The sequence below is a fragment of the Podarcis tiliguerta genome (genome assembly GCF_965153285.1).
Source record: "Podarcis tiliguerta genome assembly, chromosome: 12".
Lineage (NCBI taxonomy): Eukaryota > Metazoa > Chordata > Lepidosauria > Squamata > Lacertidae > Podarcis > Podarcis tiliguerta.
In genome coordinates this window covers 40006653-40078741 of record NC_139545.1, presented here as the reverse complement: position 1 = coordinate 40078741, position 72089 = coordinate 40006653, and the positions used below count along the sequence as shown (strand labels likewise).

The 72089-nt window shown below is 43.2% G+C and overlaps 2 protein-coding genes across 7 annotated transcripts in view; both read right to left on the bottom strand.

Annotated features, from left to right (window-relative positions):
- Window positions 1-3201, bottom strand: part of BAMBI (BMP and activin membrane bound inhibitor) — a 9270-nt gene extending 6069 nt beyond the window's left edge. The window contains exon 1 of one of the 2 annotated variants that reach the window (XM_083406990.1): window positions 2839-3201. In XM_083406990.1, the coding sequence (XP_083263116.1) occupies window positions 2839-2914 (76 nt within the window). In that variant the 5' untranslated portion in view covers window positions 2915-3201. Of the gene's footprint in view, window positions 1-772; window positions 1531-2838 lie in introns of those variants that run through there. The other variant, XM_083406991.1, reaches the window with a different exon arrangement.
- Window positions 3202-24169: 20968 nt separating this feature from the next.
- WAC (WW domain containing adaptor with coiled-coil) lies at window positions 24170-70066 on the bottom strand. 5 transcript variants are annotated; one of them, XM_083406380.1, is made up of 14 exons: window positions 69460-70066; window positions 68831-68867; window positions 66998-67193; window positions 42631-42737; window positions 41781-41896; window positions 41589-41701; window positions 39561-39878; window positions 38051-38296; window positions 36460-36582; window positions 34516-34664; window positions 32775-32893; window positions 29531-29714; window positions 26136-26263; window positions 24170-25641 (listed from the first exon to the last, which is right to left on the bottom strand). In XM_083406380.1, the coding sequence occupies exons 1-14, from the start codon at window positions 69552-69554 to the stop codon at window positions 25572-25574; spliced, it is 2001 nt and encodes a 666-aa protein (XP_083262506.1). In that variant the 5' UTR covers window positions 69555-70066; the 3' UTR covers window positions 24170-25571. The 5 variants fall into 5 exon arrangements, with proteins under 5 accessions (XP_083262506.1, XP_083262507.1, XP_083262509.1 ...); XM_083406381.1 differs by having other exon boundaries at window positions 29531-29711; XM_083406383.1 differs by having other exon boundaries at window positions 29531-29711; window positions 69013-69654.
- Between the last annotated feature and the right edge of the window lie 2023 nt (window positions 70067-72089).

The window sequence follows — 72089 nt, the reverse complement described above, 5'->3', positions numbered from 1 at the left end:
GGGAGGGTATTTGGTATTTTCAAACAGTGAACAATGCCCTTTCTGTTCCCCTCCTCTTTCTTGTTACTGTATGTAGCTATTAAAGAAAAATGTCTGCTTTTAGTCAAGGTGGCTACAGGAGAGACTGCAGGCTTCTCCTAAAGCTTTTGAAGTCGACAGCAGCCAGAAGTCTGTGATCCCCTAATTATATCATTATCAGGCGCATAGTTTCAGTATCTGCAACTGCACATTACTCTCAGTCACTCCCTTCTCTGCCCCTCTTTGATGGGGCCAGAAGACTTCCCTCTGCTTGCTGCAAGGGCTGTTATTTGGGGTTAATTACACCCTTCTTTCCAAAATAAATAAATACTGTAGCACATCAGCACTGCGCTAGCTTATCCTTTAACCTCCTCTCTGTGAAACGTGGCAATTATAGGGAGACATCAACTCTCCCATTCCCTCCTCTCCCTCCCCCCAGTTAAGTTTTTATTCTTTTAAGTGGAGAGGAGGGGAGAAGAGTGTGGATTGTGTGAGCTCACACACACACACACACACACACACACACACGAAGTTTCAAACATTTGCAGCAAGCTGCTTAACAGTTCACATCTCATATTAGTGGGGTCACCTCTCACAATCAGGGGTGCACAGCCCAATCCTGCACATGTTTACTCAAAAGTAAACCTCATCTGTAAATTAAAGGATTCAAGTGCTGGTTCACAGGATCACACAGCCTGAACACAATTTTGGTTGTTGCCGCTTTGCAGGATAAAACTTCTTTCAAGTCCCTTACTTGCAAGGGCTGGATTTCTCCTCTAGCCAGGAGGGATAAGGGAGGGCATACAGTCGGGTCTCTTTCCAATTTTACCTTATCAACAGGTAAAGCCGCAAACAGGTAAAGCTTGCCTTGGGCCAGCGCTGCTTTCTGGAGCTGGGAGAGGGAGAGGGTGGGTGTGGGCTGGAGACGTTCAGAAGTTCATTAAAGACATGCTAACAAAAACATTTTGACAACCGCTTGCCCCTAAGGTCTGACTTCCCTCAATGAAGCGGGGCAAGGCTCTGGCGGGGGGCGGGGAAAAGGGAAGGAAACCCAAGCAACGCCACTTCCAAGAACAGGCGAGCTTGTTCTGGCCTGCGAAGCTCAGCCCAGGAGGAAACATGACACGCTCACAAAGCCTTGGCAGAGCGCTTCAAAGGCCCCGCCGGGCCGGGCGCACGGAGCTCGCTAGCCGCAGGAGGGGAGAGCAGCGGGAGCAGGAGCAGGAGAAGCCCCGGCCGGGCAATTGCCCCGGGGAAATGGCTACCGGGCTTGCCTCGCTGGCTGGGAGCTGCTGCTGCTGCCGCCGCCCCACCAAGCCACCTCCGACGGGCGGCAACCCCACCAAAAGAAAGCTAAGCCCGCTCTTGCTTCTAGCAGAGCAAACGGACACCCCGATGTCACCCCCAGGTTTCGCTCCCCAGCCTGGGGAAAGGAAATAAAAGCCGGGGCTTGAGACCGCACCAGGCTGCTCCCCCAAATGCAACCCCCTGGAATGGCTGCTGCGCGCACACAGCCCTTCTTGACGGTCACTGCCAACGCGCACCCGCCACCGACAGCGTCCCTCCAGAGCGCGTCGCAAGGGGAGCTAGCGGGAGGGAGGAAGCTGGGCGAGCCTCTGCAACCCCGACGGGGCGGCGGCTGCTGCAGAGACCCTGGGCGCCTTTGGCGAGGGAATTGGAAGAGGCCCGCAGCCGGGTTTACGCGCGAGGCTGGGCGCAGTCGGGCTTCACCCCCGGCCACCCAGGGCGGGAGTTGCTACGGATCAGCCCCAGCTTGGAACGCGCCTCCTTGCAAGTTTTAAATCCCGCTCTGTTTCGCTTCGAAGGCGAGGCCGAGCCTCTCCTGGATGCCGCCGCCGCCAGCCCAGAGGACGACAGCAGCGCCCCCTTCCGCAGGTCGCGCGCTCCTGCATCCCCCGCCCAGCCAAGGCCCGTCTCTCTTCGGGAGAAAGCCTCCGGGTGCTCCCGAGTACCCGCCCCGTCTCTTCCAGCAGCCCTCCCCCTGACCCTACAGGAAGCCTCGCAGCAAGCAGCTCTTCAAAGGCTTCCCCCAGGGCGACAATCCTCACGTTAAGCCTTTGTACGGTTGTCAACACGCACCAGCACTCGCCAGCCCACCACGCTGCTCTGCAAAACAACCCCAGGCCCACGCCTCCCTCTTCGAGGAGTTTTCTTCATCCCGGGGACTACACACACACACACTTCGAAACAGCATTTCATCGTATTTTGTTTTGATCCCCCCGCTCTTTTTAGGGCAAAAAAAATCTGAAAGCTGCCGAAGGATCGAAATGCATTAAATAAGGCATCTCCAAAGGAAGGGAGCTTTCGTGAGAGGGGAGCTGCTTGCGCCAAAAAGAGCCCATAATCCGGTCCTGCGCATGTTGACTTGGAAGCGAGCCCCACTGAGTTCGGGTGCAATACTAGTCGTGCTTTTCTACTGAACACAAATGGGGCTTGCCTCTGAATAACCATGCATAGGACAGCACGTACACTGCAATATGTTAAGTGGTGCTAGTTTTACGTTATCCTATTTCCTCCTCTTTGGGAATAAATACCATCAGGTCCGTGCGCCTTGCACAGGACCGGGCTGCACGTTCCCGTGGGGCTGCCCCCCTGTCAAAATAGCGGCGTCCCGTTAGCACCACCAACGCCGAGTCCATCGCTTGCCTTGTTCGTTTATTTTTCTGTGCTCAGTGCGCGGCTTTTGCCTTCTCTTTCCTTCTGCCTCCCGACCGACACGCTCTCCGGCAAGCCCCCCGGGAACTTAAAAAGCCTCCACCCCAGGATCGGGAAGGAGCCCCTCTCGTGAGCCGGACTCACCTTTCGTTAGCAGGATGGCCATGGCGCACAGCTCCAGTTGCAGCCACACGAAGATGAAGCTGGAGTGGCGATCCATTTAACCCTCCCCGCACGGGCCTCGCCGCCGCCGCCGCCCGAGTCTCCGCGCTCCCTCCAGGGCTCTCGTCCCCTAGAAACGCTGCAAGGCAATGCCCCGGCCGGGCACAGCGCATGGACCCCGCCGCGGGCTGCCCTGCGCGACCCGCTCTCGGCCTCGACCGGCTCCTGGCGCCGTAAGCCTCTCTCACGCGCGCCCCGAGCCCTGCTGCAGCCGCATCCGAAGCCTCGCTCCGGCCGGGGGTCGCTCCGGGGCGCTCTCACCTCCGCGCGCAGGACCAGCCACTAGCCCGGCTCCGCTCTCTGGGCGCCCCGCGCTCGCTCTGTAAATAATGCTCCCGCCCCGCCGCCTGACCCGCCTCGGCCCGCCCCCGCCCCGCCCCTCGCTCCCCTCCAGCACGGCTCCCATAGGCGGCGCCGCCGCGTCACTCAAAGCAGCGGGAAGGGGCAGAAGGTAGGATGCGTCCTGCAGCGCCAGCAGCTCCGCTTCACTTTCTCCCCGGCTTGAGCGGCGGTGTAATTAGTAGCGCAAACATGGGGGGCAAATGTAATTAAGCCAAATGAACTTCTGGGGATCCGGGAGGGGCGGGCTCTGAAGGGTGGTTCCCCCCCTTTTTAAAAAAAGGCATTCCTCTTCGAACTTGGTGCTAAAAGGCAGGAGGAATGAAATAAACTCCTAGCACCCACTTGCAGCACAGCAATCCGATCCCGGGTCCAAATCGCGCGCACGGTGTAGCCGGGACAGGAAAGGGGGACCGGCCCCAAATCTGAAGAGCCTAGAAGCCGGACATGTTTGCAGTGTGTGCATGTACAAAAGCAGACTGGGGCAAGCGAGCTCTCTCTAGGAACCTGCCGACAGGGCTGCAAAGAGGCGATCGCGGGAGGCAGCTTAAGAAGCGCATCAATCCCTTTTCCCGGCGGGGAGACAGCAGCGTTTTCCCCTTTCTCCTCTGCGCACTTCCAGCCGCCGCCGCCGCCGCCCCTCCTCCCGTCCCGATGATCAATAAAGCCTAGTCAGACGGACGGTTTGACCAGCAGGAGCCTGACTGCTCGGTTGGGATATAGATGTACCAGGAGAAGACATTTAGTGAAAATTAGCAAACGCGAAAGCGCCAGGCGCCAGCGAGACGACACAGACAGAGACTGACACTCAATTATCCCCCCAAACAATCCCAGGCAAACACACAGGCTCGGCCTGATCAATATCAGCCCCAAAGCGATCTCCTTACTGAGATGCTAATTCATTTATTAGGGCACTCTCTCACCGACCGAGCAGGCAGGGTTACTCTCAGCCTTTCTTTCTTTCTGTCCTTTCTTTCCACGGTTTGTTTCATGACGACTTTGGATTTACTGGGAAGCGATATGGGGGGGGGGGACACGTAGCTGGGCCATGTCCCTGATTGTACAGCAGTTCTTATGTTTCGCTATCAAGGTGCAGGTTCCCCACCATATCACATATTTAGGGCCTGTAACACTTTGCGCTGCTTTCCTACCCCTGGGTACAAAATCATGCGGGACACAAAGCCTGATTGCAAAGTAAATCCTTCTCTGTGGTCAGCGAGACACGATCCAGGTAAATATGCAAAGATCACAGGCTTGAAGGGCAAAGTTTCATTAAATTCAGAGGGTCTCACTTCATAGTTAGGCTCAGGCTGCTGAAATCACAGTTTATTTTACTACATTCTGTACCAGCTTCCCACCAAAGAGCTCAAAGCAGTGCGCACAATCCCACCTTCCATAATAGTGCAAAAATATTATCCTCACAACAACCCTGTGAAGTAGATTCGGCTGAGAAATAGTGACTGGGCCAAAATCACCAAGTGAGCATCATAGATAAGAGGGGATTTTAAGCTTGGATCTCCCCAGGCCTAGCCCAGCACTCTAAGCACTACACTGGCTCCCATATGCCACAACACCTAGTCTATGGGTAGGCAACCTGGGGACCACCAGAGGTTATTGAACTCCAGTTCCCATCAGCCCCAGCCAGCATACCCAGTAGTCGGGGTGCTGGGAGTTGTAGTCCAATAACATCCAGAGGACTCCATGACCTAGGCTAGGTACACATTAGCAGCTTAGAATACAGGGGTCACCCTTGCGTTTCAAGTCACATTCTTACTTGTTCTACACACCATTACCTGGTCACCTGGTTTGTTTCCCTGCACATTCCCTGTTTGTTTTCCCCAGCCTGCAAACCCAACCCCAAACTCGTCTTCAAGGAAGCTGTCATCTGTACATTCACAATAGTTGTCTTCAATGTTACACACCCCAGCTTGACCATGGCTGATGTCTTCAAACTGGATGGAAGCTGGTTTGAGAGGAAACACTTCAGTCAGCTGTGTTTCCCAAGAAACTACAGGATACAGACAGATTGTGGCTAACAGCATGTGCATGTCTTCAAACTCCAGTGGTGGGAGTGCACTGGAGCCGGCTTAAACCTAGTCTTAACCCGCTCCTCTGAAACACATACCCAAAGCATCCTTGATAGGAAAGACGCAGCTTTCTTCAAAATCGCCAACTGTGATTCCCGGGTAAATTGTCTCTACACTAACCAGTCAGAGCCTTTTCTGTTGTGGCACCTGCCCTGTGGAACCTCATTGCTGCTGTGAAAATGGCTGTTTGAAAAGGCATTTTATTCTTCCAATTTATCTTTGATTAGTTCTGATGGCTGTGTGCTTTTGGGGGGGGGGAATTATTTGTAGTCCTATTCTGATCTTGTGCCTGGGGTTGGACTGAGAACTGTTATTTTAATATTGTTGTGATGTTTGGATTTCTTAGTGACCCTGAGTTTCTTTAGAAATAACAAAACATACATTTTCTTAAACAAACAAATAGCCGGGGGTGGGGTGGGATGCACCCCTACTTCTGGGGTCCACATGTCCTCTTTCCATCACACCCAGAAGTAGATTCTTGTGTGTTATTTAGCGGTACAAACACAAACAGTGATGCTGGCTGCACAACTCCACTAATCTAAGATTCTCAGATGCATCCATGCTGTGTCAGTCTCCAGTATCCACATGAATGCCTTTGACAGCAGCAGCTGACCAATATGCCTCGCCCTACTTTAGAAGACCATCTGTCCACAACCTTGCAATGGGATAAAGCCCCTGAAAAACATCCTCCCCGCTGCTTCAACTTATAGTCAGTCACTCAGGTGCTCCCAGCTCCACATGCTGCAGTTAGATTGCTTCTTAAAACTACTTGCAAGGCGGCTTCAGACTAATCCAGCTTCCTGGGGTGTCATCATTGGGCTCACCAGCCGTGATCTTTTCCAGCATTTGTCAGGCACTCAGAGGTATATCCCTGCTCAGTTTCTGGGTGCTCCCCTGGAGTCGCTTTTTCAGTGTTCAAAAGTCAATGGGCAAGGCATTGGCCATGATCCAAAGTACTGTGGAGTTCTGTGAGCCCAATAGGGCTTCAGGTTTGTTTCCCAGAATAGCAGCCCTCCAGGCTACATGGCAAATTACTTTTGAAATGCAGGGTGGCTAGGTTTTCTGTTGTTGTTTTACAGTGGAAGTAAAAATTCTACTGAGTTAGCAGAAGCCCTGTGTGTGACCCCGCAGGAGAACAACAGTTTTTGGAATGCCAGTCATTGTCTTAAGTAAAATTAAGTCGTTGTCATCATAGGTAATTTTGAAGAGTCGTGATTCTTTATTGCTAAAGCTTGGTTTTCTTGTTGAAAGAAGGGGGGGGGGAGGGAATAATGAAAACTGCAACAACCCAGAAGAACAAGTAGCTATAATCATCACACACATGCACACTTATTTATTTGAAGTATTCCCCCACCCCATGCTTTAGTCGAGAAAGGTACCCAGAGTGGCTTATAGCAAGGCAATGTCAGGCTTACAATCTACAAGGAAAGGGGGGGGGGAGAGAAAACTCAGTACATGGGTAGGCAAACTAAGGCCCGGGGGCCAGATCCAGCCCAATCGCCTTCTAAATCCGGCCCGCGGACAGTCCAGGCATCAGTGTGTTTTTACATGAGTAGAATGTGTCATTTTATTTAAAATGCATCTCTGGGTTATTTGTGGGGCATAGGAATTCATTCATTTCCCCCCACAAAATATAGTCCGGCCTCCCACAAGGTCTGATAGACTGTGGACTGGCCCCCTGCTGAAAAAGTTTGCTGACCCCTGCACTAGTACTTAGGATGGTCTTGTAAATGCTGTTCCTAGCAGAAGCTGTCCTGGTTTCTGATTTGATCCCAGAATGTCCCACTTTTCCTTAGGATGTCCCTATTTTCATTGGAGAAATGTTGGAGGGTATGGGCCAAATATGTCTCCCCCTTACCATGACATTCTTCCTGGGAAGCAGGGAAAAGAGTCTCCCAGCATTCCCTAGTCAAGGCCACAGGCCAGGCTGTGCCACCCCTTCAGTTCCACAGTCTCATGGTTACTTAGGATCCAAATATAAAGCTTTTAAGGATTTATCTACAACTGTGGACTGGTCTAGACATTATCTTGTTTGGTTTCTGTTTCCAACAATGGCTCTGCCATAATAATGGGAGGAATGTTCAGAGCAGGGTTTACCTTTTAAGTCAAATGTGTGGTGTGCCTAATTCAGTGTGCGTAGGATACACAGTAATAGAAAAAAACCTGTTGCCTCAACCATGAGTGACATCAAAAGCTGGATCCTGGATATTTGTGCTAAGGCGATTGCAATAGGCATCTGCTAAAGGAAGCAAGCATAGCGGAGACATGGAGCCCCACAAGAGAAAAAGAGAACGTTTGCCAGAGACCGTTTGACTCCATCCCTGAGGACTCACCTTGCTCCAGGTGCAGGTCCTTAAAAGGGCTCATTCTGCTGCTTCCACCTCCTAGATGATTTTGGGTGCTTCACACTCTTCCTGTTACTAAATGTATTGCAAATCCATTGTTTTGTTGTTTTGAAATGCAAGCTTTTTATTATGTATCTATCTCTGGGCATGGCTACAAAATGTTCCAGTTTTTTCTTCAAAGGATGCCAGCCAGCAATGTCTTTAAGGACACTCCATTCCATACCTCACGCCCCCCAATTTTCCATTTTTTCATTAAGCAGTATTTTTCAGAATGGTACTTTATAAGAGATGCCACTGTTTTGAATTGCACGTTACAAAACTTACGCAGACATGCTGTTCTTTGGAATTGTACAATACGACACTGCTTTGAACTGCACTTTACAGGGAGTTTTTTGTTTGCTTGCTGCTTCGTCATGAACTGCTTTCTGTGTAAAGTATCCCCAAAATGGTATTACTGCTATGCTTGACTTTTCCATCCTTTGCATGCCTCTTCCCTGTTTACCAAACCTAGCTGAGGCAAGAGGTTTTAGCTAAGATACATCTCTGTGATCTGTCTTGTCCATGCCCCATTTTCATCATGCACTGCTGTGGTGCCACTGTCAGCTTTCTTCAGAAGCTTTCCAACTTCCTGGAGAGTCAGTGTGGTGTAGTGGTTAGAGTGTCGGACTGGAACCTGGGAGACTAGGGTTCAAATCTCCACTTGGGCATGAAGCTTAACCTTGAACCGGTCACTGCCTCTCAGCCCAACCTACCTCACAGGGTTGTTGTGGGGATTCAAAAAGGAGGGGGAGAACCATGTATGCTACATTGAGCTCCTGAGGGGGGAAGGTGGGGATATAAAGGCAATAAATAAATAAACAAACGTTCGAGTGTTGTCTCTGTGTGTCAGTCCTGCGCTCTAAGGCCAGCTCCCATGATTCTGAAGCACGTGTCCAGTTGCCCGCATTGCATCATGGTCAGAGTGGTTTCACGAGAGCTTCCCCATCCCTGCAGCTGCAATCCACACCAGGCGATGACAACAGTGGCGTAGCGTGGGTTGTCAGCACCTGGGGCAAGGCAAATAATTTGCAACCCCTAACCTGTGGATTTGTGCCCCCTAACCCTACCCCCCAGATGTTGCACCCGGTGCGGCCGGCCCCCCCTGCACCCCCCACGCTACGCCACTGGATGACAAGCAACCTTAAATGTAATAAATGGTGCCGTCATTCTTCCGTCGAGACACAAAGGAGCACCCGTGTGTGAAGCAAAACTCAAAAATTGACAAAAAGCAAATGATAAATTGGGAGCGGGATGACCAAAAAGAAGGTAGAAGGTAAAGGTTTGCACAAAGCAACAGTAATGACACGTTCAGCAGCCAAAAGGAATGCAAGATAATAACTCTGAGGACGAGGAAGCAACAAGCAGAGGCCTGAAGTGTCATCCTGTGTCTCTGTTACAAGGTCTGTGGGAGCAGCTTGGAGACTTAACTTGGACTGATTGTGTGGCCCAGGCTAAGCGCATGCAAGGGCCTCTCTCTCTCTCTCTCTCTCTCTCTCTCTCTCTTTGTTTCGCTTGCTCCCCGCCAAGGAACCCACACTCAAAGCAGCAGCCCAAAGTGGATGCGGAGGAAAGAACGCCAAGGCTCTCAAAGGCTCCTGCAGCCTCTCCTCCAGGCCAAATAGCAGAGCTCTCCAGCCCTCCCAATCTCTCCTAGGCTTGGGTGAAGAATGCAGCCTCAAGGAATCCCACCCTAAACCTTAGACGCAAACATCCACCTAGCAATTACAGTGGGGGATTGCTGTGTGTTGCGGGGGTGGGAGAACGGCTTAGCCTTGGTCAACAGCAAAAAGGGAAAAGAAAGAACCCAAGCCGTAATCTTAGTCAATAGCTCACTTGCAGCACTCTGTAGGTTGATAAATGTGACAGCCTGAGACTTAAGGAGGGGGAAGATGCCAGGCATGGCCACCCTCTGGACTGGTTACAATTAAGAAGGCTGGCAGGTGGGAGCTGGCTGGGGTTGGTGGGGCAGTGCCCCATTTGCTCTCATAGGCCAGCCTCTGCTGCCCCAGTTCTGTGCAGCTTTTACTTCCAGGGGTAAGTTTGTACAGCAGGGGTGGGGAACCTCCAGGGGCTGGTTCAGTATAGCTCCCATAATCCTTTGCTATCTGTTGGGAGTGTGGGTCCAAGAATATCTAGAGGCCCACAGGCTCCTCACTTTGGCACTAGCCATCCAAGACGAACTTTAGCTTCCTGGTCTAAGGGCTCTGGCATTCCCATAGCATCAAAGAAACGGAAATACTTCCATGCAGTGCTATTTTCTTCACCATGAACACTTCCCTCATTCTCTTGCAGCCTACCTGAAAGGTGCCAAAACTGAATTCCGTTGAGTTCGGGCTGGAAAAAAAGCCCTGCTTCCATGTTGATGATGGGTAGCTGATACTTCCTTGCCCCTGATGAAGTGGACTGCAACCCATGAGAACTCCTGTCATAATAAACTTGCTTGTCTTTGAAGGGCCACAAGTCTCTTTTTGTTGTTGCTGTTGCAAGCAATTCACAAGGCTGCCTGTCTGGAAGGTTTATGTTAAGAATGAATCCGTCAGAAGGTCTGTGATGTCAAGATTTGGTCAGAAGGGGCCCTTCCTCATCCAACCTTCTTTTAATACACCCATGAGTTGAACAACATGGCAGAAGGCTCAGGAAAAGTACCGAGAGGACAGAAATGATTTAAATGTACAGGGGACACCTAGCCTTAGCCTCACAACCAGGGCTCAAAGTGGTCGTGGGGTGCCACCCCACTTCTTTCCAGGTGGGCATATTGACAGATGGCATTTATATCCCACTTTTTTCCCTCAAAGGAACGCAAGGTGGTGTAGCTGGTTATCTCCCTCCTCACAACAACCCTGTGAGGTAGATTGGGCTGTTGAGGCAGTCAGTGACTGTCCCAAGGTCACCCAGTGAGCTTCATGGCCATGTGGGGATTTGAACCCTGGGCTCCCAGGTCCTAGTCAAACACTCTAACCACTACGCCACACTGGCTCTCATAACCGAGACAGGCCTAAGCAGCCCAAATCCTGTCTCTCCTCCCCTTTGAGAACTGTGAGGAATGTTAGGCCGAGTCGCCCAGTGGCCGCCATAGCTGTCTGTGGGAGGGGAGGGGGATTTTTGTTGTTGTTTAGTTGGTTTTTATTCTGTATCTTCTCATTTTGCATTTTACGTTGCGAGCCGCTCTGTGGCTCTTCAGATGAAGGGCGCTATACAAATCTAATAAATAAATAATGAATAAATAATTTCAATAACTGCTAGGCCTGTGCAGGATCAGGTATCAGACCTGTGGGGTGTGGGTGCTGCTTCTCTTTCCTGCAGGAAAACTGCTTTTGGGAGGATACAATCATGCACACTCACGGCCCTTTCTTCAAACCCTACTTTCACTTTATGTTAAAATAGGGTTTTTTTAAAAAAAAAATCACTTAGCCCCATTCCCAAATTGCTTTGGAGACTGATCCAAAGTGGGATGGATGGCTCAGAGGAAATCTGCTTGAGAGATCTGTGCGCATCCCTATTGAAAGGCTGGAGGGCTTTTCAGTGGCACCATTAATATACAATAACTGAGTGCCAGGATCAGCTGCGACATGCAACAGGGAATTTCCTGGCTTGCTCACTGAGGACACTCAAGGCCACTTCTGTCCCCTGCCTGACAAAAGGACCTGTGTCTTCTGACTGGAGCTGGAGACAGATCCAAACAAATGGCGGCGTTTATCTGTTTTCAAGGGGACAACAGCCATTGTTTCCTTGTCCCAGTGACCCTTGAGGCCACCTGAAATCTGCTCCCCCACGCAGTCTAACCTCATTTTCCGCAGAACGCCTCCTCTCCTCTAAAGCTGTGGTTCTTAACCATTTTAGGATCACAGACCGCTTTGAGAATGTGATGAAAGCAATGGGCCTCCTCCCCAGAAAAATGCCCATAAGCATTTCCCTGAATTCCCTGAATACAATATATTTTATTCTGTTGAATTTTTGTTTTTCTGCGCCTGGTTCATGGGCTCCGTGAAGCCTTCCCAGGGACCACAGGTTAAGAAAACCTGCTCTGAAGACTGCTGCAACCTTTTCTTTTACAGCATTTCTCTCACTCTCTCTTCCCTCCTCATTTTTGCTTTGCTTTGCTTAACATCCAGCCTCTAGAAGCATCCTGAGGAACTGGGAAATTGGCTCATGGTGGCATTTTATTTGGTCCTAATCAAATGCGCCTGCATCAGTCATTGTGCATGAAAGCGAAAGGGGACTGGAGTCTGCAGGTAGGCACACCGTACATTTTAAGCACATTTCTGCCCAATGATTCATGGGAACTGTAGTTTGCCCCCTCCCACAGGGTTCCAATTCTCTGCACCCTTTCACAAACTACAGTTCCTGGATCCTTTGGAGCAGGTGGTGGAATATGCGCTTTGTGTGTGCAGCCATAATGGAGCAGCAGAAGAGACAATGTGCACTGACACCTGCTCCTTAGAGATGAAAATGTAATAGAAATAACACCCACTTTTCCTTAAAATTGCAGAATAATATTACCGTGTTATTATTAATAGCTAATACGGAGGGGAGACGTCCTATTTGCTCTGCCTTTTCATGGAGCTCAGACTGCAAAGCCCCCAAATATTGCAGAAAGGAGGGGGGGGAAACACCTTCACCCTGCAGATGTCTAAGTGGCTCTTAAGTGCCTATAAATGTTCCCCGGCCAGGTGATCAATAACAGTGCAGCCCAAGCAGCAGCGCTTCCATCCCTGGCTCGCCAGTGAGCAAGAGAGACAGAGAGACACACGTTTGCATTTGCTGCTGGGATCTGGGCCAGGGGGAATCGATAGAGCAAGTCAAGGTGGAAAAGAGGCAGATATTCACCCCCAGGGAGAATTGGGAGGGAGGGTGGAAGCTACACACAAGAAAGAGGCAACTATTATGGTAATTGGAGGTAATGAGGCCGAGGCGCCAGCTCCAGGTCTGCTTAACATCACTAAAGGGAGGCATGCAAAAGAGAGAGAGAGAAAGGGGGGGGGGAGAGACTCCTGACCCAGACCCAGCTCACCTTCTGGCTCCCTGCTTCCAGCCTAGCTCAGTCCCATCTCTGGTCCCATTTGCCCTCCAGCTGAGTCCCAGGCAGCCACCTGCTCAACCAGTCCCAGGGCAGGGTTTGCAACACATTTGCACTGATTTGAGAGCAGGCTGCCCCATGCAGGAGTTTCACCTGCTGCTTTAAAGCAGCTGCAGGGAGAGGTCAGAGAATTGTCCAACTCCCTGCAATGCAGAATCTCAGCTAAAGCATCCGTCTCGGTTCAAGGCAAATCTTATTTCTTAACGAAGATTGACACCATCGCCTGCACCCTTCTTCCAAAGAGCAGGAGAAATTCCCCCGTTATCCTCACAACGGCCCTGTGAGGTAGGGCAAGGCTGATAGTAACTGGAAGGTAAGGTAAAGGGACCCCTGACCACCAGGTCCAGTCGTGACCGACTCTGAGCTTGCGGTGCTCATCTCGCTTTATTGGCCTAGGGAGCTGGCATACAGCTTCCAGGTCATGTGGCCAGCATGACTAGAATCAGAGCAGCTCACGGAAACGCCGTTTACCTTCCCGCCAGAGCGGTATCTATTTATCTACTTGCACTTTGAGGTGCTTTCGAACTGCTAGGTGGGCAGGAGCAGGGACCGAGCAACGGGAGCTCACCCAGTCGCGGGGATTCGAACCGCCAACCTTCTGATTGGCAAGTCCTAGGCTCTGTGGTTTAACCCACAGCGCCACCCGCGCTGGAAGGTAGACCACTGTTATTATCACAAAATTGCAGATGAGTGCAAGCGTTAAGCCTGGAAGAACAATGGCATGGCCATAGCCTCAGAAATACAAATGAGAAATTTGAACGCGTGACTTTCCAGTTCACAATCACTACAAGATGCCAACCAGGTTGTTGCCACCAGCTTTGCCATAGATTTCAACTATAGTTAATCAAGCATTTATTCATTTACCACCATGTAAGTGAAATGGCACAGCCTTTTTTTTTTTATATAATACTGAAGCATATTTATTATCTGCACCTCTGAAGATTAAATTTCATGCACATTTACGTATACATGCTGAATTTCCATGCACTTAGATCTAATTTAGGACTCATTCTGGATACTGTGCCATTTTGGTCCGTTCCTTTTACATTGCATTGGCCGCCTTGATGAAGGAAGCACAAGTCACCAAGAATTACTTAAGGCAGTTGCCCCATAAACAGTGGAGGTTTTCAGAATATGTGGGTAAAAAAAACAACTACTAGATTTAAACTGACTTTTTAACAAAATAATAAAATATTACCATCTGATTTTCTGATCTCCTTATGCAAGAAGCAATAATTCCCTGCATTTAGACTTGCACTTTTTGGTATTGCAGAAGACAACACAATTGATGAATTGAACTTCCAAAAAAAATTATATTTCCCCATGCTGAATTCGGAAATGCTACAAAAATTCTAGTATTCAGAAGCCAAATTTGTAGGACACCAAACATTTAGCTCTATGATATCTACATGTTGACATCTTCAGTTATCTTTAGGGCATCAGGCTTTGCATAAGTTAGAATTTGCAGTCGGTAGCTTTGCAAAGTATTGCTTCCTAATCCCTTACACACACAAACAAGTGGGCTGGTTAATACAGTTGAACCTGTCCTACAAGGCCATGCAAAGGGCATTTAAAAGCCCCCAGTGCCTCCTAAAGGCCAGTGCTTTATCTTAAGTATGAACATCATCATCAACAAAAAGCAAGAGAAGAAGCCTCCGGGATATATTTCAAAATGTTAATTTTGCCTGACATAGGTGCTATTTAGTAATGCCTGAGCAATTAGTTTTTATTCATTTTAATGAAAAAGACTTAAGGCCTCAGTACAGGACTTGCCCTGCCTTGGAGCATGGGGCCATCTGCCTTCAAGGGGCTGGTGTTTTTGTAGCTTTTGCATAATCCAGTTGAGGACCAGAGGTGTTTCAGTGTGAAGTTCTTTGGAGGGTGTTTTCTCATGGGAGCTTCTACTGCACCTTTTTTGCTTCACTCCTGAAATCTGTGACACGCAAGCAGATTGCTCATCGTAGAATTGTAGGATTTGGAAGGGACCACAAGGATTGTCTTCAGTGTGGGATGATGGGTGGGAGAGGAATCAAAAACAGATTGGAGCCAAGCGCCATCACAGATACGATATGATACAATAATCTTTATTGTCATTGTCCCATACAGAACAACGAAATTGAAAAAAAATCTACATCAGATATTCAAAACCAACAAGCCTGCTATCCCAGCTATCCCAACCTGGTTAGCCCCCTAAAAACTCTGATACCCCATTTTAAAAATACAATAAACTCCCATACAGACTCCTTACACTGTGTTTAAAACCAAAATCGCATTTAGATAGAAACTTGTTTCTCAGGCGGCTAGTCCTAGTCTTTATAACCCTGTATCAGAAGGCAGAAGCTGAAAGAGATCATATCCGCACTATCCTGCGCTATCTCTGCAGCTTTCTTATAGCACCTGGAAGCATAGATTTGATCCAAGGTGGGAAGAGTGCACCCAATTATTCTCTCGGAAGCATTGTTTTTTCCCTGACCGTGCAGCTCCCAAAACACACACACAGACCATAAGTCTCTCTCTCAATGTCGGACGGGTGAGATACAAACATAAATAATAAAAGAAAAGAAGTGGTCTCACAAAACAAAGGATGTGACCAGTCACCAGAGGAGGAAAAAAGATGGAAGGTATTTTGCTTCATTCCCTCCCAGTGCCCAGCATCTCCAGATAGGGCTTGGAGACCCGAGTCTGAAATCTTGGCAAGCCCCCGGCAAAGTCAGCATAGGCAATGGGATATTTTCCCATTTCTTTTCTTTATTCCAAAGTGGAGGATCCAAGAGGTATTCTTGCCACCTTTTTCGGCTTAGCGCTACACTTGCAGAAGAAGTTGCCATTTGCACTTAACGCCAGAGGGAGTGCAGAAATCTCTGCACAACCTGCTGCAGTCTGTCGTTCTGAAAAGGAACAGTAGGTTAAGCACGGCCCCGTTTGTTACATGTGTTTCTTGCCCTCTGGCGATGGGAAGCGAGTTAGCACTTAAGTTGTCGTCTTTTCCTTGTAAGGACGTTAAAGCTGTGAGCACACAGCCGTTGAAAAGCAGATTTGGTGCACCCCATGTTTACAAACCTTCTTGTTTTGCCCTCATCCAAGTGACAGTTTACACTCTTTCCTGCCCACCCCAATTTACTTCTGATTTTCCCAGTCCCCAGTAAGGCAGGGGGTGAGTGTGGGGAGAGAAATCCAGTGTAAAATTGTATGTTATCTGACAGTGACTTTGCATTGGGCATTTTTTTTTTACATGTGTGGGTTTCCCCCCTGTGAACTTTTATTTTCCCCCTCACAGATCGATAAGGATGAGTTTGCTTAGGTTCCCCTCCAGCTGCTATTATAATCCCATTTGAAATGGTTTGTTGCATGAGTTGCTGGAGCTGTTCTTAATCTGGCAGCTGCCCTGAACTCTTAAAGTGCTTTGTGTGGATTTATTTTATCCATTTTGGGCTCCACCGTTACCTTGTGCTTACTCCTAACTACTTGGTTTCTAAGGCAACTTCTGATTTTTGATTTTGAATCACAGGGGCTGAAGGCTGCGGTGCAAAAAGTCACCTCAATAGGTTTGACCCCCTTCTGCCTATTAACTATGGATTTAAAGGGCACCAAACCACAAAAAGGCACTTTGGAGATTGATTTGCTAGAGCTGCAAGGACCTTGAAGTCAACTATACTCTCTAGCAGGGACTCCAGATGTTCTTGGACCACAACCCTGATGCTTAAAAAAGGATCGCAAAGAAAGGGGCTGGGAAAACAACATTGCAATCTAATGTGTCATTTAGAGAGAACACTTGCAAGTGGTAAGCATTCAAATATGGTTTAGGTTTTTGTTTTATTTTACATGTTCTGAAATAAAAACAGAAGTCCAGGAAACAGTTCCCCAGGAAAATCTATTTACTGCAGCTCCTATCCCTAGAAATGAGGCACCAAATGAAGTCTGGATGAGCCCAAAGATTCAACTGGAAATTCCATTTGACCTTCTGTTGGCAAGGAGTTCCACAGGGCAGGTCCTGCCACACTAAAGGTTTGCTCCCTGGGGAAGGTGGACTGAAATTCAGAGGACCAACAAACTTGCCCCATCAAAGGATCTCGGTGATCACGCATAAGGAGCATAAGGAATCGGGTGCGCCTTGAGGTACCTTTGGCCTAGGTTGCTCAGGGCTTTGCGAATTAATGCAATAACCTATTTTACATTTAAGAACACTTGGATTTTTGGCTGGCAGGCAGACAGAGGAGTCGCTACCTTGTAAAGGAGAGATGGGAAGAAACACTTTAAAAATTGAAAGCTGTAAGAGCAAGAGGAGAAAAGCAATGAGGAATGGGGTTTGCTCTCCAACCACATACCAATGAAGATCTCCAGTGTGTTGCTGCCATCTAGTGGGGTCTGCTGGTTCTCCCAAAATTAACAGCTATATTGCCCTGTCGTGGCTAAGCTTCTGAATGTGCAATTACCCACTACCTCCCCTCCAGATAGCAGCTCCTTGAATTGGCACCTGTTAGAGCCAGTGACATCGCCCTTGGGATTGCATCCTGCATCTATATCCTCTGGAAGAAAACTGGTGCTGCCTTATCAGTGGTCACAGTAAGCTGGCAAAATTAAGAGGGGACAGACAATAGGAGGAAGTACTGGACCAGGCGGTGCACGTAACATAGGTCCGTGGATGACAAATGCAAGGAGATAATGTCTCTGCAGCCACAGCTGCAGTTCAATGGTAGACCAAATGCATTACATGCAGTTGGACCCGCGTTCCACATCTGACATCTGCAGCTTGCTCTTAAAGAACCAAGTAGTGGAAGATCGTGGCATGAGGCCATAGGAAGCCACTGCCAATCGGAATTAATGCCAGGCTGAATTAATGCCATGCTAAAGGGACAAATAGTCTGGGTAGAAGCCCTGTTCCATAGCAAGCCCATGGGAAGCATTTCGCCTCTCATTCCTGCCATCTACAAACACTGCAAAACATAAGCAAGCACAGATTCCAGGATCGCAGTAGCCAGTGCATGGAATTGGTGAACTCCAGGGCAGGCTGTCCAAGTGTCAATTAGCATGTCAGTGTTTAGAGCAGAGCAGCTTTCACCCAAGTCCTGGTGGGAGTTCAAAACTGCGAACCGTCTTGAGACCTCTGGGTATAGGGTGGTATATAAATAAAATAAAATATAAAATAAATAAAAATAAATGTCTGGAAGGCACCAGATTGGTTACAGCTGGCTTAGTTGTTGTTGTTTAGTCATTTAGTCGTGTCCGACTCGTGACCCCATGGACCAGAGCACGCCAGGCACTCCTGTCTTCCACTGCCTCCCGCAGTTTGGTCAAACTCATGCTGGTAGCTTCAAGAACACTGTCCAACCATCTCGTCCTCTGTCGTCCCCTTCTTCTTGTGCCCTCCATCTTTCCCAACATCAGGGTCTTTTCCAGGGAGTCTTCTCTTCTCATGAGGTGGCCAAAGTATTGGAGCCTCAGCTTCACGATCTGTCCTTCCAGTGAGCACTCAGGCCTGATTTCTTAAGAATGGATAGGTTTGATCTTCTTGCAGTCCATGGGACTCTCAAGAGTCTCCTCCAGCACCATAATTCAAAAGCATCAATTCTTCTGCGATCAGCCTTCTTTATGGTCCAGCTCTCACTTCCATACATCACTACTGGGTCACTACATCACTACAGCTGGCTTAGAGGAATGCTAAAACTTGAGTAATTACTGATCACAATTGTTGAAACAAATGCTTTCTTGTGTTTCATTTCTCTTGTGTATGCTTGTGTATCAATTAGTATGCCACTGCAAATTATACTGAAGTTGACCAAAATTGTAATGCTGCTGATATAGTGCCTCAAAATTGTGTGGGCTCTCCTCTCCCACCCTCCCTATGAGAAAGGGGCAGGGGGGTCTTTCTGTAGAGTGAGGCATTCTGGGAAAGTTGGCCAGCAGCTTGAAGTTCTGTTTAAAGTGACTTCCCAGTTTTCAACAGAACTTCCAGCCATTGTAGCAAAGCTGCTGTGCCCAGAATGCTTCACTCTGAGGAAGAGAACCTCTCCCTTGACACTTTCTCAAAGTAAGACAGGGGGAAACTGTGGGGCAATGGTGATGAGAGCTGCCATCACCTGACTGAGGCAATGCATTTTCTTCCTCCATTTGGGTATCAGGAGAGAAATTATTGCAGAGCACAGACTGGACGGGATAATGTCTTATCCAGTATTCACACCTTACTTATCAAACAAACCTCCAGTGCAGGAACATAAGTGGGAACAGCTAAACCAAGTGCCTTTGCAGATTGGCAAAAGTACATCTAACTGAAGTTTAATGCTACTCATTTGAATACATAGGAAGGAAGCATCCATTCTGACTGGCTAAGAGTTTCCACCAGCGGCAGCCAATGTTCAGCATTCCAGCTGTTCTGCATTACAACTCACACCAGCCCCATGCATAGCCAATGGTCAAGGATGATGGGATTCTGTAGCCACCAACCTCTGGAGAGAACCACATTGTGCAGACCAGGGAAGCCGGGATAATCTCCAGTCATCTCGTTTCTACTACACAGATGGCTGGAAAGGTAGTTAAACATCTTGTGGGCTTCCTATTTGGAATCCCAGTTCACTGACCACTGAATCCTTATGGGATATCTTGCTGTGACAGCCAGTAGATGGCGCAACAACACACACAATCTGCTGTTTACGCAGAGACCTCATTCATGGATCTGAATCATCTCCAACAGGCTTCTGACAGGACCTGCTCTTGCAGAAGCCACGCTGGCTCTGCTTCAGCACGGTTTGTTTTTCAATATGCTTGGTTAGTTTATCTTTAACAACACTTTCCACTAGTCTTTCTGGGACAGACATTAAGCTAACTGGTCTGCAATTTCCAGGACCCCCCAGATTGGAGTTACATTGTCTGCTTTCCAGTCCCCAGGTATGGAGGCAGAACTGAGGGACAAGTTACATATTTTAGATAAGCAATTTTACATTTGAGTCCGATAACTTTTGGATGCATGCCAGCCAGACTTCGTGTTCGTTAGCTTTCATTTTGTCTATGAGGCCTAGAATGTAATCTCGTCAGAAACCACTGAGCTTGGGGGATGGCCGATCGGAAGGTTGGCCGCACGACGGGGTGAGCTCCCGTTGCTCTGTCCCAGCTTCTGCAAACCTAGCAGTTTGAAAGCATACCAGTGCAATTAAATAGGAACAGTTGCAGCGGGAAGGTAAACTGTGTTTCCCTGCACTCTGGTACTCATCACGGTCCTCTGTGCACCAATAGCGGTTTAGTTCTGCTGGCCACATGACCCAGAAAGCTGTCTGTGGACAAACGCTGGCTCCTTTGGCCTGAAAAGTGAGATTATTGCTGAACCCCCATCGACTGGACTTAACCGTCCAGGGGTTATCTTTTGCCTTTTTACTACCTGCTTCTGTTCCACGCACTACCCTTCCTGCAAATAGTTCCAGCACAGAGACTTGCCCTGTATCTTCCGCTGTGAAGCTGGGGCAAATAATTCATTCATCCTTATTCTCCTTTAGTACACATCTGACTACCTTGTCATTCAAGGTCTTACCATCCATTTGCTCTTTCCCTGCCCAGAAGGCTGTCTGCCACTCTGAACTCTTAAGCCTTGCAGCCAAAGGCTGGGGTGGGTGGGAAGCTATACTGGCACATGCCGCACAGATGTACCTTAACCAGCCACTCTGGGAGAAGGGCAGGTGCCCTGCAGGACATTCAGCTTCTTTTACCTGTGAGAGAATTTTTCTTCTTTGGAACTAAGGGAAGGGGAAGAGAAAAATAATAATTGGGGATTCTGTTTTCATGAGCTGAACAAAACCCCTTTACTGGGCATCAGGGCACTTGGTATCCTAGCAACATGACCCTGGATACAGCTATGAGGAGATGTTCATCTTCTGGCACCCTCCTCTCCTTGCTCTTTCATGTCTTAGGGCATCCTTCATGTTTCTTGCTGACAAACTTTCAACTTTGTACTTCACTGGCCTAAGCGGCCTGCATGCTTTTTGAACGAGGAAGATCACCCAAAAGGAGCATTCTAGTGTATGCAGCGCTGACTGCTTCATATAGGCCAGTTGATTACTCAGCAACCTTTGAATGCACATCACAACATGCACAGCACCAAGCTGCCTGTTAGATTCATGTGTTTTTAAAGCTATGCTACCAAGCAAAGGCTACAAGTCTACTGCAGGGCTGGAGAGCCTTTTCCCATTGAGGACCAGATTCCCTTGGGAATAATATTCTGGGAGGCACCGGCTGGCAGTGGACAGGGCACTCCTCCCCTTTAGCCACTTTTCTCCCGCTCTCCCCACCCCACCCCCCAACAACATGAAATTAAGTTGGAAGGCCTCAGTTCCCTACTCCTTGTCTACTGATGCTACATTTACCAAACTTCCATCCGTAGCCAGCTAAGTGGTTTCCAAGACTGAAATGTCTCCCAGGTCAAAAGGTCCCAATTCCCCTAAAAATAATCGACTTTGCCTCTCACTGATCAGGGAGCTAACAAAAAAAATGAAGCGCCCCATTCATTTGTAGGATGGAAATGGGAAATAAAATGAATACTTCATTTATTTGATTTGCTTTCTATTAATTTCTATTGGAATGAGAAACTGAAACTGAAATTGAATGAACAGGTTCTGAGGTTGGAAGCTGGGGGGCACACAATGAAATAGACAGGCTGGAAAGCTCAGCTGAGTAATAGCTATGCATTTGCTTTTTTCCATTGCCTCTACAAGGGGGAATCCCTCCCCACAAGTCTGGTTTCTTAAAGGACTAGTTTAATACCTGAATATCTCATGCCCATAGGATAAACAAAGGACTTAAGCAGGAAAAACAAAGCCATGTATCCCAATGAAGTCAACAGGAAGCTTATAGGATGAGCACCTTTTTAAATTGCCTATAAAATGGAGATGGGTTTAATTTGTCTGAGATTTGGAAAGTCTTATTCCTTGTGGGAGTAAGATGCCTGAAAAGGACATGCTATTTGGATGGAACCCCACACACCTCAGTGTCAGGTAGTAATATATTGAACAAAACCTGAAACAAATGCAATTCAAACTCATGAAAAACCAAGTGTCTGTAATTTCGGTTTGGTTCAACTTGGTATGCAACCATTATTATGGAACACTGGTAGCTTATTGTAATATAACTGTTGCCTGGCCAAGTAGTAAGCATTCTGAACCTAGGAAAAAGAGCAATTGGAACTGTTTACCAAAAAAATGTGCTGATTAAAAGGTAAAGAGACCCCTGACAGTTAGGTCCAGTCGCAGACGACTCTGGGGTTGTTGCGCTCATCTCACTGTACTGGCTGAGGGAGCCGGCGTACAGCTTCCGGGTCATGTGGCCAGAATGACTAAGCTGCTTCTGGCAAACCAGAGCAGCACACGGAAACGCCGTTTACCTTCCCGCTGGAGCGGTACCTATGTATCTACTTGCACTTTGACGTGCTTTCGAACTGCTAGGTTGGCAGGAGCAAAGACCCAGCAACAGGAGCTCACCCCGTTGCGGGGATTCAAACCGCTGACCTTCTGATCAGCAAGCCCTAGGCTCTGTGGTTACCCTCATAGCCCTTATCCAGCAGATGAGAGAGAATGCTACATTAGACTCTCCCCCCTTCCAGTTAAGAGAAAGACAAGGATATTTTTCCAATGTTTTCTACACAAACATCTAGAATGCTTGCTTTCCCCCCAAAACACACACATTCAAAACAGGTTATCTGGACAATGTTACTGTCAGTGATGATTCAGTGCTTGCACAGCAAATGTGTGTTTACACAGAATCAGCAAGCGTGCATACACAGACTTAGCTCAGCTGACTACTTTGACATGCATACAGCTTTTTTTGTTAAATTTCCTCCCAACGGTATATAGAAAGCTCCAGCGAACTTTTAACCTGCTGATTTGACAAAGCTCATTTCTTCAAGAAACTCATTCAGTGTATCAAAATAAAGCATTGGGTGGCTTACAAGCAGCTTGGAAGCTTTTTAGTACAAGAATAGTATCCATGGGGGATGCTGTGGGTAAAACCTCAGCGCCTAGGACTTGCCGATCGCATGGTTGGCGGTTCGAATCCCTGTGGCGGGGTGCGCTCCCGTCGTTCGGTCCCAGCGCCTGCCAACCCAGCAGTTCGAAAGCACCTCCGGGTGCAAGTAGATAAATAGGGACCGCTTACCAGCGGGAAGGTAAGCAGCGTTCCATGTGCTGCGCTGGCTCGCCAGATGCAGCTTGTCACGCTGGCCATGTGACCCGGAAGTGTCTGCGGACAGCGCTGGCTCCCGGCCTATAGAGTGAGATGAGCGCACAACCCTAGAGTCTGGCAAGACTGGCCCGTACGGGCAGGGGTACCTTTACCTTTACTAGTATCCATGGGTCATGCCAAAGATTCATATAGTCCATGAACACCTGGTATTGGATATTATACAAAGATAGCAGGGAACACCAAGTTAGACCAGCAATGAGAAAAGCACTGTTAGGTGGGGTACTGTATAAATTCATAGTATTTCTTGGGGGTGAATACTGCGTATTTTAAATGTCAATTGCTTTTTAAAAAATGTTTCACCTACAAAACTGAGTTTGTTCAGAGAAAGTGGACAGGTTGGTTAAATGAGTAACAGAAGGCAAGTCATCAACCCTTGTGGATGTGTGGCCAGCAGCTACTGAAACCAATGGAAGGAAGTTCAACTTCATTTCCTTTGAAACACATGGAGGTTGAGTAGATGCAAAGTGAGGAGTTACACAAATTAAAAATTCCTCACCAATTTCTCAATACAAAACTCTTTTATTATAGGCAGATAAAGGCAAGTTAACAGCATTTAAACAAGTCACTTACCTGGTTGCCAATGGACAAGTAGTCAGATAGCCAGACAAAATAATTTGGCAGAGTTGGTTCTTTTTTCCCCAGGCTCGCAATGTGTCACAAATGATTCAACGTAATGAACTTCCACAATACTAGGCTTATGCTGTAATCTTACTATGTAATGCTAGTATACCACCTTTACCATACAATGTTAAAACTTAGAGGGTGGACATGATTCCTGCATATGGCAAACAACACAAACAAGAATGGGCAGTCCCTAGTTTATCCAGAGGCCTCAAAAGAGAAAACAAAATTGAAATTTCTTATAAAATGACAAAAGCAAAGATGTAAGCAGAGATTACTGAAGATAAAAGGCAACAGCATCACAAATCAGGAGGCAAACATATGTATCAAAGCCAGGATTCTAACGAACCTATTAATGAGGTTTCAGCACCTTTGAAGGAGTTTAAAGCAACACATGGACATTAGAAAAGTTTGCAATTCCTTCATCTTTCAGCATTAACAAGAATTCTAAATGGACAAGTTTGGGAATGTACAAAGATTTGTGGCAGTATATTATGACTAACAGTTTTTTGCAAAGAAAACCCAAGTTTATTTTGTAGTAGCAATAGTTTCTTTTTTATTTTTAATATACTTTAGGAAACAATATACAAAGCTGAGCCTTCCCACCATTTTCAAATAGTGAGAAACTCCAATTACACAAAGTCAGCGTTTTGTGATGGCTAAGAACAGCAGTCAGCACCAGACTTGAACAGTTAGCTACAACACAAACATCCTTCGAAATGAAATGTCATAATAGCAAGACAGGTAAAACCAGGAGTTAACATATGACAACTGTTGGGGAGGTGTCAATGATCCTTGTTGAATGTCATTAAATATTTTATACACAATTTTCTGTTTACAATTTTTAAAATAAAGCCTCCCTTGAGGACTTATTTTCAGATAAGTAAAAAAGTATTCAACAAGAATAGCTTCGGTAAACAAATCCCCAAAGAGGCCAAATTCGAATGTTTCGACCAAAGGAAATGAAAACCAGTGTTTCTTTGTTTTAAACATGTTTATTACAACAGATACAATTCACATCTGACTAGTTTTTTTTTCCTTCTTTCCCTCCCACAACCATGTTGACATGTTCATTGGGCTGTTTCCTTATAATTTGAAAAAGGGATGTACTTTCAGCACACATGCCCAGCAGTACTACCAGTCCATTCTTACAGGGTGCAAATGGAAATACATTTCAATAATTTATACAAACAAGTGGGTTATGCTCAATCACTGCAATTTTAAGCTACTGTACACAGGAATGAAAAGATTATAGAAAAGTGCCATAGCAACAGTGCTTTAGGAAAGGAGGAAATTAGAATTAAAAAAAAAACTGATAAATTCAGATCTAGGATTTTAAGGGGGAAATGAACACAGAAAATGAAAAACACTGCTCTGTAAAACAGAAATGGAGAAGCACTGCTCTTGATTCGGTGCAAGTGTGGAAACAGTTGTTTCATGATATTTTGTACATTACCCAAACTGTTTCAAACTGTTGCAGCCTTGAGACACAGATCGCCTGGCGCTTGCATTGAATTTTAGGAAATGCAAGATTTCTGAATGATAAATTAACTAAAAAAGAGAGAGAGCTAATTTTGCAGACAGGTTTACATGTAAAGGCTAGGTATTTAGCCACCTCAGCATTGATTAGTTTTGGATGTCTAAGCTCTGATACACATGGCTTCCCATGGCTTCACTCTACAAAACATATTTACAACGTGAAGAATACATCTACAAGAAATCTACATTTCAAGGGTTTTACAAATCATCCTCGTTTCCTTCCCCTGAATGACACCCCTCCTGTCCCCTTTCCCATGTTATCTTTTTTTTTATTTTTGCCCAACTCAACGGTCCAAAGTCTACTCAAATGCAGCTCAAAAATGTTAAGACTGGGCAATCAGTTTTACAGTTCCTGTACTCAAAACCCATGTGCAATTATTCACAACTTTTTCACACCATGAAGGAATTCTGATTCTTTAGTTTTTCAAGTTCTTTAATTTGTTGTCTCAAAAATAGTATCCTACAAAGGGAAAAGAAAGCAATTAGTACTGGCATGTCAAATCCATTCTTAGATGAGTAATTTACTCCATGAATTAGTACTTTAATAATGACATGCACATTCTTAAAGTTAGTTATTCAATCTACAATAGGTTGAAGGGATAATACTGTGATAAACACAGTGTTGTATGCGTTTTATTTTTTATTTTTAAAAAGGACAAAATTGCTGGGCCTAGAAATAGTTGACCTACCTTAATGGTACACATAATGGACTAAATAATTGTTCAAGATCCAGGAACACACAAGGGCACCTTCAGTAGTTCAATGGCTGTGGAGGGAGGTATTATTCCTGTTTAAGTCAATGTCATCCTATATGTTAAGCTGTAACAGTTTTTAGCCCCTGACTGTATGCTAGGGAAAGTTGCTCAGTAGCTCTTAAGTTTATAAAACATTATGAAACAAAAACACTGATGAAAAGGATTTGGGAAATCAAGATGAGAAACCCAGAATTCTTACCTTTGCTCACGCAAAGTTGCTTGAATTTCACATACTCGAACTAAAGATCTTAAGTTTTTTAATTCAGTACAAATTTCTGACATGTGGACACTTCCCATGTTATGAGCTTCTTCACGTAATCTCGATGCCTAAAAGAGTTAAGAGGAGGAGTTGTAAAGTGTGTTGCAGCTTTTGGAGTAACTTCTGGACATAAACACAAAGTATGGTATTGGTGTCAAAAGAATCTCAGAACCCTCAGTTTCTTGCCATTCATTCAAAATGGTAAAATCCCAGTCCTGTTATATGCCAGCAACATGGTGCTTCTCCTACTTAATTCAAATGGGTATCTAAAAGTCTGGTGCTTTTTGTCAGCAAGAACCCAGAACTGTCCATTACAGCAAGAACGTAAGAAGAGCCCAACAGATCAGGCCAAACAGTCTGTTTGTCCAACACTGTTCTCAAAGTGGCCAACCATATACACATGGGAAGCCCATGGCAGAACCCAAGTTCAACAGCATGTTCCCCACCTGCCCTTAAGACATTTAAGACATCTTTTTTAAATACCTAGGTATTTAATGAATTTGTTTGTCTAGGCAGAGTAGCTATACGAAATGTTGTGACTTCTCATAGGGAATGGATAAAAATTTACTGGCCTCAACCATTATAATTTTTATTTATCAGATCTTTGCCCAAATACAGTGTGAGGTAGAAATTTGGAGTTAAAATGCCTTGGAGTAATCCAAATCCAATTCTTAAAAGTCCATCTGTGCCTACCAAATGGTACACTGGCTGCAATGTTGCATGTGGAAGTTGGGTTTCCTTCCATCAGAGTGCATAAAGCACTTCTCCTGTACGGGTTACAACTACAAAAGATGGGCGAGAATCAGTACCCTAAAAGTACAGCCATCAAATGTGGATTAGGCAACATGAAGAACTGCTATCCTACTAAGATTTAACGGAGTACACTGACTGAAATTGAGTCTGGGATTGGAAAGAGATTGACTGAAAAGTCAAGGATCTGGGCAAGCATTTTCCCGAATATGGAAACCAGAAGAATGAAGTGGGAGCTGCCACAAAACACTACAGCAAGGAGTACTCCTGTGATCAAGATCCCAGCCAGCGATGGTCTCTTCTAAAACCTCTGCTGCCTTGTGGCTATACTCATTAGTGAGAAAGGCTTTGGCCGTAAACCTGAGGAAAACCCAGTGCCTTGTGGAACATCCTCAGGAGAAGAAAAGGCTAAGCATCAAATCCTACACAATCTGGAGTGCAATCCCTAAGATGGTTGTATGGTGTATTGGCTGAGAAGAGAGTGGGTGTTGTTGTTTGGGCAGCCCAGGACCTCCAAACACACTGCCCAGGCTTGGGAGGCAGCAGTTATGAGTTAACAGTCTTTGCAGCCACAGCAGGCACTGTGATTCTCCAATGGTTTGACTTCACTCCTAGAGGCACATTCCATTGTCTCTCAAGACAGACTGATACCAACAATGCTCTCTTTCAGCATACGCCATTCCATATTCCACCACACCGACAAAAAACACTCATTAGCATTCTTACCCCCCCCCCCCCGAGCATATTCAGTCCTCACTGGATTGTTATTAGAACGTTTCCCTATCCCCTTTCATGGTGTTTTCATCATGTTTTCATACTAACTTTTGCACAAAGCATCTAGATCAGAGATGTCAAACCTGTGGCCCTTCCAGTTGTTGTTGGATTATTAACCTCATTACCCCCGACTATTGGCCATGTTGTCTGATGCTGATGGGAGTTGGAGTCCAAACAGCTTCTGGGGTTCCCTATCCCTTATCTAGGTAAGATATTCGTGTTGTATGGCTTTTTGTGAAGTTCATGTGCTCTGGTAAAATTTGTTGTCTGACCAGAACAAATTATAAACTGACAGTACTACATTATATATACACTGTAATGAAGTTTCAGTCCTCTCTGCTACAGGATGTTTCTGTTACACTGACTAGAGTTCATGTTAAAACTGCAATATTTAAAACACTGCATCTGTGCTGCAATGCCTTATCTTACAACATTATCAAGAATTACTATGAAGTCTGAAAGGTCAAAACAGAAAGGCCCAGTTAGCTAAAATTTAAAAACCACAACTAAAAATAAACTTTATTCTTTTATACTTTACAGTTAACTGGTTATTTTTTCATTCAACTTTATAAAACTGACACGGAGAAAAGGGTTATTGGTTTTGAGAATTACAGAAAACAACGTTTAACTTTTAATTTGTACAGCATTGGATTGAAAAGTAAATATTTTTCTGTAAGCCTTTCTAAACCCCAACAATGATTTCTAACACCACTGTAATCTTCTCAGCTTCTTTTCTGCTTCAACAGCCATGCAAGTTTGCCTGAAAACAAATGACTGAATCTGAATAGCTAAGGCAGCTTCAAATCTTATTAAGCCATGAAACAAAGGGGGCCATGTGTATATAACTCTTAAACTTCCTTCACAAGGTAAGGTTGCTGGATAATAGAGGAATATATTTTAAACCTGCAAATACACTCACTCATCCTCTGCTCTACTTGCTGTGAATAGGAAGGCTCCTTGCTTCAAATGACAAAAACAGTGACTAGTCCTATTCTCTGCTCGCCATCTACCCTCCCAAAAAGGGAGAACAGAACCATAAACCTGGCAGTAACAGTGCATTGCTATGTAGCCTGGTACATAGAACTCTCCCCTCCCACATTTTTGCCTTAAAGGGCAAGTAATCTTTTAAAGCAGGAGTGAAAGTGTCACTGAATTTCCAGGTCAGACAGTCCCCAGTTACCAAGGTCAATTGTTGCAGACAACCATGAACCAGGTAACTGACAAATTATAAAAGCTTATCTAATGTAACACTGCCCTAAATTACGGGATTAAAATGAGGAAAATCTAAATAAAACAACAAGTTTCTTGGCTAACAATTTTAAGGTACTTCAATCTCCCAGTATATAAAAAAATCACCATACCTATTCTACAACCTGGTTCCCCCACCAAACTGTTGGGATACCCCAACAAAAACTACCTACAACAGTATTACACCCATGCATAAGAACAATTCCAGTGCTTCCAACCTCCATGGAAATGGAAATGCAAGCTGTGAAATATTCACTAGCATTAAATAATTTGCTTTAAAGATCATTGGTGTTCACAAGAATTTGAACAGAGGAAATTTAAAACACATTCAAAAGGAAGCTAAAGTGCTGTAATCCAAAGGGTTGCAAGCAAAAAAGTATTTCATCTCCACCTCCTCCTTACTGCAGCCCCCTTATGGACTGTCAAAATCTGCTTCCAAAAGTCTAAGGCAGATTTTGGAGGTGTGCAGGGGATAGGAGAGGAAAGTGAAATCCTATTGTGCAAGCGGAAATCTACTCAAACAACACTGGATTCTGCCCCAACACTACAAAATGTACACTCACCTGCTTTTCTGCATGATCTGCAGGCCACCCTTGGACATGCTTTATAAGGTTTTCATTGAAATGTGCCGCTAACGTGGGTGTTAATGAACACGTAGGTCGTGCGGATGCATTCTGTGGTGCTGTCGTATTAGAAGCACTTGTATTGGAGGTATGATTTGGACCAGGAGATGGACTTCTCTGACTACTAAAAGAAAAAGAATGAATGAATGTTTGTTGAGTTAGCTTGTCAGGGATGCTTAATCTGCACCCTGCACAGTAGATTCGGCATAGATTGGATTGTTATGTCCAAGGTCCCTTCCAACTCTACGAAGACTATATAGAATAGTTCCAATCTCTTCCATGGGAAAATGCCCACCTGAAAGTTGCATAGCCAGTAATCGTGAGATTAAAGGTAAAGGGTAAAGAGACCCCTGACCATTAGGTCCAGTCGCGGCAGACTCTGGGGTTGTGGCACTCATCTCACTTTATTGGCCGAGGGAGCCGGCGTACAGCTTCCAGGTCATGTGGCCAGCATGACTAAGCCGCTTCTGGCGAACCAGAGCAGCGCACGGAAATGCCGTTTACCTTCCCGCTGGAGCAGTACCTATTTATCTATTTGCACTTTGAGGTGCTTTCGAACTGCTAGGTTGGCAGGAGCAGGGACTGAGCAACGGGAGCTCACCCCGTCATGGGGATTCGAACCACCGACCTTCTGATCGGCAAGTCCTAGGTTCTGTGGTTTAACCCTCAGCGCCACCCGCGTCCCCTAAATCATGAGATTATCATTTTGCGAATTGTCTGTGAGAAGACAATAACTAAGTCATTAGGGAGGAGTGTTTTCTTCATGGCTTCAATGGATTTCAAACTAATTCTGTCTCAATTGACATGGGTATTGGGGGGGGGGGGAGAAACCAAACTCTCCTGAAGTTTATTTAAAAAGGAAGTTTATTTAATGTCTTCTATGTGCCTCCCTGGTGTCATTAGTCCCAACAGCAGGTAACCCCATTCTTTTCCAAGAACACACCAGTAACTTTCTTCCTATGACAAGCAGGTGCCACAGGTTTTATAAATCACTTCCACAGGCCTACATATTAAGTGCATGTGCCTAGCACCTTTTGTCTTTTACAACCAGTTTCACAATCCACATCACACTGCCTGTCAATTCCACAAAAGGCATCCTAACAGTTCTGTAAACCAGGATATTATACTAGTATACTGATAGTGGCACCACCTGCATTAGTTCTGATTGCAGAACCCACACCATCTTAAACACAGGAATTTTCTTCATATTGGCTAGAGTGGCAAATAGGAACAGCAAACATGGAACGTTATATTAAGCAACAATTCTTTTAATAGAATTGTTCTCTTTTACTAGTCTCTCAGACTCTTGTTTCAGGGATTTGCCCAAAGTCCCACTTGCCCCAAATTGGGAAGTGAAATGAAAGGACACCATGCCTAGTATCTATGCTTCTCCAGTGCTCAGTGGTTGAACATTTTTGTACTGAAGACACTTGACTAGTCACCTCTGCAAGTAACAATTACTCCAGGCAACTGGGTTATGCTCTGATTCAGAACAGAGCTGTACATGTGGCCAGTGGCCTGGGGATCACATGTCACACTAAGTCAATTATGGCTTAGCACACACATGTATTCTACACCAACCAGAAGCCAATCCAACAGTAGGCACAGAGCAGAAAATAATCCTGAGAAGCCACTTGCATAAGATTAGGAGTTGACGTTATGCATCAATAGTGAGCCTTAATTCAGACCAAAGCACAATATTGGGTATACTAGGACAATTTAATGAATAGCATATTCAAGTATACATAATTATTTCTATCAGTTGCAGTCAGTGTATTTGTGTACGAGTGTACTTTTGTTCGCATTAAGCACTTCCTAACCCTATGATGGCTGTTGAAACCTTGCCCTGCACACATAAAAACTGTTTTGCTCCTAGTATTTCTTTGGCAACCCTATCCCAGGGGGTGGGGAAAAACACCACCTAGAAACCAAACAACTTTGAAGCAAAGCACTTCCAGAATTTGACTGCCTTAATCTTAACCAACAATGCCAATAATAATTTTATCCCTATTTTTATTTTTAAACATGATATTTATGTCATGTAAAACATTTCCTTTTAGTCTCCAAGCTCTATTTTTTTTTTAAAAAAGCACCTTTTTTCAAGATATGATGCATTCTACTGGACAAAATGTAGCTCAAACCTGAAGCTCAAAGCTACGTAAAGAACAATTCAGAACTACCATTATTAAAAATCTGAGCTGATTCATCTCAATGAAATCATACACTTAAAAGGAGGGCTCAAAAATGACAGATTTCCTTTAATTCAAACTTTTAGTGTGCCTTCATAAGCTTATCTGCTACTATCACACAACCAAAAAAGCCACAGCTGTTTAAAAAGCACCAAGCAAATTTCTGAAATGCAACTGTATTCAAATTGTTTACTTAAAATGGTAACATACAGGTTTTAAAACAATACTAGGAATTTAATATGGAAATTCTGTCCCCGTACCACCTTCTAATAATGGGACTAAGAATTTATCTTTACATTCACCAACAGCAGAGATGTGTTTAAGCACTGCCACATTTCTATCTGTTAACATGAATAGCTTATGCTGGCTTCAAAGACAATACACAAAAAGCCCCCAAGATTTCCATTCATGTCTCAAAACTGAATACACACACTTGTGGTGAAGAAGCAGCTTGTGAAGTCCTTCCTGTTTTTCCTGCATAACTTAAGGCAACAGAATTCCAGGATGTACAGGTGTTAGCTCACCTGTACAAACATAAAACAAATCTAGACACTACAGTTAATAGGCCACTAACTCCAGTAACTGGCCATGTGTAAATAATCTATCCTGCAATTGCACTGAGACTGTAATGTTCTCCCCAACTTTGAATGCAAGAATACTGTACAGTGGTACCTCGGGTTAAGTACTTAATTCGTTCTGGAGGTCCGTTCTTAACCTGAAACTGTTCTTAACCTAAGGTACCACTTTAGCTAATGGAGCCTCCCCCTGTCGCCACGCGATTTCTGTTCTCATCCTGAAGCAAAGTTCTTAACCCAAGGTACTATTTTTGGGTTAGCGGAGTCTGTAACCTGAAGTGTATGTAACCTGAAGTGTATGTAACCCGCGGTACCACTTTACAGACAGTATTTGCAGATGAGAGCATGCAGCTCCAAAAAGCAACACTTGGTAGAATAGGATATGGTGAAGTCAAAAGCCAATACCAATGTAATATATACCTTGAACGCTGAAGACTTCGAGGAGAAGCAGGTTCATGACCTTGTTGTTTGTCAGCAATCACTTGCTGCTGAGATGCTGACTGTGAAACTGGTCCTTGCTTAACACCTGAAGTAGTAACCTGAAGGTTCAAAATTTGACCACATTTCAGTATTACTTCAAATAACCTTAAACTGAAGAGCTATCAATCAGGATTAGAAGTGGGATACCTCCTGCAACTTATTTCAGGCATAGTACACAGAAATGGAAGGAAGGATGTCTTCTAATTTAATTTAACTCAAATTGCATGAACAAAGATACTCAAAACTGTACACCCACAATCCCCATACAAAGAAGGTATCAGAAGACTGAGGCTAATCCTAAGGTTTGCAGAAGTACCCCTACAAAAACAAAAACTTTATTACAATATTTAAGAGACCAAGACACAGTTCAGTACAGACTAAGCATGTTCAGTGTTGACGGAATGCTGACCAACTGTTGGGAGGATAAATCTGAAAACTGGAATGGAATAGAGCTGCTTTAAAAGGAGGACAGAGGAAGAGACAGGTATATAACAAGGACAGCGGGTACTTTGCTATTGTTATTGGTAACTTCCTAGTTGAATTACAGCAGGGACCGCCAATAGACACCTTTGCAAACCCCAGAAACTGTTGTGGGCACCGCACACACCACAACTGAGCACACACCTCAACCTAGTCTATTGGCTACAGCAGAATGCTTCTTTTAAGTCTAATTTCAGCAGGAGGAGGGAGCCGTATAGGCACCACGTTAGTGCATTATACAAGACTCCAACTTTCAAAACAACCCATGATCTTCAATTATCCTGAAAACAAGGCTGGCAACATCAATCCTGCCATGTGGGAATCCCTTGCAGACTACTTCAGTGCCTGGAGACAGTCAGACCATGGTGCATCTGAAGCACCACAACCACACACATCTGCCCTAGCTGCAACAAAACATGTCTCTTCTTTAGTGGTCTCTACAGTCACAGCAGATGCTGTAACTCTCCAAAATTTGACTTTACCCCCAAAGGTGCACTCCTCCATTGTTTCCCAAGATAGATGGATGCCAACAAGGACAGCTAGATTAACTGGGACTGGCTGATATGATAAAATTTATGCTAGACTTTGTCAAACTGCTCAGAGAACTGTGGGTGGTATGGAAAGGACAGAAGTGAAAGCTGTCTATTAAAAGTATTGTAGAAAACTAATAATGTAATAGATGGACACCAGTTTGTCTAAACCTCCTCCCACAAAGCCCGATAAGGACTGTGCTAAGTAAGCACAGAATAGTGACTAATATTTTTTTGGAAAAGAAATCCTGCTAACAACATTTAAAGTAGGCCACTATTATTATGCCCATGTTGAAGGTAGAAGAAGATGAGAGTGGTTTGCTTGAGGCTGCCTACCAATATAACGAAGGCAAGATCTGTACTGGGAATTCCTAGCTCACTCTTAGCCACTTTGTTACCAAGTCCAACCAGTGACAGTTATAGACTAAAATAATAATAATTAAAGCAACTTGTTTTTTTCCACCAGAAACTAGAGCACCCATTAAAGGTCATCTAATGAAAACTGTTTAAGTACTAAACATTGAGATTCTTATCCTTTGGGTTTCTTAATACAAGAAACAGCCAAAAATATATATTTAAAAATATTTAAAGCATTACAATGTTGGAGTCTTGTGTCTGCTTTAACAACAGAAGCAGAGTTTTACTCCTGCTGTAACTCATTAAAATCTTACCTTTGGCTGTGAGGATACAGGGGGTGTATTTATCAAAGGTTTCAGAGGAACTGTGTTAGTCTGAGGCGTGCTTATCCTTGGAGATACGTATGACCTTGGTGATGAGGCATCCGATGTTAAAGACATTGGGGATTGATTAGATGGCTGAGCTGTAAATAAGACCATGACAATTTTTAAAAATCTTACTCAATCTAAGTTTTTTTAAAAAATATTCTTGGGAAATAAAGCTTGGAAGACTTAAGCAATGGAAGGGGGAAGAGGAGCTGTGACCAAATGAGAAAGCCAAGAGACATGAAACAGTTGCTCCATGAAGGACTAAAAATTACAAACTCAGCAACTTTTTATGCTGTAACAGGAGTCATCTCCAGATGATGCCGTTCTATTGTTTGCTGAAACTAGGTGCTGAAGGGTTTAAAAGCTTTGGACTATCTTTTGCTCCTTCAGCACCTAAATCTGTATGGAATTTTCACTGCTGAAATGGTTTTACTTAAAGTTAACTATTTAAAGCCTCACACACCAATTTATATAATCGAGTGTAAATCCTGTACTTACATACACAGATGCTTCAGCCTCAGACATTAAACAAGGAATTTAAGTACATACTGTCCTTGTTCTTTTTCACTCCTGTGCCACACTAAGCTAAGTCATGGAACAAACCTTAGCTATAGTTTGTGGTTAGCAAGGAGAGCACTTGACCACAAGCACTGGTTTCGATGCCACGCTAAGCCAAATCTTGACTTAGCTTAGCATGGGAATAAAAAGGGTTGGGGAGGAGCAAAACAACTGAACTCCTCTTTAGGAGACCACATATTCATGTGGTCCCAGCAAGCCATAGTCTGGCTTATCACATGGCATGCATAGTCAAATATATTTGCCCATGAAGAGTCTGAAAATATACTGTATATCATGTGGAACTACACAAAAAAGCTTACTTTAAAGTAGCAGGCAGTCAAGTTGCATATGAATAATAATTGATGGGCATAAGAATTCCCACTTCACACACTGAGCCAGTTTTAGACTGGGGGGGGGGGCAAAGGGATATTTTAAATGGCAAACAAAATATTTATATACCTGCAAATGCAAAGTGTATTTTTCAATATATATTATTAATTATTCAATTCGTTAGTTGCAGCCTCTAGGCCATGCACTACTTAATTTTTGACATCTACCACTGACCACAGAGCTCTCTTTAAGAAGTTCTAATTTCAGCTCTCGATTTTTTTCAGTGAGGGCATTTTGTCCATAGATAGACCCAGAAGACCAAACAACAAAAACTAAAGAAAGTTAATTTTAGTCAGGATCATTTTCTGCTTATGATTATTAGCTTTTAATAGAACTAATCAAACTCCCAATGCTTCCACTAAGTTCAAAGTAATATAGTGCATAGCAGGAGTTTTCTAGATAACCTATTTTAGGTATTCATAGTAAGTATTGCATAGTAAGAACTTGAACTAGATCACTACAGTGTTAACTTTTTTATAGTTGGAATAGATTTGGTCTCCCCTTCCGGAATCTGAATAAGCAATAAAACTTGTTAAGAGAAATAACAACATCTTCACACATGCAGCTCAGTCCAACAAAATGTATGCAGTGTCAATTTTGTTGGCTTTAGTAAATGCTGATTATTTATAATGCTATTATGCTTGACTGGTCCAGAAACATTTGGACTGAATGCACCAAACAATTGAATCTCATCCTCCATAAATATGTTCAGAATAACAGAACAACAAATTGTTGCTGCAGTGGAAGCTACCAGCTTTTCTGAACACCCTTTAGGAATCTGACTTTAAAGGTTATATCTATATAAGTTAGTTATGTCTACTCTGACTAGGACTAACACCTGATACATTTTTCCTAACTGAATCCCTCTACAGAAAAATGAACCGAAGTTTCATAGCGTACAAGGCAATTTTACATGGAGACAAAAAGAAGCTTCCAAAATACCTTGTGTGGAAAGCTGTGCTGCTTGAGAAATCAGGGAAGTTATATTAAAAGCAGATGGTCCAGCAGTGAGAATTTTATGAAGTATAGATTGTAGAGAAGCTTGTGTCACAGCAGCTGTAAGAACTAACAGACAAATTAAGATTACCACTTTCATTCCCTGAAAAGAAGCAACAGTGTATCTACAGTACTTATTTTTGAAAGAAAATACTATTCCCTAAAACTAAGTTCCTGATCCAGTTTCTCATAAGAACCTAAGAGCACCCCTGCTGCAGCAGACCAAAGGTCCCTCTAGTAAAAATACTGTTCTCTTCTGTGGCCAACAAGATGTTTAAGGAAAGCCCAAAAGCAGCACATGAGAGCAGTAGTACTCTCCCCGTTTCTGTTCTCTATCAACTGGTATTCAGATGTATACTGGCACAAACAGTAGAGGCAGAACATAGACATTGTGACTAATAGCCACTGATAGTTAAATGACAAAGTAATGGAGGATAAGACTAGAATCATAGAATCATAGAATCATAGAGTTGGAAGAGACCACAAGGGCCATCGAGTCCAACCCCCTGCCAAGCAGGAAACACCATCAGAGCACTCCTGACATATGGTTGTCAAGCCTCTGCTTAAAGACCTCCAAAGAAGGAGACTCCTCCACACTCCTTGGCAGCAAATTCCACTGTCAAACAGCTCTTACTGTCAGGAAGTTCTTCCTAATGTTTAGGTGGACTATGTATTATGCAAAGTGGCACTGTTGTTTTTTTGGTCCTGAATCTTCCAACATTCCGTTTCATTGAATGTTAAGGGAGAAAAACTTCTCTCTATCCACTTTCTCCAGTCTACACATTTTTATTCTCCTCTATCATGACTTCCCTACTTTCCATTTCCCCAAAACTAAAAAGTCCTGAATATCCCGTTTTCCAGATCTATCTTTTGAGCTGCAGTGACCAGAATTGTACACATTATTCCTGTAAGTGCAGCAGCAATTGTAGCAATCTGCAGGGATCTGCAGTAGTGCAATCCTGTGTGTGTTCTACTAAGATGTATGCCACACTGGGGTCAATGGTTAAGTTCAGCACTGCAGTTTAAAATGCACTGTACTAAAATCAAATTTAAGATGTTAATCAACTTTCACTGGCTGAAATGCAAGTAGTTCCATTTGTTGCCCCCACTTTCCCCTAAGCTCAATGCAAATAGTACATTGAAAATAATTTCCAATTCATTAATACAGCCAGTCTTGGCTTCATGCAAGATAAAAGGCAGAAAAACATGGAGGTTCTCAACCCCATTTGTCATGTTACACGAATACAGTGGCAGGAATTTATAGCAGTGAATCACCAGCTGGATTCTCCCCTACAAATGCCACTCCTTCATATTTTGCCAAGTCAGTCTCTATGTCTCTAATTCATCCCTGTAAATCTTTCCTTCCTGCCCATCACCTTAGTAAATGTTCGCTTGGACACATATTTGCAAAGTGCACGATACAGTCATTGCATTAAACTAACACTTTAAATCTACCTTATGTAGAAGTGTAACTTCTAGATATGTAGTCACTTTGTTTAATACAGTATTAGGACAAACTATTAAAAATCTGCCTTACCTTCATTTATTTTGGATATATCTACACTTGAATTGTTAAGCTGCAATGTGGCTTGAAGAGCAGGTAGTAACTGTCGAAGGAGATTTGGGTCCTGAAGTAATGGAGGAATTGGGGATTGTGAGACAGGTGAAACAGGAACTGTTGAAGCCGATGAAGTTGGTGCAGAAGCTGGATTCAGCCCAGAAGCAGATGATGTGGAAGGAGTTGTGCACGAGTGGGATAGAGACTTGTCCATTGACATAGATTCTGAAGAAACAGAGATATTTATGTTTCTTCCCATCATAACCCATATTCTTTCACATACTCTAAATATAGTAATAAATCAAACTTGACAAAATTATACAAAATTTTGTGGCTGGTTTTAAATTTCTCCCATTATATAGGGGTTAAAAAAAAATGCATTACAGAACACTTGAATTTCCAAAGTGGTTAATGAGATAAAAACAATGCTACAAAGTAAAAGCAAAGGGTGATATTTGTGGCAGCCCACTCATGCAACAGCCATTCTACTTCTCAGCACATAGCAAATTCAATGGGTGTGTTGTGCTTGTGAAAGATGTCGTGCACACCCTAGGGCATCTGCTAAACTTTGTGCACTGTCAGAAAAAAATATCTATCAAACTCTCAAACATCCTGTGCTCAAACTATTAATATTTAACATACAAATCTAATAATGCCTGTAGACAGTGTAACTGATACAGTTCCTGAATTTAGACCCAAAGCCTGTTTCTAATGTCTTTATATCACTCCCGAAAGGGCAAAGCACCACCAATGTTACCTGCAGAAGTGAAACTTACTGGATTTGGTGGCACCTGCAAAACCTTAATGTATGGGTTTGTACAGTATTGTAAGCATACATAATTTGGATGGTATCAGCAAGGAACAGGACACACAGTTGTCAAACAGGTTCAAAATTAAGAGTTTATTTGGTCAGGTATCCTGATGTTGGAGAATATCAGAGACTTCAGAATACACAAATGAAATTATGTACGTACAGGTGGAGGGGGGAAGGGCCTAGACAAAAATCTCTCGTTCTCCCCCATTATTGGACACCTGCTGCTGGATCAGACCTTGTGTTTACACAAGAGCACCAATCATATACATTCCACAGTATTCTAAAGTTTCAATGCCAGGTGTCAAGATCTCTTAACACAGTGGCTTCAGAGAGGCTGTGTAGGAATACTAATCACACAAATATGTCAAACAAGCTAGTTATGCCACTTATGCTTTCCTGAAAAGGCTTGAAGCAATTTAATGTTTAAGCATACTTTTCAGATATAAGAAAATGAGTAAATCACTGAAAATGTCATGTCAAAAATAAAAAAATAAAAAATAGCAACACATGTCATTAGGTGACAACCAAATATATGAGCTGGAGCTCTAGGTTTAAAATTCGTGGTTAATGTAAACCTCAACTCCTCTGCATAGGGCAAGCAGGCTACAGCTCTAAAGGTTGTGTATTCTATAGTCATCTGACGTAACAACATGGAGAAGCCAAAAACGTTTTTACCTGACAAACTTTTTCTCTCAGTTTTCTGTGAAGGGATGGAAGAGGTGGGTGTAGGCAGTTTTGATAAGGAAGATGCTCCATTTGCATCAAACGATTTCTTTGGCTGGTGGTCAGACTGTAGAGAAAATGGACTAGGTGGAACAGAACTTGGGGTAGTAGATGGGTGAACCACTGTTTTGATGGGATGCTGTACTGGGGTCGAACTACTGTGAGTCTCTGTTCTTGGCAGTCTGTAGTCTCTGTCGTTGTGTCTGCTTGTCTGAGACAAAATATTCTGTGGGAGCATATTAGCGGCATCACTGGAATGCTTCTCTTCCACTTTTGTTTATCATTCACAATGTTGCAATGAGAAACGGAAAAGACCAAATTAGAGCTCCAATACTGACCAAGTAAATATATCTGCATTTACTGAACTTTAATCCTATTCTAGCTCCAATTGTAAAGAATGAACATTATTTCATAAAATACTCGATGCTGTGAAGTACTTATCAAATTTAACTTTTCTAATATTCATATTATATCTACAAATGCCACATTACAAGGTTTGAGTGCTTCAGTACCAAATTCCATTATTTGTTGTTGTTGTTAAATTTATTACCAGTAGGTCCCGGGGGGGGGGGGATTACAACAATATAAAATTAAAAACAGTTAAAACAGATTCCAATCACAGGAATAGAGTGGGCCCCAAAAGCACACTTCTTAGGTGTCAAAGGCACCGCCAAAACGGAAACGACCAGCAACAAGAAATAAAGACCAGAAGTAAAGAATTAAATAGAAGTAAAACACTGAGCATAGAATAGCAAAAGATATTTAGCAAGGAGGCAAGGGTTGTTGTTTTTACCTCAGTGGAGGACAAATAAAAGGACAGAAACCAAACAGTAAAAAAATGGACAGACACCAAACAGTAACAAAGACAGGCAAAAGTATCCTACAACTAAAGAAGAGGAAGATTACTAAATAACAAAAGAATAACAAAGAAAGGAGTTAAAGAGGACTCAGCTGACTAACAGCCAACAAAATAGTGAGAGCTCTGTCCTAGGCAGGAGGAAAAAACTGAGAAGCAGTCTACCTCACACAATTATGTGCTCCTGCCAGAGTCTTTTGCAAGAGGAACAGCCCAATACGAACACTTCATAATAAATTTAAAAAATGAAAACAGATTCTAATTACAGGAAACGCACATCTCAGGTGTCAAAAGGCTAGGGTAATGAGATGTATCTTCCAAATTTGCAAAAAGCTACATAGTGAAGAAACCAAATGCAACTCTGTGGGGAGGAAAGAGGGGCTGCCACAAAGATTGCCCTCTCCCAGGCCCCCCCTCAACTTCTGAGGGAGGTGGAACTACCATTTCTGGGGACAAGCTGCTAAAATATTCTTGAGAAGCAATGACATTACTGCCTTCAAGGGTTATAGGGAGTTAAACACACTTGCATCTAGTATTCCAACATAAAATAATAAAAACTAATGACACATCTCTAAATTAATTACTCCAGGTTTGAAAACTCAGAAGCATTTGTATTCAAACCTACACAACATTGAAGTTGTAAAGGGACAACATTGAAGTTGTAAAGGGATATAGGAGAATATTTTTAATATAAAAATGAAAGGTTTCATCTTCAATATGCTTTCATACTGACATTACAATTGTGCTTGAAATTCATGAGAAAGGTGGAATGTGCAACATTTATAAACAATTCCTAAACTGACCCATTTTTGAAATTAATACAGAAAGCAACCTAGATTCTCAACCCAAACAGAGAACTTTAGACATGCTGGTGAACTTGTCATTGAAGAAAAGGGGGAAAGCACCAGTTTATAGTGCTTTGTGCAAGACCTGTGAGTACAATTCATGCTCATAAAATATATCACAGGAACCATTTCAGTGTCTATGCAAGAATCAGGCACAAGTACATCAAGAAAACACATATAAAGTCTAACATATCTGTAAAATTTGTTTTGATGTGAAATTACTGACAAAGCATAGAAAATGGATAGGCAGATTTTTTTATTGTATTAAAACATACATACTTCCACTAGCAAACCCACTAGCAGCAGTTGCCTGCATCACCTCTCTCCTGTAATCTCTGTCTTTTGGGAAACTGTTGACAGATATTTTGCTTGCTTCTTTTTGTCTCTGCTCTCTGGAGAGGAAAAAGCAAACAGTTAAATCATATCAAATGCAGTACCACACTGCATTTCACCTCTTATATTAGTACTTACCTTTCAAGCCATTCTTTTGGTTTTTCCCACTGGGAAACTTCTGTTCGGCAGTTATAGTAGTACTTTTTGCCAGAAGAACTAATGTGCTCAGACCAGTCATCTGCAGAATCATAGGACTTGGGGAAGGGAGGGCAAAAGTGATGGAATCAGCTTAATATACTATACCAAAAAAAAACCACCACCCCTCTTTCCAGTTTGTCCTTTAACATATACTTTAATTTAGTAAGAGGAACCCTTGTGTTCATAGAGATTTAAGGTCAGTGCAGACAATGCTAACTAGGCTTCCAGCACTGGATCTTGTTTTTGTGCATGCCTTCCCACCTACCTTGGTTTAAGTCTGATCATAATTACTTCTAGCTCAATCTGAGGACAATCCAAATTCCGTTTCCAAACTGGGTTGAATCAATGTTGTGAAAAGGAATCTGGGATTGTCCAAATTTCTTTAAATTGGAATTGAACATTCAATCAGACAAACCAAGAGACAGAATGCACAATCCCATAGTCTACTCCCTAAACACACACCAATGTTACATCTGCAATGGGTAAAAATATTTCCAACAGCAGACCTACATCTTCCTTCATGGATGTTCTATTTGCCATAGTTTTTAAACCTACTGCCATACCAGACTTGAAGAAACAATAGGTTCAAAGCAATATGCAAGAGAATAGCTTTCTGAAATGTGTATTTATCACTCATATTACGTGCTATGAACTCAAATACTGAATGTGGAACACAGCCTGACCAGTCTTGCTCTAATAATTTGCATTAATTGAAAATTAACCAGAGAACGCACTGTCTGTGGGTTAAATAAAGTAAAACAAAGTTGCATAATTCACCATAGATACTTACTGCATCTGATGTTTTACTTGGATTATTGCTAGGATTAGAAGAGTGTGAATTTGAGCTATGAAGAGCACTATGGTTATGAGAATTTTCTTGTGGAGAATAACTGGTCCCTAAAAAATAAAATTAAAAGTTTATATTAATTTTCAGATACAAGTAAAAATACTTACTATATCACGTAGCAGATGACAGACCAATATAAAATTATAATCCTGATATGTATTGATTTGTACAAGTGCTTCCTGTTCCCTTAAAAATTATGCATGGCTCTGTTAGCTCAGCTAAATAGGATTAGCCTGTAATGTTGCTATATAACCAATGAAAAGAAACGATTTTACCTAAATATGACTCAAACTTCTACAAGACACAAAGAGGAACTTACTATTCAACCTATATCTATATTAAGGCATTTAAAATCCATTTAAGTCCGTTTTTCATGCATCATAATATCTGAGACTACCTATTTACAGATATTTCAAAGTAGAGCATTTTCACATGATCCAGAGTGCTGAAGTATACATCATTATCCCAAAAAAACGCAATTACTATAAAAGTAGGAAATGTGCATTTTTCTCACTCAAAATGGGAGACCTAAATCAAAAGTAATCCTAATACCACATTGACAGCTAAATTACGACAATCCATGAAATACTACTAGGCAACTTATTTGTACAAAAATCCCTCCAAATGAGAAAATACTATGTGTACTTCAAAATGGCCAGGCCATTTCTATTCTGAAAGCTAAAAGTTAGCATAAATGTAGGTCAACACATTCACCACTAGAACAATCTAAAATCGGAGCACTATAAAATCTGGGAGTCAAATGCAGAATATTAAGTATGCCTTAAAGACCACCACTGCAATATAAGTTCAAAGACACACTCACAAATGCTGGGCTATGAGAATCAGGGTGTATAAAAATGGTGTGTGTTGCTTTTTAAGTATATATACTAAGGGTGATATTCAGTTGTGTATCTGCCAACGTTACAGACTTCTGCTTGCACAACACAATTTTCCTTTTCTCTCTTCCCTCTGCAGCTAACCCTTGACACTATGCCTTTTCAAACCTCTGGAGCAGGTGGGTGGGGGACTGCAGGCAGACAGAAAAGGAAGGGGTAGTCAGATTGCAGATGCCAACTCACATGGTGTTGGATTTCAGCCAACGTTTCTTTTAAATAAGTTAATATTAAATATCTAGATATAAGCATTACAGTTAATCTCTAAGCCAAATCAAGACCCTCTATCAGATACGTTTGAGCCAAAGGACTTTTATGTAAAAGAACCAATCTGATCATTTCTCACCTACGAATACTTAGGATTGTATTCAATTTAGTGCTAAGTAGTTTCATCAGCACAAAGCTTGCACAGAAGAACTATCCCCCTTCTCGTACACCCCTTTAAATCTGTTCTAGATTTTCCCCAACCCCCCAGAGCAGATTCAGGGAAATGGTAGGGTGGTGGGGTGTGCATAGAGGGGGATGGGTGAAGTCTCATTGTGCTAGTGGCAAATCTTATGCTGATGGAGAAGCTGGTAGAATACTGCCCTTACACTGTACCAGCTCAACATAACCACCATCACCTTGTAAATATAAACTGCTCTAGTCTGCCAGTAATTATCAGTCACTGGTATTTCATTTTTGGTTGCTACTTTGCAACCAAAGGGTTGCAAAGCCAAGGCAAAGAGAAATATAAAGGAGCATAACTAGAAAGAAAATAAAAATCATCTGGTGTACTTAATCAATTGTCATGGCTGCCAGTCATAGGAGAGACTTGTACAGCAACATTTTTAACTATATAGGGGTTGTTGTTGTTGATGTTGTTTTTAAAAAAACAAAGTCTGTAAGATGTATAACATGAAATAAATAGATGAAAGGCCTGGTTGTAAGAAAATACCATATCTTCCCATGTATAAGATGCCCCCATGTATAAGACAACCCCTATTTTTTTGAACCCAAAATTAAGAAATCAATATTTTAACTTCAAACAGAGCAACTTTGCTTTTTTTATTAAATATTCAAAGCACCAATATATTTACTGCACCCAAACTTGTTGAGCTTTTTTGGGGAGATTGACGGTCTTATACACAGATAAATACAGTAACTATTGTTAGTTGTAAAATAAAACACCATTAAGTTTTAAGAAATATATGCCGTATCAGTGGGAACTCCAACTTTTTCTCTTGCTGATTTAAATCATTATTTAATTTACATCAATTCACCCTGGTAGAATTCAAACACTTATCTATAGATTTGAATCAGAGTTGGATTTGGGAGACCTCTGCTCATATTAGCAAAACACAAGTTTCATTTGCTAGCATATAAAGATGATAATGTGTCACGCACTCACTGAATCAAAAGGATATCAAATTTGCTCTTGACGTGAAAAGTTCAAGTTTGATACATACTTTTAACAAACATTTTATGAATAAATTTATAAATAAATATATAATAGGAATGTGAAACTCTAGGGGTGGGGAAGAGGAAAAACAGGGCAATTCCACCCTGCAATTTAATTATGGGTTTCTCAAAGCAGTTTACATTGACCTCCTGGGGTAAATGGGACGATGCAGGATGTGAATAAAGACCATGGGGTCGTAAAGGGCAATAAGAACATAACAGCCTGCTGGATCAGGGAAATGATCCATGTAGTCCAGCATCCTGTTCTCACAGTGGCCAAGCAGATGCTTGTGGGAAGCATGCAAGCAGGACCTGAGCTAACAGCACTCTTAGGGGTGTAACGCAAGTTTACATGGTACAGAACAAAAAAAATAGAAACTATTAAGCTCAGAAATAATGGGCATGTACAGAATGGCATGGTTTCATCGTTATTTTCACTTGTTCTATTTCCTTTTCTTACATTTGATATTCCTAGTAATAGTGATGGGTAACTAATAAAAGTTGAATATATACTGTTATTCCTTTACTTTATTTCCTTTACATTCCTAATAATGGAAGTGTGGGTTGATGGCAACTTTAAAAGTTCAACAAGGAGACAATGAACTCAGAAGTTCAGAAACCCTGATTTAAATCAATGTAAGAAAGGCTCCACTAGACAAAACAGGAGAAAAAGAGGCAACAGCCCAGAAGCTCTTCAACAGGAAAGTCTTTCTACAGGAAGCTTGCCTATTAACAGATTCACTCCACCAGTCTCTACTTTTGCTAAAATACAACATATGGATTTAAGAAGCTCACAATACTAAGATGAAGTAATCAAGGCATGAAGACCCAGAAAACAGGCTGGACACTGTGAATTCCAGATTTCATTTACCAAGCACATTCCTTAATATTGAGGAAAATATTAAGAGAATACCAAGTCGCTATCTGATAAAGTACAATAGAAAACACTCTGTGCTCTCTGCAAGCAACAAACATAATCCCCGCCCCCCTTGGTGTACAAACCTGATACAGTCAAGCCCATTCGCTAACAGGAGTGGGTTTTCTCATTCCTTCTTAGGATTTCAGCATAATATATAATTAAAAGGTGTATTACACATACAATACAGAGAATTAAGCCCTATACCAAGCTATGATTTCACGGTTTTAAAATTGAATTTAAAATTGTTCGAACTCACCCTGGAACCTGATGATGAAGGGCAGGTAATAAATTGAATTATTATTATTGTTATTATTATTCCAGGAGTTCCTTTAGCCAGGGAACTGAAACTCTGGTAAAAAGAGAGGTGATTATGCCACTGAAATGGATAAGACAGAAGCCTCATGAAAGCTGGGATAAAAACAAGCTCATCTTTAATTTTTACTTAGCAAGGTAACTGCAAGGCCGTTCTTTAGGGAAACCCTTCAAACTCCTCAATAATTCACAATGTAAATTTATTCATTCACCTATTTTGGACTGCAGCTATTCAGAAGAGCAAACTGGGACTCTGTACTGCTACACTTAAAAAATGCTTCCAAATATAAATATCACAGAGGCATTAAAAGAAACCTTGCATCTTCATGAAAACTCATGAGGCAATTCAAATTTGACGGGCGCTCTGGAACCAACGGGTTCTTTTGCTGTTGAGTTTCGAAACATCCCAGTGGCTTTTGAGGCCTTCAAAAAAAAAAAAGGGGGGGGGGAGCAAGAAACTCTCCAGCTAGAAGACTATATAATCTTTCTGCCCAAAGTGCTCTTAACCCTGTCTGTTCTGATAGGGAAAGCATATAACACTCTCCATAGCAACTGAAGGGGAATGAGCTGGCACAGTTATCCTCTATTGCAGAGGTTTTCAACCTTTTTGAGTCCACGGCTCCTTTGACCAACTATATTCTTTCTGCGGCACCCCTATGGGACTCAGGTGCCCAGTTATGTCACCCCTTGCCTGCAGAGCTAGCAGCCTCTCATCCTTTTTAGAGGACCCTCCCTTGTGGAGTATTCCCTCAGCCTCTGCTCCTCTTCCCTCTCCTTGGGAGTCCTCCAGGCAGCTGCTGCTACCATCCCTGGTCTCTGAGCCGCCCCACCCCTGCCCCAAAGAAAGACATCTCCTCACATTGCCCCACAGGGGCCTGGGACTTGTCTGTCCACTTGCTTGCTTACTCCTGACAACCAGCACCCCTGGCCAGACCCCGAGGCACTGTTTGCCTGGGGAGCTTGTAGTCAGGGCTGCTGCAACAAACAGCTGTGCAAGCCTTTGGAAGGAGGACACGAGAGTGCATGGGGGGGGGAGGGACAGGCTAGTGTTGGCCGTGGCACCCCTTACCATCATTCAAGGCACCCCAGGGTGCCATGGCACACTGGTTGAAAACCACTGCTCTAGTGTGACAAAGTTTGAGGGAACCCGTTATAATCTCTGAAGACAGCAGGAACACACCAGATAGCACCAATCTCACAGTGTCTATGCTACAGAACTCAGTTGCCTCACTCTTTGATCTAGACCATGGGTAGGCAAACTAAGGCCCAGGGGCCAGATTCAGCCCAATAGTCTTCTAAATCCGCCCTGGGAACGGTCCAGGAACCAAAATGTTTTACATGAGAAGAATGTGTCCTTTTATTTAAAATGCATCTCTGGGTTATTTGTGGGGCCTGCCTGTTGTTTTTACATGAGTAGAATGTGTCCTTTTATTTAAAATGCATCTCTGGGTTATTTGTGGGGCATAGGAATTTGTTCATGCTTTTTTTTTTTCAAAATATAGTCCAGCCCCCCGCAAGGTCTGAAGGGCAGTGGACTGACCCCCTGCTGAAAAAGGTTGCTGACCCCTGATCTAGACCCCTGAAATTTTAGGTTTTCAAAGTGAAAAAGGTGGGGTCTTATGCATCACACCCATTTCATCCAGCAATTGGATTCTGGGTAAAAGGATTAACAATAGCCATCAAGGCAGGAACAATGGCTGGTCTAGACAGAAATCTCATTTGCACATACCACTGGACACACCTTCTGTAAAGGTGCAGACATAACTAGTTTCTGGAAAAGAAATAACTCCTCTTTTAAGCTTTATTTTAGGAAGCCAAACACCTCCATGATGGAGATGCAGCAGGCTTCACACCTAACACTGAGAACCAGGAGTGCCATAGCCTTATAAATGAGAGTATGCAATATTTTACCTGAAAACTGTCTATTTCTTTCTTTATTCGAAACCATCAACTTCCAGCATTTCTAATGTTATACTGAGCTGCAAAGCCCCCTGATTGTCTAGGGGCAAAACGTCCAGTATCGGACATACTGGAAAACATTATGCATTTGCAAGACTAGGACAAAATAGCAATGCCTAAGAAGCAATAGAATTCCAGGAAAAGCATTTTAAAGCAGCAAACTATAGATTAAGATCCATTATGAAGTAGAAGCTCTACTGCTACTCAAAATATAAGCCCGGTTTGCATAAAATGCTAAACCATGGTTCAGCATTATATGCATGAACCTCCACACACCAAGGGGAAACGATCAGGTCCATGGATTTCTCTGCTCCTTCTGGAGGGTCAGGAAGTCTTCTGCAGAGCTTAGTTTCACTTTCAAAGAATCTTGGCTTTAGATCAAGTATGAGCTAAGCACCAGTTTACATCAAATAATATGTCCTCTATCCGAGAATTTCAGGGCAGGATACACCAATCTTGTAATAAAGCCAACAATGAATCAGGAGTTGATAAAATAAATAACCTTAACATACAATTAACAGTCAATACAAATTAATCAGTGAGATTAACAATTACTAAAGCTTAAGCAAATAACCAAGTTTAACCTGGTGCCGAAATGAAAACAAGACTAATGCCAGTCAAATATAAGTGAAACAGACGTTCTACAAGCAGGGTGCCACAAGAGAAGGCTCTCTCCCACATCACACTATGTGCAACACACAAAGATGGGATGCTAACAAGGGTCAGAAGTTCTCCATCAATGCTTCCAGGGTGCTTCTTCAGGTATAAAGGCCCCAAGTCATTTATGGTTTTGTAGCTCATTGCCAGAACACTGGTAATCACTGTTAGCTGAAAGCCACAATCCTCAATTCATATGTAACACAAAACCAAATTTCTTTGCAAGTGAATCAAAACCTAACAGAATACCTACCTTCCAGCCATATGAAAGGACGAGAAGAGCAAGCCAGCCCAACCTATCACATACATAAGCTGTGATTATTTTTATTAGCTACAAAGCAGCATGTTCAAATAGGAAAAGGAAATTGTTCCTCTTCGTACACTGAAATATATTTCAAGCAAACCTCTTTCTGGTTCTGTATTATCTTTAATCTGCACGTACAGTATTCAAATTCTTGCTAGAAAATAAATCCAGTATCACTCCCCTATCACAGCCTTAGCAGCAAGAGATTTATTGGTGCCAATAAAATGGGCAAGGGCTACTATCATATATAATAATTAAGCTCAATGTCTGTATTATGTTTCTGTGGCCTTAAAAGGTACAACAGTATTAATTCTAACCAATGTGAATGGTTGGATGAGGGAGGAAGTGATGTTTTCCAATACTATCACATCTTAAACTATGTAAAGCAGACGTGGAGAACCTTTGACCCTTAAGATGTTGTGGAACTACAATTCCCTTCAACCCCAACCCCTGAACATGCTTGTTGTGGCAGATGGGGGTTGGAGTCCAACATTTGGAGGGCTACAGATTAGCCACCCCTGGTGTAAAGAGCAACTGGATCTTTTAGAGTTTAGACTTCCCAAATAGTATCAAACTTCATCACTAACAACTCAAATAACTAATGTTGAAAACATTTTGCTTAATTTAAACTTTCAACCACAGATGCTATACAGCGGTACCTCCAGTTACAAATTTAATTCGTTCCAGAGGTCTGTTCTTAACCTGAAACTGTTCTTAACATGATGCGCACTTTCACTAATGGGGCTTCCCGCTGCTGCCACACAACTTCTGATCGCATCCCGGGGCAAAGTTTGCAACCAGGAGCACCTACTTCCAGGTTAGCGGAGCTCGTTACACAAAGCATTCATAAGGAGGATGGTAGGTAACCCGAGGTTCCGCTGTACTAAAATGTCAGTCATTTTAAGTGCAATATTTCTTTTTCTTTCAACAGTGAAGAACTGAATAAAAGCTTCTTCAAATGGTTAAATGTGTTCTGAAGCATCTTCCTATCAAGACACAATGCACAGCAGAACACCGTGCATAAGTAAACCTAACTGTGTTGCACAAGCTTACTTGTAAGTGTGCAGCTGATTGCAGTCTTAAATTACTTTAAGCTGATTTCTATAAACACGTCTATAAGTTTAATATTGCAATCCCATAAAATATCAGAACACTTAAATGATAAAACCTGGAAAAGCATTAAAAATAGTACAGAAGTAAAAAGGTAAATGTGCTGCTTTTGTACAGAAGGTATATAAAGAGTTTTATGAAACATAGCAACCACTAGATAAAAGTCCAGAGAGCACAACGTTGTATTAACTAACTTTGTTCCTACTGATGCCAAGAAAAAGACACAACAGTTAGTAAAAGCTTTTGGTGAGGCTTCTAGGCCAGAGCCAAGTCAGGTGAACTGTTCAAGCCACATTTTCAAGACTACCAGTTTTTCTTTATTATTTGTAAGCATGTCTAAACAGACTAGTATTTTTAAAATGTTAAGGTATCGTGTTCAAAAACAGAAGTTATAAAAATGAATTTCAGGTAGGTAGCTTTTATATTTCTTCTCCAATAATTACTGGAAATGCTGAATATTAAACCTGCTAATTGCTAAACAACATTACAACACACCGTTACTGACGCAGTTGCTGAGTCATCAAAACAAAAACACTACAGAAGCACTATCATTTCTCAACTCTGCTGCATAAACTGAATACAAGTGAACCATATTTGCTTGCATCTTATTTTCTGTGTTCCTACACAACTTTCATCACATACTTATAGCGGTATTTTTTAATCAAATAACTTAGTCTTGTAATCACCAATATAAAGAACCCAGTTATATGACAGGCCTATAAAATAATCAATTCAATCTCAGTGTAGCGCAAAGGGCTTCACAAGACCCAACGATCAGCAGACTATCAAGTCTTGTGAAGTCTTGCAAAGCTCTCCTCAAGACCAGACAATCAGCAACCACCTCTGATCAGCAGTGCCTTCAAATCTCATTTTGGCTGAGCCAGACTGTTACTTGCTGCACACCTGATTTGACTGCTGATTCATTGTATTTCTATGCCGCTTTCCATTCAAATGAATATATATATATATATATATATATATATATATATATTTGCTTTCGTAGATTTTCACGGGTACAGGAATGCAGGTTTTGGTGTCCTCGGGTGTCTTCCCGTGTAAAAGTTGGGGTGTCTAGGCGACGTTTCGACGAGGTCTCACTCGTCATCTTCAGGCTGGTGCTTTCGGCTTCTTGTTACTGGAACAGAGCAGGATCTCAGTGTTTGAGTTCCTATAAATACTGTTGAGGAGGTGTGGTGTATAGCCTCCAATGTTCTGGGCAGAGAGGAGGTTCCCAGGCTAGTGTGCCTTTTCTTCTTTTGTTCCTTAATTACTTGAGGGATATCTTGAGTGATTTCTTGAGTGATTTCCTGAATCCCACTTAGGTGGGTCATTAGGTGTGGATTAGTTGCTAAAGCCTTCGTGTTTTGAACTCTTGAACTTTGTGAAGAGTTTTTCTGAGAAGATGGCTGTACTGCACTTGGTTGTGCTCTGGCTTGGCTTCGTGTATAGGGGCGAGCTGTGGTTTTGTGGCCTGTGCCAGCCAGATCTGTGTAGGGATTGCAGGGGGGTGCAGCATACACCACACCTCCTCAACAGTATTTATAGGAACTCAAACACTGAGATCCTGCTCTGTTCCAGTAACAAGAAGCCGAAAGCACCAGCCTGAAGATGACGAGTGAGACCTCGTCGAAACGTCGCCTAGACACCCCAACTTTTACACGGGAAGACACCCGAGGACACCAAAACCTGCATATATATATATATATATATATATATAAAATATAATATATTTATATATTATATAAATAAGCAAAACATCAGAATTACAGCATAAGTCATATTATATGTTTAACAAATCAATAAGGCATTTATAATTGATAAAACATTAACAAAACTGAAAAAAATAAGCGAATGAACATACCTCACGTAGCTTATGTTTCCTAATTTTGAATGCCTATCACATGTAAACTACAATTTTGCATTATTTTAGTAAATAGTGTTTGTATTGCAAGCATACATTTCCTAAGATGTGACATCAGGTATAGGGCAAATAGGCATGGCTTGCCCAAAATGGCATTGCAAGTGAAACAGAAAAACCTGGTAGGCCTAATGAGGCCCATAGGCCAGAAGTTCCCTACCCCCGCATTACGTTATCCAAACTTCTAATTTTATTTTTTACCACCTTATGTAGTATCCAGAAATGCTTTTATGCTATAAATACAATGGTACCTCTAGATGCGAACGGGATCATTTCCGGAGCCCTGTTCGCATCCTGAAGCGAACGCACCCCGCATCTGCGCGTGCACAGGTCGCAATTCACCACTTCCGCACATGACGTCATCTTGAGCGTCTGCGCATGTGCAAGCGGCGAAACCCAGAAGTAACACATTCCGTTACTTCCAGGTCGCCATGGAGCGTAACCTGAAAACGCTCAACCTGAAGCATATTTAACCCGAGGTATGGCTTTAAAACAAATGCTCTCTATTGAAAGAATGCGAGCAGCATCTTGAATTCTCTCAAAGTAAGCCAATGCCAAGAACTAGGAGAAAGAACAAAAGCATCCTCTCCAAAAGTTTTGGACCTCACCAAATATATCCTTCAAATGTAATAGCCAACTTGCACCCTGCATGGCATTTAACTTCCACAATCACAGCTTTACACACTTGGTGGCTGGCCTGTTAATATTGAACATTTTAAATGCACAAATGTGTGGACAGTTTAAAAGCTCTCCACACTGCATGGAGGGCAAAGGCCTGTTCAGACCGCCAGCTTCAGAAAGGTAGGGATGCTTGGGTGGGGGCAGATTCAGGGTTATTTCAGCTTTACATGCCATACATGGAAAGTAACTCCCACAGAAGTGGCGAGTCAACTGTATATTAGTAATCCAAACCTAAAACAAAGCACTTATTTTAATACTTAGCTTAATAAGCATCCTCTACAGATGATCACAGCAGTTCTGTCACTATTGCACAAGTAAACTTTCTCTTGGTAGAAAAATAGTGAAAGGATACCACTATGTTTTATCGGTGGCCGTAAAGACACCATTTACAGGGCTCAAAATTTGCATTGCTCTGAAAATGTGGGAGCCATAGTAGCACTATGTTTTCCTGTACTGTTGGGTTTACAAAAATGCCTGAACCATAAATGTCACCTCACCCCGTGAATGCTAACCCAGTTTCCCAAGGGTTGGCACCGACATGGAGAGAGGGCACAGCAAGAGCTCTTAATGCTATTCTATACTGAGGGGGTGGGGAGGGAGACTATAGATCCTATACTACCATAGTAGTGAGAGGAGAGAGACTTTCTGCAGGCAATGGCTTTTCCATCTGCCTTGCCCCACCCTCCAGCCCTGGGAGTCTATCAGACCATGACTTTTGAGAGCAGCAAAAGCAGCTGGGAAAAGAGGAGTTCAGAGATATTTTTAAAAAATAATTTTGTAAGTTGTGTGTCCTTGTTTCTCAATTTGATCATTTTACATGGTTTTGTAGTATTTTATGCATTGTGATTTGCTGTAATTTTTTACTGATTATAGATTAGTAATTCTTTATTGTAACTGGTAGGTGTAAACTGTTTAATTATTATGTGCTGATGTTTAATTTTACTATTTACTATTGGATTCTATTGGATTACTGAATACTGCTTTATTTGATATAAATTGTTTATTTTAAAGTTACTATGACTTTTTATATTGGATTAGATTGTTACTATTCATGTTTGATGTTTTATTATTATTTTTATGTGTGTTGGAAGCTGCCCAGAGTGGCTGGGACAACCCAGCCAGATGGGCGGGGTATATATGCATGTATGCATGTATGCATGCATGCATAATTAAATAATTGTAATGCTTCTCTTCAGGATGGAGAGACTCCACCTAAACAGTTGTTTAGAAAACACAGTATATTTCTCACACCAGCATGGGCTTGTTCTTCCCTCTGGCTGTGTACATACATGCTTATAAGTGCAGGGTAAAGATTAAGGTTGGGAGGAACTTCAACAGAGAACAGGCAAGGAAACGAAAAGATTCCCCTGAATTATATATAAGAGATATGCTTGGTACAGGCACCCTTGGTAAAGCAAAGGCAACAAATTTTTGCCAAGCATCTTCTAGATAAAGGTAAGAAATACAAGAATGGAAGAATGCAAGTAGCCCAGTTTCTTTCCCAAGCAGTACTACATCTAGTCAAGTAGAAAAATAAGTGACATTTTAGTATTATGCTACCACTTCCTACTTTCAACTATCTTACTCTGCCTCACATGCATCTGCTGAAGCATTTCACCTTACCAGAACCCAGTAACATAACTTCCAATTCATGAATGGGATGATTTCACCAACTTCCCATGGCTCACTGGTATGTGTTAAATGTACAAGGCAGGAAAACATTCTCAGAATGCTTATTATTTATATTACTGAACCATGCACACAAGGCTGCTCAAACATAATACAGAGATAAAATAATCACTGGCAGCCACAATAAATTATAGCAAAACCACAGTCGAGCATTTAAAAATAGCAGCAAAACACTTGATAAAGTCAGAATCTTACAAAAACTTGCTTAAAATAATCTTCACTGCCCACTGAAAGGGGTGCGGTGAGATTATTCTGCCAACACCACATTTTCCTGGGTCCTCATATAACCTATTTCAGACAGCAGCAGAACTAAAAGAAATCTATGAAGTGGTGTTAAAGTCCCAAGTAGGTTCATATGGAAGAATGTGATTCCCAATATAGTCTGGTCCCACTTTAGGGATTTTTAAAAGATCAAAGTCAGCACCTTAAATTGAACCTGAAAGCAATATAAACAAGCACTCTGTCAGAATCTGGGCAGCCACATTGTGAACCAACAGTAGCTTTCAGACTGTACTCAATGGCAGCTCCATGTAGAGTGCATTGTAATAATTCAACAGGGTGCTGACAAGAGCATGAATGATTGACACTAGGTCTAATTTCTCCTGGAAATGACACAGTCTGCATTCAAGACAGAATCAGTAAAGATCACTCGTGGTCATTGCCTGCACCTTAGCATCCAGCACATATCTGAGCCTAAGAGAACTCCTAAACTTCAAATGTGATGCTTCAATGGGACTGAAAGCACCTCCAGAACAGACAGAATACCTAATCCATGATTATTTCATCTTGTCCAGATTGTCAGTTTGTTCACCCTCATCTAGGCCAAAACAGCTGCCTGTCTACAATTCAGTATTTCCATTGCCTCCCTGAGATTAGAAATTAGAAATGAGATTAAGAGCCAAGTATCATCTGCATACTAATGACACTTTAGCTCAAATTTCTGGAAAGCATCTTCCATCTGTTTCATGTAGATGTTAAAACATGGAAGACAGGCTGAAATACTGTGGCATCCCACAGGCCAATGGTCATGTTAACAGTCTCCCAGCATGATGTTCTGGAGCACACACTTCAGAACAGGACTCCCCACTCCTAACCTGGAGAAATAACCCAGAAGGATACAATGGCTGATGGCATCAAAAGCTACCAAGAGGACTAAGGGAATTAACAGGGATACACTTCCCAGGGGTTCTGGGGAGGGGTATATGGGGCATTAAGTGAGAGATAATACCTCCTGTAGGGGACTCGTCATCCTCCTTCTGGAGTGTCTACCTTTGGTTCCCACCTGGCACTCAACTCTCACCTCTGGCTCCTAGAAGCTGTCAGCATGTGGCAGTGGCCACACCCCAGGAAACTGCTTCAACAGGCCAGCTAAGCCAGGTAAACGAGGGACTTCCCCTGCATGCAAAGATAGGCTCCAGTGGATTGAGCGGATGAGACCAATAGTGGGTCCTACAGTCAAGAAGGAAGTTTCTGAAAGTGCTGCAGAGGGAAGTGAGGGGCAGGTGGGACTTGTCAACCTAGGAAGGTAGTCCACCCAGGAGAAGGAAAACTCTGATCCTAAACCTCTGCTGCTTTGTGAGATATCTTTGGAAGAAGAAAAGGCTAAGGAATAAATCATACACAAATCTGGAGTGAAGTCCCTAAAACAGCTGGATTGCACCTTGTACACCACCTCCTAGCAACCCCTGCAGCCAAGCTGGTGCCAAACATATTGCTTTAATTCCTTTAGACCACATCAGGGGTTGTGTCTTCTGGATGGCCCAGGACCTCCTCCATACACACTGCCCAGGCTTGTGCCCCTAGGTCACTTCTGTGTGGTCTGACAACAACCCCGGAGGTACACTCCATTGTCTCGAGACAGACAAATGCCAACTCCCCGCCCCCCAATTTATCACCCAGTAAACAACCACCACCAAGGCAACCAAGCAGTTTCAGTTCCAAAACCAAGCCTGGAAACCAGACTGGAAAGGATCCCAATTATCAGTTTCACCCAAGAAAACCTAGTGCAATATTGTCATCACATGTTCATCACCTTAACCAGGTAAGGAAAATTCAATACACGATGGACCAAAGGTAGATAGGAATTTACTGGTAGATTTCTGGCAATCTGAAGTAGACAATTAGGAGTCAAATCATTGCTAAGCAATGGCAACAAAATGGCAACACACGCCACAATTATACTGATAACATGAAGAAAAAGCATGTGGAGGGGAGTAAATTATGTGTTAAGATGGTTTTTCACTGCAGCCTCTTTCAGGGTCATTAGAACTTCTCCTTCCCACAATAAAGGATTTACTATCTTATCTGAACCAACTGCCTGACAGATTTAATAAGCCAGGAAGGTTAAGGATCAAGAGTGCATGTGGTAGCTCTCATCTTTCCAAATAACTTGTCCATATCCTCAAGTTGCACAAGCTGAAAAGTACCCAACAAGACCAACCAGAGAACACTTTTGTGACCACCACTCCTGAAATAGCCACTGAATCAAAGTGCGATTATTTGTACTGTTTATTGCAAACTTGGCACAGCCAGACTTCTTCGCCCTGCTGGCAAGATTGCAACAGACCTTTTGCCACACAGGACAACTCCTCTAGACAACATAAAACAGACACAATAGTGTCAGAGATATAGCATGTTATTTGCCATCAGTTTCTTACAAATTTAATCTGTTCTCCATAATTTGCTCTCTAGCCAACAACGTGCTTATTTCTTCACTTTCAAATCCTCAGAATACCGAGATGAATAGGGTTTATAATACAAAAGAGGGCATCTACAAACCATGATTTCCTATGGTTTAACCAAGAGCACCAAGAACATTAGGAAAACCCCAAAATATGTTAGAAAGCAACCAAATCCGTAAAACTCACAGGAAAGGCCATCTTAATATCCCCCACCGCCATCAGAAGGAGGTAGAGGCTTAAACTTATTCAAGTTCACGAGAAAGGAATGAACTGCAGTTCCAGATTTTTGCTCATCTCTGTTCTAGCTTCTAAAATAGGCAAGGCCCTTGCTTTAAAAATTATTCCAGTTTAGACAGAAAAAATTGTAGATCTGTCTAGCTGTATACTTCTTTATTGTCTATGTCCAACTATTCTACTATTAAAGGCTCACTCTCATGCAAATTTACCTTGAATTAGTACATTCAACATGGTGGGACTTACTTTAAGGTAAACGTGCATAAGATTGTACTGCTGAATCTGCATGTCTATGCACATTTACATTAATGTATACTCCTAACTCAGCAGGTATTATTTTTATGAAAACCAACACATAGGAGAGATAGAACCCAAGCCAATTAAAATGTCTTTATTCAATATCTGGATTTTAATCATAACTTAATTTGTTTAAATGCAAAACTAAGCAAAATTATTACAGGTACAGCAAGCAACATGTTCTGCCAATCTTTTGTTAATTTTATTCACCCAATCCATGGCCAAACACCCATGCTTCTGAATGGAATGATGGGAGGATGGCCACAGATGCCAACAGTATAGTTTTTAGGCCTCCTGTTAGGCTGGTGAATGTTGCACCACACCCCTATGTTTCAGGTCCTCTTTAATACCTACCTCTGTACTGCCATTCCCTTTCTCTTGCACAAGCTCCCTCCCAAACACAGAAAGATGTCTGTTTTTAGGTTCTTTCTTTTGCCACTACTAGGGCTCAGCTAAATGGCACAACCTCCAAATATGCTGTTGACAATGAATGACATGTTTTGGACACAACATTAAATGATGGCTTGTTGAAACAAATCAGAATCAAACTGTGGTTTATGATTTGTAACAAAACCATGTTTAATCAGTGTTTCCCCAGTTCAGACATGATGTAGTGCAGTTAGCTTAAAACAGGAAACAGATGCTTCCAATCTCCTCCTTCTCATAGCAATGCTGGAAGAGGGGTGAATTTGTGAGCTTGCAATTTGCTTCTGCTAGTTTATGTAGCACTTAACTACAAAACAACTGTTTATTTTGAGGGCCTGTCTCTTGCTGTCCAGTTAAAATGTCAAGTTCACCCTTCACCCTAGATTCAATGTAGGGGCTACTAACTGCCTCTGTCTACTAAGAGCAGGGTACAGCTCCCTCTTGATCCAACACAAGTGCACACATTGCTAACAACCTCCATCACCTGGCTGTGCTGGCAATCCAATCCTATGCAGATTAGGTGCACCTAAAGCCACAGTTCCCAACAGAATTAAAAGCATAATAAAACATCAAACATTAAAAACCTCCCTAAACAGGGCTGCCTTCAGATGTCTTCTAAAAGCCAGACCGTTGTTTATTTCCTTGACATCTGATGGGAGGGCATTCCACAGGACGGGTGCCACTACCAAGAAGTCCCTCTGCCTGGTTCCCTGTAGCCTCGCAGGGAGGGAACCACCAGAAGGCCCTCGGAGCTGGACATCAGTGTCCGGGCTGAAGGGTTGGGATGGAGATGCTCCTTCACGTATACTAGGCCAAGGCCATTTAGGGCTTTAAAGGTCAGTACCAACACTTTAAATTGTTCTCGGAAACGTACTGGGAGCCAATCTAGGTCTTTCAGGACCGGTGTGATATGGTCTTGGTGGCTACTCCCAGTCATCAGTATTGCTGCCGCATTCTGGATTAGCTGCAGTTTCCGAGTCACCTTTAAAGGTAGCCCAACGTAGAGCACATTGCAGTAGTCCAAGTGGGAGATAACTAAAGCATGCACCACTCTGGCAAGACATTCTGTCTAATTCTGCATGGAATCAGGCTGCAAGTTTCACAAAGCATTGTTTCCTTGTTAAGGAGATGTGGGCAGTTCTAATTTACGAAACCGAAAATGTTGCTGGCAAGTGCCTTAGTTCAAGCCTGGATAGATCTCACAACTAAATACCAGTAAGAAGTCACACGTGGGAACTTAACCTGCCTGCCCAACCGTATTCCCAAATAACCATCTTTTCCCATCCATTTTCTCCTACGGGGGGCGTGGAGTCTGGCAGCTGTATTTTGTTCTAAGTGAAGTCTCTGGTTTTCAAAGGCAACTCCACATAGACAGCATTACAGTAATCTAGTCTGGAAGTAACCAAACTATGCTATGAGTAACTAATACCAGGCCAACCTTCTTTAGGAACTCATGCTAGTGAACAAGCTGTAGCTAGGGAAAGGCACCCCTGATAGCCACTCCTACATGTGCATCCAAGGAAAACACTAAGTTAGAGAGTATCCCAAATCTGTACATGAGCTGCTTCAGAGGGACCACAACTCTGCCCACAACAAGCTGCATATTCTGATACTGCAGGAACCCATGATCACCAGCATCCTGTCTTCCCTGTGTTTAATTAAAATCATACACACTCTACTTTACAGCTGTTCAGCAACTCAAGTGCTAGACACAAGTATTTTTATAAGCAGAAGTTTTGATTGCACAGGCAAACCTTGTCTGTTTTTAAGTTATTCTTCAATATAACAATTCAGAAAGAGTTAGTGAAAAATCAATAAAAAATTTTGGGGGGGGGGAACGCTTCAGAAAGGGATAATTTCAAGACCATTTCTGTAGTAGAGCACAAAATGCTTCTGCTCTTGCACTGGGATGGGTCAAAGTTTTTGGAAAGGGTCTAGATGTCTACTTGCAGGACAAATAATATTATGTCCTTTTTATTGTAAGTCAAATATGTTCTCCATTATATTGAGATGCACATTATAGATCATTGCAAAATGGCAGCTAGCACCAGAGGTAATAAAACATATGCTATATGAAATACTGAGAAAAAACAGAACCGCAACGGAACCATTCTGCAAATCTGCTAGGCTTAGTAATACACTGGATTAGTTGAACAATAAGTGAAAGAAGTTTTGGAAATTGAGGCCATGATTTACCAGATACAGATGCGATTTCATTGAACCATTTCCAACATATATAGAAGTGATTTTACTACTAGTAATTAAAGAACTGTGAGATGGCAAATTTCTTAATTAAAATCAAACCAACCATCTTCGTTTTCAAAAAAGTCAGACAAACCAACACAAACTTTTTACTACCGAGACTAAGCAAAATAAACACACAGTTTTTATACAGTTACAGTCCACTATGATCCTATTACTTTAAACATATGGGGACAGTCCTGGAAGCCAATTAGTTGAATTTCAATTTGGTTTTGAGCCTTAAAATCCACACGAGATGGTCCAGGAAAGCTTAGGGAACACCTTTTATAATATGAGACTTCTCCGGGATCAAGCCTGTAAACATCCTAACCAGATTCCTATTTTATATATATTGATCTCTCTGTGTGTTTAATAACTGGTAGGTTTAATGATGGTTTGGACATTATAATAGTTTTTCCTATTATCCCTGTTTAATCTCTGGAAGCTGTCTATTTTAATTTTATAGAAAAGCAATACATCCCTACTTCCATCTTGTATAACTTCTGGAGTTGGGGGAAAAATGGCACAGATCAATGTTTTGCCAAAACAACAAATTGGCAGCTCTTCTTTTAGGGAATGCTTTCTAAGGGATATTATTTGAAATTGTCCTTAAGTATATTTAATACTCATACTCTTTTTGCACTGGAGAAGAAAATACCGTTGCTGATCCAAAAACATTGAAGAATGTGCAGCTATATCCACTGCTGTACTTGCCTATATGACCTAAAATGTGATTAGCAGCAACCACTCTAAAAGTACTCATCACCAGAATGCTTCTCTCTAAACAAGTGCTCTTTCACTGCTTTTCTCTCTAAACAAGTGATCAGTCACCATCATATTTGATGGACCTGACACCAGTAGCAATCATTAGTTAGTGCAACAGCACTGTATCCAACACATGTGCCTGCCAGATACAAGGTTTGCACATAGAAGCTTGTTTTTACTCCTGGATCAATACACACACACACACACACCCCTTTACGATATTCAACAGCTACGCATCATTTTCAATATAAATGATAAGAGTTTTAAAACATGAGATTAAAAACCAAACTTGGCATGAGCATAAACTGCTTCTGCTCTTGCATTGGGGTGAGGGTCAAAACCACATTCCAATAACAGCCCTCCATACATTTTGGGTTGTTGCTGTAGGATGGGCCTCTGAACTTTATTAGAGGCTTTTTATGCGTATGGATGGCTGCTGCTTGAAAGGAGTCCTAAATTTCCCATGCATATACCTCGGGTTAAGAATTTAATTCATTCCGGAGGTCCGTTCTTAACCTGAAACTGTTCTTAACCTGAAGCACCACTTTAGCTAATGGGGCCTCCCGCTGCTGCCACGCCGAGGGAGCACGATTTCTGTTCTCATTCTGAAGCAAAGTTCTTAACTCGAGGTACTATTTCTGGGTTAGCGGAGTCTGTAACCTGAAGCGCCTGTTACCCGAGGTACCACTGTACAGATAACCTGAACCTGGAATCTTGCCTTGGAACAAATTATAAAGATTTTCAAGAGGTCTACATCATTTTCCAAGCTTAAGCAAAAATGTTAAGTTCAATGGCACAAAAAGGCATTGAGGCTTAATATTTCCACATTAATAATTTGTGCAGTAAGAGGGGGAGGGAAGCTAGGCTAAGAATATTAGCTGTGTCATAAACTGAATCTTGAGTTTGAGAACTCTCTAATTCTAAAAGTTTAGCTTACAGAAGGGCAATCTCTATGATTCAAACTTTTTAGTCACTAAGTGACAATAGCTACAAAACTAAATTTGCCCAGCAGAATTAACTTACCTGATTTACAGAAAGCAAATGCTACATCTATTTTCCTGGCAGAATAATAAAAATACAAATAGCCCAACAAGTATTAATTTTCTCTATTTTGTTTGGTCTGTGCTTATTGGCAATTATGTCAATATGAATTTATGAAGATTACATTTGTCTTTGTTTTATAATTTTATTAATACTTGATATTTAGTTTTCAATAATTTTTAAAGGATGGATTTAACTGAAGACAATATATTTTTCTTTATATGTTTATATAATTCCTTTTAAAAATTAATTCAACTGAAGCCAAAATTGAAAAATGTCTGACAGCTAAATCCTAAACATGTCTACTCTTACAAATATGTTCTAACAAGTTCAATGGATATAAAATTAGACTTAATTCATTAAAGTGCAAATGAAGATCAGAACAGCCATGTTAAACAACTTAACATTTCAAAGGATGACTTCCAGATTTATCAAACTTCCCTGCCTACTATTATACCTACCATTCTGTTCTAAATAAATTGTGTTAGGAATTATGAAAAATTAAATCCAGCATTCAGCCTGGACACTGAGATTCAGCTCCGAGGGCCTTCTGGCAGTTCCCTCACTGCAAAAATTAAGGTAACAGGGAACCAGGAAGAGGGCCTTCTCAATAGTCACACCAGCCCTGGGGAACACCCTCCCATCAGATGCCAAGGAAATAAACAACTATCTTACTTTTAGAAGACATCTGAAGGTAGCACTGTACATGTATAGGGAAGTTTTTAATGTTTAATGTCTTAGTGTGTTTTAATTTGTTGGAAGCTGCAGAGAGTGGCTGGGGTAACCCGGTCAGGTGGGTGGTAAGCAAGCAAATAGACAAACAAATTAAATAATTATCATCATCATCGGGAAGCTAATCCACTAGGAAACCGCCCCATGATCAGGCATTCAATTAGTGTCTCTTGTGGTTTTTATATCACACAGAACTTTCAGGGACCCCACAAAGGTCTCCAAGAGGCAGTAACATAAAAGTCCTGTTTTTTTACACCCAACATGGTTACATACAAAGGTTCACACTCATTCCTGTCAACGAGGAAACATGCAAGAGCCCACTTGGGTACTACTGTACAACCAAATGGATCAATATACTTCTGGAGTGGCTGTTCAACCTAACAGCTTCTGCTACCTTCCCCCAATTTTCATATTTTCAAGTTTATACCCACCTACCCAGTACAGTACGTTCATTCACTCCAAGTTCTAGCCACAGAAAGGCATTTTCCAGAAAGACATGCCCCTGCTCCAGGTACAAAGTGATCATACCAGTATCTCAGTTTCAAAATGGGGATCACCATTAAGAGCAAGCCCTTTGAATTGTAAGCAACTTAAGTTTAGGCCTCACGTTATTTTCTGGAAAGGATGAATACCCCCAAGATTAAATTTATTCTACTATTTTTAAAATGACAAGCACACATTTACTACCTTTGACTTTACTTCCAAGCAAATTGGTCAAGATGATCTGTATTAATTTCTACATGGATTATGGGAACAAGATGATTCCCACAGTGGTACTATATACAATGGTGACTGCCCACTGATTGAAGGGATCCATCGGCAGAACAGGGAGGGAAGTAATTTTTGGTGATCCTCCTAAATCTGCTCCAGAGAGTTACTCAACTCCCTAATAATTGTCTCCCTCCCCATTCTACTGATGCTAGTAAAGTCACAATTGCATACCATCCTTTAAAAATGAAGCTCCCCACAGAAATATTCTTGATGTACAGTACTAAGATATTGGCAAACATAACCCATTACCTTATATTTTAATACTGCTACCCCTATTTTCTAACCAAAGATGAACAATGAAGAATCCATGCAAGTCTAAACATCTAATACCTTGAAGCATGGATCCGTGACACAGGTGAATTTAAAAGGTAAATACTGGAGATGTGCATCATCTCTGTGTACCTCCAAAATTATGAGTCAAAAAGGGGTGATTTGTGTGAGCTTTTCATAGTCCCAAGCACTGTTAAGGCACTTTGAGTCAGATGACGGACTCCCTAAAGTCTCAATTCACTTTGTGGACTCAGTTGCCCTTAAAGCACTGCATTTTTAAAGTGCATGTTATTGTTATTATTATTATTATTTTAAGTACAGTGGTACCTCGAGTTACAAACGCTTCAGGTTACAAACTCCGCTAACCTGGAAGTTACCTCGAGTTGAGAACTTTGCCCTAGGATGAGAATGGAACTCGTGTGCCAGTGGCACAGCAGCAGCAAGAGGCCCCATTAGCAAAAGCACGCCTCTAGGTAAGAACAGTTTCAGGTTAAGAACGGACCTCTGGAACGAATTAAGTTCATAACTAGAGGTACCACTGTAAAGCCAAGCTGACTAGAGAAACACTAAGCTCAGATGGGGAGGGAGCAGGAGGGCAAGGAGAATCTTTCCATTTGAAGAAGAGGTCTAGATTTTAATCACAATTAATTATTTTCTAGAGCACACCAATGGGGGGGGGGGGGGAAATGTTCAAGAAAACATTAAAAACTGCTGCTCATTTCAATCTATGCTGTTTATTTTAACCTATGCTATTCCCCCCCCCCATGCCAACACCCCTTCTCTATGCAAGTCAATGGTAATATGTCACAAAAAGAAAAGGTTATATCCCAAAAAATCATTGATGGGGGCAGAAGCCCACCCCAAATCTACAAATGACCCTAGGTGTAATAAAATCCTTTCAGGGTGATATTTTACCCACTCCAGTCTTTCCTGGGGGTGTTTCTCCACCACAGCTACCATATTATGATTCCTACCACAACCATCCCAAAATAGTAAAAATCATGGCTTTGAACGGGAATTACTGCAGCTGAAATTTGGCAATTTCACCCCCACCAAAGCGGGGAGCATGCCTGCAAATTGCAACCACACCTGGCAGAAAATAACAGGATTTTTTTCTTATAACAAACTTTTAATATTCCCGGATGCATCTGCCTCTAAATTGGCAGGCTTAATCCACTCTGGATCCACTCTTCAAAGTGTTTTAGAGAGTATCTTAGAGGGTATAATAGTCAATTCAACCTACAAGTAGGAATGAACATATGAGCAGCAGATAACATTAAATAAAGGAAGATTTGAGACAAAATTGGGTGGAATAATAGATTATGCAGCCGACAAAAGACTACCTAGAATGCCATGGAGAGATGGACTGGGAAGTCTGAGGACAAGAGAATGATGAATATTGTATGATGTATTTATAAGTTGTAAAAATGCATTAAAAAATACAAAAAATCCACTCTGGAGGGGCTGCTGTACCTGAAAACCCCATCTGCTTCTGTGAAGGGGGAGGTGGTTATGGATAATTTAGTTCTGAGTAACAGAATTGGCCACTTCTCAAAGCTACAGATACAAGTTGAATTTTGTGGCAGTTGCACACCTCTAGTAAAAACTACTAAAGGCCCATTACTCTACTATAGTGTGGCAGAAAAGCATCACAGGCCTGTAGGCAGATGCTGTCTTTACCAGATCAGCAGCTTCATCACTGCTATTCCAGTACTGGAGGAAAGTCCTAACACTACCCATGAACATCACATGAAAACCTTGGGAACAGGGAGCAAGGGGCAAGGAGAAGGTGGGGACATGGGACATACACAATCCCATACAGTTTCAGAAGCAGCCCCATTCATCCAGCATTAGTGAGAATCTCCAATGGAGTATTGGAATGAGACTTTCTCTTTTTAGAATCAGACTTCTTGAGATGTAGTTACACTTCATGCAAGATGACACTGTAGTTGTCCATTCATCACAACAGCTATAGATAAGAACAGGATTTGGGTTGTCAATTACAACCTTCAAAGTGCAGTGGCGAATATGAAATATAACAGAACCTGAAAAGTTTCTTCTTCTATAGCACTAGGGTGCAGTCATTATCAGAGCATTTAACCACAACAATATGATAGCTGTGTGACAGTAAGGATACCCAACATGATAATTTGTCAAAAACAAAAACCTCCTCACTGTCCCAAGAAACTTAAATGCTGATTTGTAATAGCCTTAGCATGAAAGAAAATGCTTCATGGAATTACTGTTATTTCTATACTTGCAAATCTCAAATAACTACGTAATAGGTTTTATTACAATAACATGGTATATAAATTTTGTTTAATAAAACCAAGACACAAGAACTGTGTTATCTCACTGCATTAAAAATTTGTTTTATATGTTGTTTACTTCACTAATTGTTCACTTTATTTTATTCATAACATTTGTATCCCTATCTTTCGACATATAGCTCTTTTCAGAGTATTTATGGTAAACCCCATTATCTTCATAATTTCCCTGAATGCAAGGTTTGGCTGAGTGAGATGTGTAGCTTCCCAAGACCATCCAGCAAGCTTTAAGCTTGAGTAAGGGTATCTGAAGCCAGATACCTCCAGTACAGGGCCATTACACTACACTGTCTCTTTTGTAAACTGTACTTATCGGGAAGAACAAATTTTATATGAGGCACATGAAGGCCTGCCTACCAAAAGACACAGTATCATTTCCTTCAAACACCACCATGCTAGATTGCACTGGTGGGCAGTTTCTACAAAAAGCCCAGGTTTATGAAGCCGTCCTGACTAGACAACAAAAGCAGCCAGGTCTAAAGCCCCCTAACACAGGGATACGGAACCTGTGGCAGCGTTGTGAATGAACTGAAATAATGGTGAGGTAAATTCTTCACCTCAATGAATGTGCTTTGTTTTGGTGCAAGATTTATTTCAATTACTAGCAGTATTTTGAATACAAATCAGTTAAAGTTTAACTCACCACCATCCCTTTCTCTAACTCTGTGAGTATGCATGCTTTTAGCTTTACTGTGTCCAGTGTTGTCACCATACTTGTTTTCAGGGCTATCAGATCGCCGCAACATTTTATTTGGTGGTGAAGGGTCTGTGGTGTCTCGCATCTTGTCATGCCGGTGATCACCACCACTGGGGTGACTCTTTGATGAGTATTTAAGAGCCTGAAAGAAATAACAGGTACAGATTTTGAAATATATTTTTTTAAACAGTTTGCCATGCAGCATGGAGAAGCTGCTGTCCAAAATAAATCAAGCCTAGAAATCCTCTTAAGACATAGAACTAGTTTCACAATTGTCTAGATCCTAACTAGTGCTGTGTCATTTTACAAACTTAATAGCAAGTAATTCTGGGTTTTTCAACCCTAATTCCAATCTATTACAAGCATTCTATTTCCAATACAGTATTGGGATTTATTCAGAGTAGTACAATTAACACGATGCCTATCTTCAACCAAGTCAAGCTCATTTTTGATGTGCTACATCATAACTATGTATATTTCATTGTGTTTAATGGGAGACTAGTCTCAAATAAGTCTTAAGGACCACCTTGGCTGAAACACCTTGGACTATGCATACAGTCCAACAGAATTATTTCATCTGCAGGATGGAGGATGTTTCTATTTATTTACTAAATGGAGAATACCTTTTACCATATACAGGTGACACTGAAAAATCTTTAAGGCATTTGATACCAGTTTCAATAACATATCCTCTCCATTTACCCCCTTAAAAATATATCCCACACAATCTAACCAAATAGTAAAAGTTAACCAGTGGTACCACTATGAACTGAGATTAATTGTTACACACTTTAAAGAGCGGGGAGATTTCTGGCAAAAGAATCAAAGGGCTTGATAGATTTTGTAGTAGTACGAGTGGAATGTGCAGCTTTGTAGCATCCACACCACCTTGTGTTATACGAAACACAACAGGGCCTCTCTCCATCTGCCCCTTTTCACAAGGCTGTGTGATGAATGTTTACATTAGATGTGCTGTCACTGACTGCAGCCTCCAGTTGTCAAAGCTGCCTCTTTCATCTGATCACTCAGGTATATAAGTGTAGTGGTCAAATAAGCCACTGTAAATGACCACATTTACACCTCCAGCCCTCCCAATCCTTTTAACACTGGGGAGATGACAAAGGGAAAACCTCAAATGTTTTCCACACACACACACTGCTGCACACCGGCCATTTCCCAAATTTCTTCAGGGGTACCTTCAACACTGTCCCAATTTAAAGTTTTCTCAGTTGACAGAAAGGGTTTGAGGAACTAGAATTCCCTTCGGGCTTTACTACAAGCCCAAGGCCTAGAATCTATCCCGGCTCCTATTTCGTCTCCTAAGGGAAGGGAAGACGGTCAGCGGCACTCGGGAAACCTTTTCGGACTCGGGTTCCGGCCACTTACCGCCATCCCATGGGTTTCGCTCGGGGGGAAAGGAAAAAAAGAAAAAACAATGCCGCCCTCCGCCTCCTGCGGCCCGCATCGGGCCTAGGCCTCTCGCTTCCTTGCCCCGCCGCCAAGCGCCTCTCGCCGCCTCAGCTCGCGCTCAAGCCCTCGCGGTCGCGGGGCTAAGAGAGAGAGCAAGAGCCGCCGCCGCCGCCCCCTTGCCCCCTCCCGGCCCGCCGCGCTCGGAGCAGAGCGAAGGGAAGCGGTTGGCTCCCCTCCCCCGCGGCCTGCAGCGGCGGCCGAGGCCTGCGCTCGAGTAGTTTCGCTCGCCCTCCCACACTCCAGTTACTGCCGCCGCCGCCGCAGGGGCCTATCGGTGTGTGGGGCTGCGGCGGGCGAAGAAGTCGGTACCTGGTAGGGCTGCGAGTCCCCCTTGCGGTCGTGACAGCTGGAAAAGAGAGGAGAAAAAGACTTTACGTTAGCGAGCGACCGTTACTGGCCGTTGGTATTGAGGGGGGGGGGGTAGGAAAAAGAGAGAGAGAAGAGAGAGAGTAAGACGGGAGGAGGGCGGAACGAGAAAGGGGGTTATTTACCCATCATTGAGTCTTTGCTTATTCCTCGCATACATTACCATCAATGCCCGGCCTGTGTGTGAGAGACTGAGGGGACCAGGAGGGCGCGGCCGGGCCACGGGCGCCGCCGAGGGGGGAGGGGGAGGCAGCGCTCCGACCGGGGACAGGGAAGAGGAGGAGGAGGAGGGGGAGGGAGGGAGGAGGAGGCGGAGGAGGGGCGGCTCAGGCAGCTCGGCTGTGAGGGGAAGCAGCGCTCACGGGCCCATCTCCTCCTCTCCGCACCAGCGAGAAGGAGAGGCGCCCCCGCAGGACGGACACACGCGCACAGCGGGGCGTGGGAGACACAAGGCGGCCGCGTCCCCTCCGCTGCTGCCACTGGCCGCCTTCGCTCGCTCGCTCGCCCTCCGCCGCCGCCGCCAACACCTCCTCCCCCCTCCCTTCAGCTACAGCTCCAGCTCCCAACACTACCGCCGTCCGACTACATCCGGGAAACTCGGACGCCGCCGCCTTCGCTTAACGTCGGCTGATATCGGCTCTTTCCGCCAAAGCTCCTCCCATTCCATCCAGTCCTTTTTTCTTTTTTGAACCCACCCTCTTTCTTAAGTCTATGCCCCGCCTCCTCCCTTCCGGATGCTAAGGCGGTTTCCTTCGGGAAACATCGGCCATTTCCGTCAGGCTCCGACAAGCCCTCGCCTGGGTTTGTGTGTGTGTGTTTTTAGCCTCCCTTCTTCGCTCTCTGTGCGGTCGCTGCAGTTTCGGAAAACGTCGGTGGTCTCCGTGCAGCCTGCAGCCCTCGCATTCGGGCGGCACCGGCTGTCTCCGTCACGGATCGCTATCTCCACTTCGACTATTTCCGCAAGGGGAAGGAGAAACGCCCCCCCCCCATCTTAATCCTCCGAGAATGAGCTCCGGAAATACGCTCGTAAAGTGGTGGATAAATTCAAGCTAGGTGGCTTGGAGTTTGTCTTTCGTTCCTGTATCCGCTGAACGTTCTCTGCTGGGATAACTGAAACGCGTTTTGTTCCATCTCCGACGAAGCCGAAGTTACCGGAGTTATTTAGTGGGCGTTACCGAAGGTGAGGATGGAGAACTAGAAAAATGTAGCTATGAATGGGACTTTCGTAGAATTATAGAGTTGGAAGGTCATCTAGTCCAAGCCCCTGTAATTTAAAACAAAACGTCACCAGAACCATTTCTGCACTGTGTGTAGATTGTACAATAGTTTGAATCTCCAAGGAAAGCCTTCTGGCGTGGGGACACGGAAAGGTCCTGTTTGCATGCCTATCCAGGAGTAAAACGCGTTCAGTTATGCGTGTTCCCAGGTAACTAGGTAGGCAATAGGCACGCTTCTCCTAGAGTCCTCTGTGGGCACTTAAGGCGCGATCCCATCCCGCTTGCCCGAGAGTGAGCGCCTATGGACCTGAATGGGATTTACTCCAAGCCCCATCGAGCTGAAGCGGGGCACAGATTTCCGAGCGAGCCTTTGCAGAGCCTACTGCCCCGTGCGGGCTTATTAAGCAAGAGATCGCCCCAAGGGCGCCTTTCCTTCCAAACAAGTAAGCGCCGCGCGGCCCGCGCAACGCTTGACTTGGGCGGGGCTGACGCCGCATCGACCCGCCGGGCGTTTGCTTGCGGAAGGGGAAGAAGTAAGGGCCGCCGCGGCTTCAATGCTCGCAGTGCGCAGCCGCGGAGGTGCTCGCTTCCCTTCCTGCGCGGTCCCCGCGCCGAGGTGCCCAGGGGCTACTGCGGGCCCCGCCCCCTCCCGGCGCCTCATTCCGAGCGATCCGCGGCAGGAAGGAGGGTGACAACGGAGCTATTCTGGGAGGCACGTGGGCGGCCGCTGGTCTATTCTGGGTCCGGGGGAAAACAGCTGCCCGCAGCGCGGAGGCGAAGCAAGGAGGGCGGGTTGCCGGGGAGGCATCTCCCCCAACTGGTGGCTCGGCGCCGCCGCCGCTTGCTTTTGAGGGGAGAGAGAATAAAGGCAGCCAGCGCAAAGCTCCCATTCTCCTTTATGGATGTGCAGGAAAGAGGGACGTTTCCCCTCAAGCTCGCATGAAGAGCTGCGCTTCCCAAAAGCCAAATTTACTCCTGCGCAGGCGCCTGTGCTGGAGGATCCCTCTAGCAACAAAATCAAAAGTAGTAGAGTCCCTGTTTGCAGGCTGAGATTGGATGAGTTTGGGGACTACTCTTGTGGGTTGCACAAGGGGCCTCTCCCTCGAAGGTTAGACGCCTGAGCCCTCCAGACAGAAAAGTTCTGGTAGCTGGCCTATTTCTCACTCCCCTCCTTTTCAACCCCATGGTCAGAATCCTAAGGCAACCGTTCCGGAGACTTGCTGTATTATCCTAAGTATATTTATTTAGGAGTTAAGCACTGCTGAGCTTCTACTAGTACAGGTAGCCTAAGTGGTGCATTACCTTCTGTTACCAGCAAACGTACAAGTTAAGCAGGCACTGTAGAGGTAAGGAAGCAAATGCTTAGGCAGGCTTGGGTTCTTCTCAGCACCCTCAAACCCTGCAAATCTCCCCAGAAACCTTAATTAAACTGCAGTAAATCAATCCTGGATAGTCTGGTGCACATGTTGCCAGTGTATTTACTGTTCTAAGCCATCCTATAGCTAGAGAGCACCTTAATGGCCCTATCCTAGGACAAAGGGAGGAGGAGACTTCTTATTAACAACAACAACAATAACAAAGCAGCATGAGAACCTTGTGAGAGAAGCAGGGAGGACAAGGGGAGATTAAACTTTCCTTCAGTTCTTTCCCCTATTCTGTTCTTCCTCAGTGCTCCTCTCCCATGCCTATCAAGGCATATGCATTCATATAATTTCACCCCTGCATCATTCATACATGGAGTTGTGCATCTACACATTTTCTTGCACAGCAGCACTTAAGTGCACACATTTTAGAGCCGTCTCAAAATATCAGCAGCTTCATAACATCTTGGAAAAGACCACTGGCCACTTGAATGTCAGTGGAAGAAGTTAAAGTAATGGCAAAATAGGATACTTGGAAACTTACTCAGATGGTTTCCTTAATCACATTTTCTACAATTGCTATTGACGTTTCCATTATGTATGTGCTGGTTTTACAGTGTTGCT

Coding starts and splice junctions, on each gene's coding strand:
- WAC (XM_083406380.1), bottom strand. CDS start 69,554: ATGGAATGGGAGGAGCTTTGGCGGAAAGAGCCGATATCAGCCGACGTT. Junction 41,702..41,780: donor CCAAAAGAATGGCTTGAAAG/GTAAGTACTAAT, acceptor TTTCCTCTCCAG/AGAGCAGAGACAAAAAGAAG. Junction 39,879..41,588: donor TAGTGGGTTTGCTAGTGGAA/GTATGTATGTTT, acceptor GATAAACAAAAG/TGGAAGAGAAGCATTCCAGT.